This window comes from Ciconia boyciana, chromosome 7 (genome assembly GCF_034638445.1).
Source record: "Ciconia boyciana chromosome 7, ASM3463844v1, whole genome shotgun sequence".
NCBI classification, from domain to species: domain Eukaryota; kingdom Metazoa; phylum Chordata; class Aves; order Ciconiiformes; family Ciconiidae; genus Ciconia; species Ciconia boyciana.
The window spans coordinates 10,771,544-10,836,757 of record NC_132940.1 but is presented as its reverse complement, the minus strand read 5'-3'; the positions used below and the strand labels follow the sequence as shown (position 1 = coordinate 10,836,757).

At 48.3% G+C, this 65,214-nt stretch overlaps 3 protein-coding genes across 3 annotated transcripts in view; all 3 read right to left on the bottom strand.

Moving 5' to 3' along the window:
- Positions 1-5,427: 5,427 nt before the first annotated feature.
- LOC140654332 (vitamin D3 hydroxylase-associated protein) lies at positions 5,428-17,881 on the bottom strand. The gene is made up of 15 exons (XM_072867516.1): positions 17,672-17,881; positions 16,558-16,671; positions 16,071-16,214; positions 15,594-15,727; positions 15,057-15,263; positions 14,445-14,485; positions 13,693-13,817; positions 12,771-12,896; positions 11,320-11,417; positions 10,554-10,653; positions 9,940-9,983; positions 9,256-9,295; positions 6,899-7,007; positions 5,866-6,011; positions 5,428-5,556 (listed from the first exon to the last, which is right to left on the bottom strand). The coding sequence occupies exons 1-15, from the start codon at positions 17,879-17,881 to the stop codon at positions 5,428-5,430; spliced, it is 1,767 nt and encodes a 588-aa protein (XP_072723617.1).
- A 2,696-nt stretch (positions 17,882-20,577) lies between these two features.
- Positions 20,578-30,559, bottom strand: LOC140654199 (fatty-acid amide hydrolase 1-like). The gene is made up of 15 exons (XM_072867276.1): positions 30,321-30,559; positions 28,924-29,037; positions 28,045-28,188; positions 27,583-27,716; positions 26,296-26,502; positions 25,841-25,881; positions 25,149-25,273; positions 24,805-24,930; positions 23,860-23,957; positions 23,378-23,477; positions 23,036-23,076; positions 22,159-22,198; positions 21,476-21,584; positions 20,994-21,139; positions 20,578-20,902 (listed from the first exon to the last, which is right to left on the bottom strand). Exons 1-15 carry the CDS (start codon positions 30,486-30,488, stop codon positions 20,774-20,776), a joined length of 1,722 nt encoding a protein of 573 aa, XP_072723377.1. The 5' UTR covers positions 30,489-30,559; the 3' UTR covers positions 20,578-20,773.
- Positions 30,560-62,690: 32,131 nt separating this feature from the next.
- Positions 62,691-65,214, bottom strand: part of DMBX1 (diencephalon/mesencephalon homeobox 1) — a 22,167-nt gene continuing 19,643 nt past the window's right edge. The window contains 3 exon segments of the mRNA XM_072867950.1: positions 62,691-63,091; positions 63,565-63,919; positions 65,118-65,214. The exon segment at positions 65,118-65,214 is cut by the window's right edge and continues 82 nt beyond it. Of these exon segments, the coding sequence (XP_072724051.1) occupies positions 62,691-63,091; positions 63,565-63,919; positions 65,118-65,214 (853 nt within the window).

Below are 65,214 nucleotides of genomic sequence, written 5' to 3'. Positions count from 1 at the left end.
AATGACAAAGAATAAATCCTGACAGTTGTATCTTATGTTTATGTTTTTGGAACCAAACAGTCTGATGTGCTTTTTCAGAACAATTTACAAAATGAGGTATGTTAACTACGCTGCTCTGAAAGAATTTTAATTACATTTCACAAAATGCTGAAATCACAGTGAAATGGGCTGGTGCCCTCTGGAGTTGTTCCAGTTGGCTCAGAGGGCTGAATAAATGTTTTCTGGGACCTCTCCAGTTTCTGACTCATTTCAGCCTGGAATATCTATTGGAAGCATGAGACTTTCCTCAGTTCCAGTCCAACTCCACCAACACTAACAGAACATAACAGCTGGTAAGAAACAAACTTGCCGCTACTTAATCTGCACCCTTCCAATAACCAAGAACATCAGTTGAGAGGTGAGGGTCTGTTTCTGTCAACCCTTTTTAGTGTTGCTCAGCCAGGACCCTGTTGGCTCTCCCTGAATAAACTGCAGTAGGATGGGGAGGAAACCTCCCATACCAACCCTCGCACCTCTGACAGCAGGGGCTGCTTTCTCTCCTGACCATCCCTACATCTTTCCCACTTTTGTGGGTATTGCACTATGTCCCTTGGGCCTTTCCATAGCCAAGTGGGTTGTATGTATCTGTCCTGGTTTCAGCTGAGAGAGAGTTAATTTTCTTTATAGTGGCTGGTATGGGGCTATGTTTTGGATTTGTGCTGAAAACAGTGCTGATAATACAGAGATGTTTTAGTTGTTGCTGCACTGGTCAAGGACTTTTCAGCTTCCCGTGCTCTGCCTGGTGCAGAAGAAGCTGGGAGGGGACACAGCCAGGAGAGTTGATCCAAACTGCCCAAAGGGCTATTCCATACCATATGACGTCATGCTCAGTATATAAAGTTGGGGAAGAAGAAGGAAGGGGGGACATTCGGAGTGATGGCGTTTGTCTTCCCAAGTAACCGTTACGCGTGATGGAGCCCTGCTTTCCTGGAGATGGCTGAACACCTGCCTGCCCATGGGAAGGAGTGAACGAATTCCTTGTTTTGCTTTGCTTGCGTGCGCAGCTTTTGCTTTACCTATTAAACTGCTTTTATCTCAACCCTTGAGTTTTCTTACTTTTGCTCTTCCGATTCTCTCCCCCATCCCACCAGGGGGGAGTGAGCGAGCGGCTGCGTGGGGCTTAGTTGCCGGCTGGGGCTAAACCACGACAGTATCCTACTTACAACTTCAGCAAGGTAGAGACACCATCAGCAAAGGTGCTGCAGGGAGCTGTTAGTTCTTCACCAGAAGTCCAGGAGCATTCCAACTTCTTCCATCATGCCCGGTGTCTTGCACAGGGCTGTCCCCACCACGTGACAGCAGAGACTTCAGTGCCCTGATGGTGAAGGACTGGGATGTTCCCAGCTGCTCCATGGCTGGGCATGAAGCTTACAGCAGGAAGCTGGGGTTTTCACTGGCCTCACCATGGGCAAGCAGGGCCAGGGGGGGAAGCCAGGTGATTTGAGTGCAAAGTAGGAGAACAGTAACAGGGGGGGGAAAAAAAAGAAAGAAAGAAAAAAGAAAAAAAAAGAAAAGAGCAGATTGAGACCGTGCTCGAAGAGGTGAGGATTTGTGCAGCTAACAGCTGTTTCAGAGTGAAAGATGTACCAACCCTAATTCTTGCATTTTTGTGTTTCACGGGTGAGCCTTGCTATGTCAAGGTGTTTCATTTCACCTGTTTTTTAAACATTTGCTTTTAGCTACTTCAACTACCTCCTCCCTTGAAACTTGTTTGAAATGAATGTCTGGGATCCTGGGGACGTTCGTGTCTCTAATGCCCTCTGCCACTTTCTGTTACACCAGAGAGCTCTGTTTGCTTTGGATACTGTCAGAGGCCAACGGACCTGTCCTAGCAACTCATGTTCTGCTGATATGAGTTCTTCTAGAGAGTTTTATTTGCTCCTGATGTTGTGACTATACAAAGTCTAACCTGCAAACTAAAGGAAAAACCCTGCAAAATAAAGTAAAACCTAATAAAAAAGCTGGATTGTCTGATCAGTTACTTATCTGGCCGCAGAATGAAATGTGGGTTGAGGAGAGCAGATTTAAATTCTTATTAAAATCAGGAGGAAGGAGGAAAAATGATCAAAGCAAAGACCGCAGCCAGGATATTGTGCTGGAGGTGGGAGAAACTAGTAGAAACAAAGCCCTTTTGGCGCAAGCAGCATTTCTATCTATCTAATTCTCTGAGATAGACCAAAGCCTGGACTTTGGTGGGTGCCAGGTAGCTGGACAAGCACTCTACAAACACACAGTGCAGGTCTGCAAGGGCTGCACAGCCTGAGTCAGCAGCTTATCGTGAAGGAGCCATGGAAGGGTTTGAAACACAGCGGCACTGTGCTGGTGGGTGTGGGAAGGAGCTGCCATCATCTCTCCAGCCCGGAGGAGGTCTGGAGGAGAAACTCTCCTGCAAACCTAAAGTTATGCCCTACTAAAGGCCTTTCCCTCCTTCAGTTTCAGCATCCAAGCTCACCAGACTGCTCTCAGCATCACTCTCTCCACTTTTCCCCCACATTTACGCAGCAATGCCAAATGACATCATGGACAACCTGTCTTGAGAAGGACCCTGAGTTTTACTCAGGAAGGTGCTTTGCTCTCTGCCAAGCTGAGGCACTTACCTGCTCTTTAAATTCCTGAACAGACCCCTACATCTGGTCGAAACCTGTATCTTGTTTCCCCCATGCCTTGTCCGTCTTATTCTGCACATCTCCACCTCACCACTTTGGTGCCAGGCGAGCTTTGGCTGAGCTGCAGACCAGGGCTGACAGCACCCATGCACTCTGCTTCGGTATCTGCTGGATCACAGTCAGAACTTCCCTTTGGGTGCTGGGTCCTGGGAGCTAATGCTGTGAGATCCTGAGATCTAATGACTGGCTGGAAGCAGGAGAGGGGAGAGCGGGAGAAACAGTAAAACCCTTCCAGAGCCACCCACAAAGAACAGCTGGAATGCAGAGTACAAGTATGCACGGGGAAACTCCCTTTAGAAATAGGACCCTTTCACTTAATTCAGCCTTGCAAAGACACGGAGGGATCCACGAGCAAAGGACAGTGTCGTTTCCTTGCAAAACGAGGTCTGTGCATGCTCAGATTAGCCAGGAATGTTACCTGGGCAGGTTACCTGTTTAATGGTGAGCTCCCATCTTCCCTGTGAGAGGACAGCTGAAAATCCTTTCCTCCTCACCTGAGATAGTCACGGTCATTTGGCAGACTGTGATGGATGCACTCGACCTCTTAACCAAAATAACAGTAGTTTGTACAGGCTTCAAAGGAGGTAAAGGCCTGAGCCGTGGCCAGGCCAAGAACTGCTGTTTCCGATCTGTTCTCCGAGAACCCACAAAGGAGCCGAGTGGCACAGAGAGCATTGATGCATATGAGCTTGGAAGATCATGCGATTGACACATCAATAGCGGGTGGCTTTTCCAAGACTGATTTATCAAGGAACAAAGAAAGTTGTGGATACAAGGAGTCTCATGCATACCTTTTCCATTGCATGTAATTTGACTATGAGCCAACCACTTTATCCCATAAGTATGACAGCCTAAGTGAGCCTTCTTTGAGCTCTCCCTGCTAGGCAGCATGGCTGCGTGGCGGTGATCTCCCCTGGAGCTGGGACACCTCTCAAGGTTGCTCCTCGAGGCAGAGAGACCTTTTACCAACGGCAGGTCTTTGGTAAGCGACCGATATTGTGCATAACCTTGTAGTATGGTAACTTTGATTTTGTCTCGGTAACTTTGATTGCATGCTGAATTGATACATTTTGCACATATAATTCCTTAGACATAAACTGTTGTCCAAGTCTGAGACTCAGATTGGACCTAGCCACACCTAAGCTCCATCAGGAGTTTAGAAAGCAAGGGGGTCTACTCTGAACCTCGTGACTCAACGGGAGGATCCTCCATACCCTTTTGTATCCCCGGTCTCCCTGTGAATCATTCTAACTCGGGTGTAACCCAATTTTCCTTTGTATGTTTCTTCCATGCAGTAATTAATAGAGTGAACCTTGCCATCCAACTTTATCGCACTTTTACAACATCATATTAAAATCACTTTTGCTAATACCTTTGACGGTGATTTTTAAGCGATGTAAATCACTCATTCGTGACACAGACTCCCATCAGGCAGGAGCTCTGTGGCTGGTACCGCCCGGCATCAGCCCTGCAGAGACAGGGCATCTTCTGGGAGCAGGGCTGTGCCACGGACCTTCTCCCTGCTCAGTGCTGAACAGAGGATGGTGAGTCAGGCTGAGGAGCCAGGACTCACTCTGTGACTCAGACCTGCTTGTGACCACATGAGGCTGCTGGATGACTGCAGCATCCCTGCGCAGCCCCAGGGAGACAGATAAATAACAGATAAATAAATGTCGCCCCTTGGCCCTGTGGCTCTCTCCCTCTGTTGGGGAAATACCTGCAGCCCCGGTGCCTGGAGAGAGATGCAGGCTTGGAGAAGGCACAGATCGTTGCTAACGTTGACGCCTTGTTTCAAGGCACGCTTGCTTATTCAAAGCATTTCGGTCTCCTCCATCACTCCCACCTTCCTTTCCAGCCTCTTCCTCCACCTTGAGAGTGAAGGATGGGTGGAGAAACAGCACACAATTGTCACAGTGAGGCTGGAAGCACCAAACAGTGTAAATGGTCTAAATGTAGCCACAGAAATACTTAAACTCAGTGTTCCACAGCCACAGTCTTCCCTCAAGTGCTTATAGGCAATAAAAAAATCCCCAACCTTCTTTTCCCATTGCCTAACTGGAAGACACAGAGTGAAGCGAAGGAGTGAAGCCAGACCAGTTACCATTTCTCACAGCTTATGCTTAAACAAAGAAAATTAAGCTTTCTACTACTCGCTGCAGAATTAAACTGCAGAGCCCACTGCCACCGGATGGTGTGGAGATCAAGAGAGTAAATGACTTCAGGGAGGGGCCCAACAAGCTCGTGAAGGAGAGCTTTCTTGGCAGCTATTAAAAATGATGGGTTGACTGCAAGTCTTTGCCAAAAAGTCTCTTAGCCACCAACGGCACAGCCAGAGAGGGAATCCTGCACTTACTAGGTTATACTCTGCCACAAACATCTGCTCCTGCCCACTGTTCGAAGTAAAATATTGGGGTAAACAGCTCTTTGGTCTCATATCATGCAACAGATGTCATTACACTATAGTTATTGGACTCCTTTGGTCCAGCATTAACTCTTATTCCTTTCTTTTGTTTTTTTGACTCAATTTAACTCTAACAAGGACAATTTGGACGGAGATGAGATTTTTGCCGACTTTTAAAACAGCATTTATTGCCAGTTTATTGAAACGGTAGTTCAGAGTCTGCAGGTCGCTATCTACTTTGCTTTGTGCATCAGGTAGAAGGTGGCTGGACTGAAGGGCAGGGAATGAAAAGTCATCATAGTGAAGACAGGTTCCCAGAAATTACACATTTCTCTTCGTGCCGTGGGCAAGTGTCTCCACCTCCTTCATGAAGCGAAGGCACAGCTCTTCCTGCCATGGCAGAGCCACGCATTGGACGGCCACTGGTAGCCCCACGGCTCCTTCCACAGCCTGAAAAAATTAAGCATGGTGCTGAGTCACAGCACCAGAGCACCTGGGGAGGCACAAGAGAGAACGCTGTCTTTTGACATTATAGGAAGAGAAGACAAAGGAAGACATGTAAGGGGACAGTTGTCAGGCTGATGTACACCAGCCTAGCTGCACCACATGCAGGGTAGTAATGTGGTGTATGCAAACTGCATTACTAAACACACTCCCACTCTCATCAGGAGATGTAGACAAGCCTTGGGGCAATGTGCCAGAGGTGTCACTGTGCCAGTCGTAACCTTCTGCTAAGACTTAAGCTCTTTTCCCGCTGACCTCTTTCAGCCTCTTATCCCAAGGGTCTCCGTAGTGCCCTTCATAATGCTTCAGTTCTTCTTCGTCGGCTCTTGTGACCGTGCTGACCGGCACCACCCCAGCAGGGAAGTTTAAGACATTGTATAAATTGGTATAGGAGGTCGCAGCTGGAAAAGATCACACAGAGCATGCAAAATGGCAAAATTTAGTGTGCTGGGCCAGCGATGACTTTCAGATGATAATTTGGATTGCAGGAATTGTAGACTGGAGTTGCTGGACCTGAAGAGACCATGAAAACATGCTGCATTCAAAGGGACTTTTGATGGAGAGGTTTGAGGGCCACGTGGCTGCTGAGACCAGAGACAGACCCATGCCTTCACCTGTCAGTTGCGTGGAGGTTAGACCTGCTCTGGGAGAGACAGATACGAGTATTTGATCTGATTCAGAGGCTGCATCTATGTCTCCCATACCCCAGGGAAAAATCCCAGCTATCTTTTCAAGTAATCCAGATGTCCAGTTCTGTAACACCGTCTTGGGGATTTTGGATCCCAAAGAGCCATTGCTAGAGAGATGGAGGACCCTGCCTGTTTGCTGGAAGCTATTAAAAATTTCCTTTTTCTGCAAGTCACAGGCAATGAGCCTTTCTGCTATTTGAAAAGTCTTGAGAAATGTAAGATGGCCACATTCAGAAGAGCCTGGCCTTGTACTAAGGTCTACCACCCCTCTGACAACTATCCTCACAGCCACTCTCTGCTGCAAGAGTAGCTCTTGGACTTTGTACAGGACAGATGATGCAGGGGAAACTCACCCATGAATGACTGGGACAGATGTGCCACTAATTGCTGCCCCATAATAATCCAAACACCTGCACCTCAGATGAGGTGGGGGCATGAGGAGACCCACCCAGAGGAGACCTCTCCTTTGCTTTCTTCCCCAGAGGGGAAGCACTGCACATGGTTTGGGAAATGTCCAAGAGACCAAAATATCTTGCTCCAGATCTGTCCGCAAACACCACCATGGATGCATCCAGAGACACCCCAATGGAGATGATTACCAAATAGCTTCCCAGCGTAGCCATGGTTAAAGGCTGGCCCCAGGGCAGGACAAAGAATCACATCCAGTCTTAGCTTCCTCCATTTAGCAATGAATTCAGTGCGGTAAGCCTAGAAGGAAAGACAGAGGAGATTACAAACTGCCTGTTGGACAGCAGTGGCAGATCAATGCCTACAGCATGGGAAAAGGAGGAAAAAAAACCTTCCTGGATACAACTGAAAAATCAAATAAAATCTGAGCTGTGCTTTCAAAGAGCCAAAAGATTTTGTTCTTCCACCCTTAGGTTTCCTGACAGAATACCATGTGCTGCCCAGACCTTGACATTAATGCTAGGTGGGCATTTCAGAGTTGATTTCTTTGAGTATTAACCCAATCCTTCCTCTGAACAGTTTTGTCTTTGAATTTTATTGAATGGAGATCAACAATAGTTTGAAGAATTATGTCTAGCTGACTAAAAAGTCAAATTTCCTAAAAGCTTTGGTGATTTTGGTAGAAGAATCTGGAACACATGAATTCAAAATATTTTCACAAAACCTTCTTTCATTCTGCATCAGGATAGAGGAAAGAAAAACAAGCAGCAAGAGGCAGCTAGGCAAGCCCAGGGTCTCCCCCCAACAATGCAGGAGGCACAGATTCAGGCTTGTACTGTAGATCCAAGAGAGATCTAGATTGGTAGTCTGGTTTACCACAGCTTTGCTGAACATCAGGCAATGAATGAATCCATCCTCAAAGAGCTGCTCCACTTTGTCTTAGTAAATAGACATGGATGGACCACAGTATGGCTGCTTCTGCAGCCATATTCTGGTTACAGGGACACATTTGTCCCATGGTCCAGCCCCTGTTCTGCACAACTCTCTCACTCCAAGTTTTCTGTACAAGGGTCTTGCACAACTCGCACGAAAGCCCCAGCCACAACGCTATTTTTCAGTCTGACTTCAATTTCCATCTGCAGTCTGAGATCCTTCCTGCTGAAAGTTCAACAAATGAGATGGGTTTTCAGGAAATACAGTCAGTGTAGCTAACCTGATTTTTTTTCTGAGAGAAAAGCTGGTCGCTAGCCAAAAGTTTTGAATCGGCTCTTGTTTGCAGTAGATGAAAAAAATGTGAATATGGTTTCACTGAAGAAAAACAATTCAAAATATCTCTGAGGCCAACAGACCTTTTTAAGAGTTTTCTTTTTGGTCGGGTTTTTTTGCTGGGGGAGAGGAATCTGTTTTCACCTAAAAAAAAACCCCAAACCCATTTCCTTCCAAACACTCCCATCCGCCCAGTGACCAGGCAGGTTTGTAGGAGGTTTTCCTCTGCCCTATAATCTGTCAGACCTGCTGCAAGTGAGCGTGCATGTCCATCGAGTGACTGGCACTGATGGAGGCCGCGTGGTGCAGGCTGGGGGCACGTTTCTTCTCGGGGAGGGTTGCGAGCGTGTCCCAGGGAAAACAGATCCTGCCTTGTGGGACGACACCAAAGCAGCTCAGCTTCTTCAGCCTTGCAAAACACCAGCTGAAAGGGGATACAATTGCTCTCTATAAATAGATGAAGGACGAGGAAGGCAGTGGGAAATGCCAGAGAGGAGAGGTGCTATTTAAGCTCAAGGGCAGGAATAAAATGAGGATAAACTGGAAATGAATAAACAGCACGGGAAATGTGAAGGTTTCCAACCATCAGAGCAGGGAGGACCGGAGCCGGCCAATAAAAACAAATGCAAGCATAAAACTCAACTGGTTTTAAAGAGGAACCTGATCAGTTTGTGGGCTCCACTGGACTCAGTTGTCCAGGAGAACGCTTCCTGTCCTGTGTTCCTGATCCCAAATGAGTTCATATGAAATCCACCTAAGCCAAAGAGGTCACAACCACAATTTTTGACTCCTAAGGTCTCTGCTTGATAGTTCAAGCACGGTCTTAGCTCGTGACAGTAGCACCTAATGTCTGAAATGATTTGCACCAAGAGACAGAAAGAAGAAAAAATGAAGCCTCATCTTTAGTGGCCATTCTTATGCAATTTCTGCTTAGAAAATGCAGAGCAAAGGATAATCTTTCTTCCCCATCCTCCAGTAAGTAGAGACCTCCACATGAACATCTATTGCCTTGAGCTCTTATCACTTCTTGCAAAGCTTGACTTTCAAAGAAAAGCCTAGCTGCTTTATTTCCACAGGATCCATTTCCAACCCCGAATCCATCACAGACCTCAAAGCAATTGCTTAGAAACTTTAGGGATCTCTTGCTATATTTAGTAAAGAAAAAGAAAAAGAAAAAGAAAAAGAAAAAGAAAAAGAAAAAGAAAAAGAAAAAGAAAAAGAAAAAGAAAAAGAAAAAGAAAAAGAAAAAGAAAAAGAAAAAGAAAAAGAAAAATCACATTACCGCCACTGCTCCATGCTGATCCCAGAGGTTTTTGGCAGACCTGGAAAGGTGGTAGAATTAATCCGCTTTGGGACTGTGGCAACAGAAAACAATTAACAAAATGCACAGACAGCCCATTGTTATGGAAACTGCATGACCCTTCTGGGAACAAGCTATAGTATCACCCAACTGATTCCCCTGAGTTCACACATGCTTACAGGTACATTAAAAGAGCTTACGTTAAAAGCATGCCACCATGTCTAGGTGCCCTGGCACCTAGACAAAGATCATGGCAGTCTTCTAAATTCACTTGCTCCCAGTTTGGTGTGTCTCTGTCTCTCTTGGAGGGGCAGGTACTTCACACCACACTGCACCTGCATGCAGAGACCTCTGCATTAACTTGACACATGATGCTCTGGGTACCAGAATCCACTTGATGGGGAAAGTAGCTGGTATCTCTCTGTGCTGATCTCCATGGAGACATCCTAGCCCTGCCATGATGAGGATTCTTGAGTTCTTAAAGTAATCTCTGGCTGCATAGCCCTGGATAACACTGTGCTAAGCCAGCACATATTCATCTGGCTCCGCCTGTGCTGCACAGCCCTGTGACAGGGCTTTGCACAGCGAGCTGGTGTCTACCTGCATGAACCGGTGGACACATCCATGTGCATCCCCTTTCTCTAGAGCTACTTCAGTGCATCTTACCCCACTCCACAGAGAGCGCTGAGATCCCGAGCAATTCGTGGGTACTTTTGGAGGGAAGAGAAAAACTTGGGATTAGTCAACAACAATGCAGCTGAAATAGCTGGCTACCATGTGATTGCATTTTGGGCACACTTCTTGTCCTAGCAGAAGTGGCTCTGAAGAACAGGTATGGTTTCCAGCAAAGTGGTTTTACTCCCATATTAATTTATACATTTAATCACCACAACCTGTGCCAATAAGGCTCTAGACCACACTGCTAGCTCTGGAGAGCATCTTCTGGATGTGGGGATGCTGTTTAGATCCTTGCTAGTGATATCGATTCTCTTGGAGCCCATTGCTGGATGAGCTGTATGGCTCATGGTTTCCTGAGAACGGATCATATTTTGACCTTCCCATGCAAAACTCCCACAAAAGGCTGTCAGACCCACTTGATAAGTTCAGCCTGGGTTTAGGGACTAAGTGTATTTAACTGTATTTCACTATAAAGTTCATCAAGCCCTTAACATGAAGCAGCAAAGCACTCCCAGAGGGGACCAGCCTACCTCCCTGCAGGCGGAAAATTCCCCACCTTGCAGATTTCCTGTAACACAGATGAGACACGTCCACACACTTACTATGGGTTTCAAAATGATAGCCAAGATCCTTTTCACCAGAGCAGGAAGCCTGTAAGTATTGAACTGGGATTTCAGGTTGGGATCCACGATGTCTCCTTTGCTGGAAGGGCAGAGAGTGAAGGAGAAGTCAGGACAAGCCGTCTGTGCCAGAGCTACAGCAGCAGCAGTGCTGTTTCCAAAGCAGGGTTTGTCTTAGAGGGGAGTTGCTAGAAGACGAAATCTGCCTGTTTCAATCCGAAACACTGAACAAGAGATGCTCGTGTGGGGTTTAGATGCTGAGGTGTAAATGCTCACTGCAAAAGTTATAGAGAAATAAGTACTTTACTGCCTACGTTGTCAGTGCCATAAAGGCTCTGGAGTGCTTTGCAGCGGTGGGGCCACATACAACCCTGGGCATGTTTCACCTTGAAGTGAGCGAGCAGCTGTGTGGGTATTTGGCTACTAGCCAGGGCTAACCTACTGCACCTCCAGAGGAAGTTCTGTAATGTGTGATGTTTGCCACGTGCCATGGACTAATCACACACATAAACCCACTTGCCACAGCACTGCTGACAGATGGTATCTCATCACCCTACCGCATTACCCGTGTGTGTGAACTGCTCTTGTGAACTAGCTGCTGCTCATGCTAAATTCATCCTTCCAGAAATTGCTCCTCTGCTGCTCATTATTCAGTTTGCACCCACAAGAATATAAACACTCTGGATGCAACCACTGGCTATACAATGCCAAGTCTCATGGCCCACACTGAAATGGGGGTTTTACTCACAAGCAGTCCACCAGGTGAGCAGCACCATCCGAGAAAATCCCTCTGGTGAACAGCTCATCTACCACATAGTCAATCTTGGGTGGTGCAAAGGGAACAAGCTGCAAGAAAACCACCCCCGTTCAAGAGGCAACAAAGATGAATGATTCATAGAGCCCTCTGTGAACCTCCCTGCCTCGCTAGTGAGGTGGGTGGGAAGTGGTGGGAAGCTTAGGCCCTCCTTGCTGCTGTAGGACAGCAAGACCCCATTTTCAAAGGGACCTGGGTTAGCAGCATCTGCCCGCTGTCCTTTCCCATCTCCAAGGCATTAACACATATTGTGACCTGGCACAGGCTCCACTCCTCCACATGTCAGAGATGAATTTTGAGAGGCTTCAAAACACCAAATATTTGTAATTAATTTGCATCATTGGAAGAGCTCCCATATAGAAATCCCCATTGGTGGAACCACAGAATAATTTAGGCTAGAAGAGGTCCCTAGGGGGTCAACTGCTCCAACTCCCTTCCCACTTACCTACCAAGAAATCTGTAAACTGTGTTCAACAGTTGAGGGGTCATGGAAACTGTTGTGAGTTTTATATTTATGGTGTGCTGGTTTTGGCTGGGATAGAGTTCATTATCTTCATAGTAGCTAGTATGGGGCTATGGTTTGGATTTGTGCTGAAAACAGTGTTGATCATACAGAGATGTTTTGGTTACTGCTGAGCAGTGCTTACACAGCGTCAAGGCCTTTTCTGCTCCTCACCCCACCCCACCAGCGAGGAGGCTGGGGGTGCACAAGAAGCTGGGAGGGGACACGGCCGGGACAGCTGACCCCAGCTGACCAAAGGGCTATTCCATACCATATGGCGTCATGCTTGGTATATAAAGCTGGGGAAGAAGAAGGAAGGGGGGGACATTCGAAGTGATGGTGTTTGTCTTCCCAAGTAACCGTTACGCGTGATGGAGCCCTGCTTTCCTGGAGATGGCTGAACACCTGCCTGCCCATGGGAAGGAGTGAACGAATTCCTTGTTTTGCTTTGCTTGCGTGCGCAGCTTTTGCTTTACCTATTGAACTGTCTTCATCTCAACCCACGAGTTTTCTGACTTCTTTTACTCTTCTGATTCTCTCCTCCACCCCACTGGGGGGGAGTGAGCGAGCGGCTTAGCTGCCGGCTGGAGTTGAACCACAACATATGGGAACACCAAACATGATGGAAAAAACAGTGCTTTAGGAAAGGGGTGACTTGGAGATATCTGAAGGTGATTCTCCTGTTTGCTAGGCCAGGAATATAAGCAAGATCACTTTGGTTTGGGAAACAAACTGTTGCATTTGCCTTCCTCTTTGTGATCCTTGCAGCAGGGAGGGATGGTTCCTTTTTTATGGGCAGCAAAAGCGGAGATGGGAAGTGACTCGTCCAGTTCTGTAAGGAGCAGGATAATAGCTCCAGGCAACCACAGGCATGAAAACCCACCGTATGCCCTGCATCCTGGAGGAGCTTTCTTGTCTCCTGGATGGCCCGTTTCATGCTGGGCGAGGGCTCGAAGTAGCCATCTCCTTCATAATACCCAATCCGAAGTGGCTTTGAACTGGTGTAAACCTGTGAGAAGGGGAGCCATCACTTGCATGCGAGACGTATAAGACTGGGCCATTTCTAGGGCTCAGGGAGGCAGCAACTGAGGTCTCCTGGGTTGAAGGAATGATGGGAACAATAGGGCTGGTGGAAAGCAGTGTTGTCCAGAACACAGGTCTGCAGCAGTGGTCCTTGGTATGGTCTTTCTGACAGCACCTCCTGCCATGTGAACATGTCCCAGCTTTGAGATAGCAGGTGTGATAGCACCTGTACAGACCCCATGCCTGGGATGCCTGGCTATGCACAGAGTTCAGGGGCCTGATCCTCTAGGGTAAGCGACTGGTCTGTATTGGCTGGGTGTCAGGGACAACTGAAAGGTCCTAGGATCCTAGGACCTGAGCCAGAAAGACATGATCAGATGGTAGAAGCAGAGAGCTAATGGCAAAGGGCAATGATTTCTTAGGTCAGTGACTGTTACATCAGGCTCTCTAATTAAAGGTGTGAGGGGTGAATTCCTCTGATCAGTAGAAATCAGCTCCTTTAGGGATCGGGCAGGATGGAGCCAACAAGTTTGTTTTGGATATTGCTGGGAAGGGAAGGGGTCAGTATCTGGCAGGTCTCATCAGGGCAAGCCAACAGGGGTCTGCCAACCCTGTTGTGTGGCTGCTTCTTGTGGTTGCTCATGCTGGGTGTCCTCTGTTCAGAAGGACACTTGCTTCCCTGGGTCCTTCACTATCTTGAGACATGAAACCAGGTAGGAATCTCCCAAGATCTCACTCTGTTGCTGGGGAAATGGAGACATGGGATTGCCTCTGAGCCTTACCTCCTCATCAAAGGGGATGGGGGGCACGGCGGGGTCCAGCCGGAACATCTCCTCGCAGAGCAGCGCCTTCATGCAGAGGGCCAGGCTGTCCACATCTCTCGCCATTGGCCCCAGTGACCCCGTCACTGCAAGCACAAAGGTCCTGTCACTGCAGGCAGATGGGCTGGTGCTGTGTCATAGTCACTGGTAGGGACCCAGCACGGAAGAGTCTCAGTCAGGCCAGGGAAGAGGAATGGGGAACGAGTGTAATGCACAAGAAGTGAGCAAGGAGGTCCAGCAGGGACAATCTGTAAGTCTCAGAGCAGAAGCAACCTACTGAGACTGACCTTCTGGGCCAGCCTTCTGCAGGCACAAGGCCTGATCAAGAGGAGCGAGGACTGCAGCCTTCTTGCTGACAGCAATACCGCCTGGCAGCAGCTGAAGCCAGCAGAGTCTCCTGGAAGCATCTCCAGTGAAATATCCCAGGCCTTTGGGATGCAAATCTCACATTTCTCACTCCTACGCATTGCATTGCCTGAACGGGTATTGCTTCAGTTCTGCTCAGATTCAGCTAACACCTACCACCATCCAGAACAGAACAAATAGTGCAAAAAGGTAATAGCACAAGGCAGGCCCTGGTCTAATAGATCACTGATTTTGGCTGGCCGTAAGACACATAATTGAGCAAGCACATTTGCTGGCATTTCAGCAGTAGGAGGAGATGTAAGAAGCAAAGGTTTAACAGTAGTAACATGTCAACTGGATGGACTTACCTGATTCCATTCCTATGATAGGAGAAACCACACCCAGTTTGCTAGGAACATAATGGGAGAAGCAGATTAGCAGCAGCTCTCACTGTAAGGCAGATCACCATGCTGAGTTGCTGAGTTGCAGACTTCCCATTTGCCCCCAGTCAACATCTAGGAGGGCAAAAGGTCCTGCAAAGACTTGACACTTTCTAGGCTAGGAAGACTTCCATGGTCTGTAAGCTGCTAGGGGCTAGGGACAGTTTTTATCATCTCCTTTCCCTGGTGCATCTAATTCCTCATCTGTGAACAAAGCACCTCTGATAAATAGAAAACTCGTACAAGCAAAGCAAGGGCTGGAAAGCATCTGAAAAGGAGATGACCCTGTAGTATTTGCTTTCAGCTTCCTGGCCAGGGCTATTAAAAATTGAATAAGTCGTTGCTGTGTTAACAGATGGAGGTCATCACGTGTCGTTAATAGAGCCCTTAGCCCTAGCTGACACAAGGAAACAGGCAGGTTAGGGTGCTAACTTAAACCTGGAGGAAACCACGGACCCTATTGTGAAGTTTGATGCACTATGGGGGACACTTTGGAGTCTCCGCGGTGGATGGAAGAAGAGGACAGATGTTGGGATGTACCTGATCCTGTTGCCTGTGGGTTTGAGCCCGCACAGCCCACAGAAGCTGGACGGCAGGCGGATGCTGCCAGCTACATCCGACCCAATGCCCAGGATGGAGCCTCCCCCTGCGATCAGAGCTCCCTCCCCTCCCGAGGAGCCCCCGGGGCTCTTCTGGGGGTTGAGAGGGTTCAGCGTCTGGCCGAAGATGAGGTTGCTGCAGTCATAGCTGGGGAGAAGAAGATCAACTGGTCAGTGATGTACTTCTGTCTCTGCAAACCATAAATACAGGGCACAGAGCATCCGTGCAGGGACGAGTGTGGAATTGATCCCAGCAGGTAGAATCAGCATGTAATAGATTTGTTGGGACAACTGAATTTAAGAAAAAAGAGGCATCAAATATAAGAGAAATAATTTCAGATTGAAATGAGGAGGCAATTAACTCAACGTGCATGATTAGCTTGGACAAGGGTGGGAGCTTGTGCATGTGGGCCCACCATCTCTCAGATGGCAAGAGTCACATGTCATAGCGTTTTCATGAAGGTGAACATGCAATTACTTTATCATCGTCTGTGGGATGTTGGTTTTCACAAAGGGGATTGCCCCCTGGCTCTTTAGAACCTGGACGATGACGCTGTCGTCTTCCTTCACTTGGCCCAGAAACTTCACCATCCCTCCAGAGGAGACGTGGCCCTTGGGATGGGAAGCAAAGCTCTTTAGGTACCAGGAAAGATGCTGTTTGGAGCTGTGACAATAACAGACATAAGTCCTGATTCCTCCTGTGACAAAGTTCCCACCTAACTTTTCTCACAGGCAGAACAGGCTCTGACTACACCAGGGAAAACCAGATCAGAGCAGGTTAGAAATTTCTGCAGAAAACAAAATTTTTATCAGAAGAAAGGCAGGTTTGCTGGTCCCACAATATTTGGTCCAGAACATCCTTGTCTGAGGGAACTCTTAGCCACTCCTGATGAGGATGGGACATCCTGGCCTTTTCCCAGCCCCAGGCCAAGAGGCAGGGGAATTAGGGACGTACCTTGCAGTTAATGTGGTCCTTGATGCTGATGGGAATGCCATAGAGCAGCCCCTTCTCCTTCTGCTTTTTCAGTTTCTGGAGCTGATCCTCACAACCATGAATGAAGTCTATCACGCAGTTCACCTCCCGAGTCACCTCCAAAGCCTCTCCAGAACAGAGAAGAGCAGCAAGACACATGAATGGACGGAAGGAAGGAAACAGTGTTTAAATTGAGTTTTCAAGCTGAAAATTCATCTCCTCAAACCTCCAGCATTCATTATTCAGACCTTACCTATAAACTTTACATGTTTCTTGCTGGGATGATTTTCTGCCCTAGAACTCTGTCCTACTTATTTGCCCAAAAGCCACCCTTCAGACATCACAGTATTGACAAATTGTAATCCCCAGCATTGCCAGTTCTCCCAGCAAATGAGCTGTTTTTTAATTTGAAAGCCCCCACTGCAGAAGAGCCCTGCAGCATCTCTCCCATGCTGGAGGTATCACTCACTTTGCCCATGTAGGAGTAGAGGACACTTTCTAGGGACAGGGACCCCTCCTTCAGCTTCTCCACCAGCTCCACCATCGTCAGCGAGAGGACATGTGCAGTCTGGGTGCCTGGGTTCTGCAAAGGGTAGGAAATTGGGTGCAGAGAGAATAAAATGGCAGAAAAGGCTGGTATTGAGGCTGCAAATACCCGATTCTAACATCTGCCCAGCAATGACCTTGAATGGGGAATTTTAGGATTAATTCCCTGTAGAAATGCAGACCTCCCACACAGCACTGTGTGTGCCAGAGTGGGGAATTTGCTGACGGGGAATTTGCTGAGTCTTAGTTCATAAAAGCAGAACCAAAACAAGCAGAAAACTCCTTCTTGACTGGATAGTTGCATGAACCTGTAAGAGAAGTTTGACCTGTCTCTATTTACTCCTCTGCAGGCCTTCACCCCCCTTCTAACTCGTAGACAATGTGTTGAATAGCAGTTCAACCAGCTAGAGTTTTACAAAATTTATCATTAACATGGGAAAAAAAAAAGCATGTGAGCTGTTTTCAAACTCCCCCCCAAGAAAAGAATAGCAGTAGGTATTTATTATAGGTTTAAGACAAATCCCAAATCCAAGGACCTGACCTCCTAAAATCCAAGTGCTTCTTTACTTGGGCAAGGGCAGGAGGAAATGGCTTTTGGTCACTGATGTGCAGATGTTGGAAGGATGTGAAGCCACCCCTGTACTGTGAGGATGATGGGGCAGACAGGTCCCTGTGGAGGGGCAGAGGTAAGGAGCATGGGAGAGGAAAGGCTTGGCAGTCAGGATGGATGAGGAGAAAAGGGCATCGGGAGGGCTGGGGTGGTAATCTGATTCAGAGGGTCCCAAACTCCGATCCATCTTTCATCCTCAAGATTCCCTCAACAGGTCTGTATTAAGAAACACTTCCTTTATGCTGTCTTTACAGGAGGTTTTTTTGTGACAATGGAGGGTGGTGACTCGCAAAAAAAATTGGTGATGATCCAAAACGTGTACATGCCCTAACCACTGTTCAAAGAGGGATTGATCAGCACTGCCCTGTTTCTTTGGTTACCCAAAATACAATCCCTTCCTCCCACCCACACTTTCCCCCCAAATTACCTCTTGCTTAAACCTGTGAGCTGCCTTCTCCATTCGCTCCAGGGCCAGATCCCGTGTCCTCCTCGCCTCCTCCATCTTCTGCTGGATCTGCCTACGTCCCAGCCATTTCAGTAGCACAACGGCTGCAGCTGAACTGCAGAGCAGAGCCGAGAGGGTGCGAGGGTCTCCCCACGATGGATCTAGGACCTGCCACAGTCGCTCCTGGGTCATGATGTCTCTCCCAGTCCCTCCTGTTCTGGTCCAGCTACAGACACCTGGGTCTCCCACCTTCTCCTAAGGAGGGCTGATGAACGCAGACTACGCGATTGCCTGCTGTGCGAGATGAGCTCTGAAGCAGAGTTGCATTAACAAAGTCCAGGAATGGAATTTTTAGACCGTGGACTTTGAAAGGGTCTGCCTGCTGGAGAAGCATTGTGGGTTGGGCTGCAAAGCAGTGCGCTCAGCTCACACTGGGTTTGGGGGGGGATGTCCCCCAAGGCCGTGTCTCCCCAAGCCACTGGCTGCTGCTGCACCCGGCTACACACAGGGGACAGAGCTGATTAACAAAGCTGAATGTCTGCAAAACCCAGGTCTGGGCTATCCCTACTATACCCACATCTAATAATTAATTAGCCCTTAAGCCCATTAACTAGCTCTGCTTGTCCTGGGGAACCTGGTGCAGGGGGTGAAATTGGAGAAGACGGAGCTCAGGAGAACCAAGAGTATGAAGGTGCAAGCAGGACACAGTGACTCTGGAAAGGCAATGTGGAAGGAGCTACCTGAGGACACCTTCAAGGAATATGAGCTCTGTGTCATTTTCAAGCCAAGCCCCTTTGAAAAGCATTTTGGCAACCCAGATCAGGGGGATGAGCACTTTTGGGAAATCCTCTCTGGTGGATCCAGTATCCTATCTGCTCTCCAGTTTCTAAGCCGTCTTCCAGCCAGCACAAAGCAGAGGAGCTGGACTACGCAGCCTTGCCAGCCGCGGGAGCTGCCCCTTGCCACGGGTGCTCCCCACCTATGGGACTGTGCCCAAGAGTACAGAAAGGAGGGACTGAAAAATCAAACTTCTCTCAAACCTCAAAGGTCTGCAAGCCTACAGGGAAGGAACAGGAGATGTCTCTGAAAATTCATTGCCAAGATGCAAGGCAGCGTTGCCATATCTGGAGAGATGCTGGCTGTGCTCCAAGAAGCAGGGTAGCAGAGCTTGTAAGGAGGCTGCATCCAGGGTAATCATTGCTCTCTGGTGGAGATGTCTTGTTTGGGGACCAAAAGCCAGTGATCATGCTCCTATCATGTTGCCTTGCCTGTTACAGACACGTCCTGTGGGATTATTCCTGTGGTAGCAGGGAGGGAGCTCAGGGAAGAAGCAAGACCTCATGGAGAAATTGGTTGCTGACTGGAAAGGCGAGGAGGATCCTCCCTCTTCAGCCAGGATGGACAGCAAAAAGAGCCAAACAACTCAATGTGGATGTCACCAACCTCTCCACACTGACTGTGGGGATGTGGTCTTCATTGCCCCGTCCCAGCCTTAAGCTTCAGTGCTGCCATTCACACTGACCTTCCTCTGTCCAGGCTGGGCTGGGAGCAGCCTGCAGCTGGCCCTTTTTGGCAACCTCAAGTCCCCAGAGCCACACAGCAGCTTTGGCCCTGCCCAGTGCACTGTCTCATGTCAGTGGGCATGGCTTACCAGAGGTCTTTGCTCCGGGCTTCCAGTGAGGAGTGTTTACTGGTTCAGGTCCACTGGTGTCTCCGTCCTTTGGACTCCTGCACCCTGCCCACCCCCGTACCAGGGAGCGAGCGGTTAAACTAACAGTATGATGCAGTGCTTGGCTCTCCGGGAGCATGGGTGCAGGTGCCATTGCCTCTCCTGGGACAAGGTCCTCCAGGCTTGAATTTTAAAATGCAAGCAGATAAACCCCGTCCAGCATTTTCTGTGTGGGCAGGGAGCACTTGCAACTGTTGAAAAACCCCACCCAAGCTCTTCTGGGGCTTGGTTTTACATAGCATTCAGTCCTGGGATGCCTGGAGCTCCCTCCCTCCTTTTTTTAAAGCCTGCTGATAAAGAAGCAGAGTGCTGGGGGCTGCTTTCTCCTAGGCTGGGATAAACCTCTCTGCCCAGCCTTTGAAAAGACCCCATGCTTTTGCATGAATCTGGTTTAAGCAACAATAATACATCAAAAAACCCAAACATAAATCCTGCCAGAGCTTTGTTACAATCCACTTGAGACATTGCTGCATTGGGAAAACACTTTTGCACAGTGGTATCCCTTTCTAGAGCACCCTGGAAAGCTGCCGGGAGCAGCCGGCCCTGCCAATCCTGGTGTTTGTGGCTGCCAGCGGCTGGAAAACCCCACTAGAAAACCTGGCGTGGCCTCCTCCACCAAACGGGAGGAGAAGGTGCGCAGGGCAGGCTGTCCAGCTGGCCGTCCAACCCTGGCACCCCGCTTTATAGGTGCAACACCACGAGCTGAAGCACTTCACACCTCTGCTCTGGGGAAAGCAGGAGTAGCTGCCTGAAGGAGATGGGAGTTAGCGATCACTCCAGATTTCCCCTCCACAGCGTGCAGGGTGCCAGCAGCCCTGCGCTGTGGGAAGTGGTTCAACTCCCTCCCTCCTTGCCAGAGCCTGCAGGCAGGCTCGGCTTTGACCTTGGATTGCTGTCGTGCAGCAGGGAAAACCCTGGATTTTTTCCTCAGGGAGCTGAGAGGGGGGAACGGAGGGGAAAATCCCTTTTCCTACAGCACTCCAAGTAGGAGTCTGAACATCTTGGACAACACCAGTCCCCGTGCCTCAGTTTCCCCATTTGCAAGAGAAGGATCATGTTCTTGCACTTCCCTGGCGGGTGTCGAAAGGGTTATTAAAATCCACCCCAACCCCACACACAAACACAGACTTGAAATAACAGACTTTCCAATAACAAAAAATACTGTATTAGGACAATGATTGGAAGTGCTCCACCACTGCGGAGCTCACCTCGCTCTCCCCTTGCACCCCAAAGCCAGCAGCCAGCCCAGCCATCACCGCATCCTCGTGGAGGGTACGAGTCCTGCGGGTGAGTCAGACCAAAGGATGACCTGCGCTGATGTTAGCTGGGATCCTGCTCTGGGTGAGCACGCGGACTCAGATGAGCCTGTTTTTCTTCAGGATGAGTGCCTCCACCTCCTTCATGAACCGGAGGCACAGCTCCTCATGCCACGGCAAGGCCACGCACTGCACAGCCACGGGCAGCCCCACGCTGCCGCGAAAAGCCTGTGGCACAAACAGAGGGGGAGAGGGCAGGGGGATGTCCAGGGGAAGGGATGGGGATGCTCGTGCCCCTGAGGAACCTGGTGCTACTCACCTTTGCCAGGGTCCGGTCCCACCAGTCCTGAAAGTACCCCTGGTAGCCCTTCAGCTCCTCCTCGTCCTCGTCCGTCACCATTGTGACAGGGACCACGCCGGCAGGGAAGTCCAAGACGTTGTAGAGCATGGTGTAGCTGACTGCCACTGAGGGAGAAGGGGAGCTCGCAGTGCCAGCCTGCCGCAGGGAAAGCCTTCGCCACCCTCCGCGTATGCGAGCTTCCAGCTAACGGGGCGCTTGCACTGGGAACTCGAGGGCTGCGGGATGGAAACCTGCCCCTTGGCTCCCACATGCACTGGGGGGGTTGTCCTGGGTGTACCCCATGGGCTGGAGCTGCAGCTGCCCCAAGAGCTGAGCTCTTCCCAACGCTGGCCAGCGCCTTGGGGATGTGAGAGGAGGAGGAGGAACGCTTCGCATTGATACTGGTGGAGTGCCGCAGCAGGGGCATGCTGGAGGCAAAGGTCCCCCGTCGGCAGTCCTACCTGAGAGCTTCCTAGGGTAGCCGATGCTGAGAGCCGGGCCCAGCATGGGACAAAGCATGACATCCAGATTCAGTTTTTTCCACTGGGCGATGAACTGGTGGCAAAACTCCTGAGGAGGAAATGCACTGGTGGTCAGTGGGGTGGAGGTACTGTCCCATGGCTGCTGCCTGAGGCTCTCCTTAGGTGCCCAGCTGGGCTCTCGGTGCTTCCCCAGGAGCAGCCGTCAGGCTACGTCGGGCCCAATCCTGCTAAAATCCAGCAACCCTTTGCTGCGTGGCTGACAGCCCTCCCAGCGTACGAAGCACCCTCCCCCCTGCTAAAACTGGAGGTGGGGAAAGATTGAGTGCGGGGCACATGGCAACCTGGGACATGGGCATGGGTCTTGAGGAAACCAGAATGGAAATAAAGGCAAGTCTGCTGCAGCTGATGGCCTGTGTTTTCAAGTGTAGGAGTAAAAAATTGAGGTCTGATTCAGGATCAGTGAATGTGTCTATGTGTCATCATAATCTTGAAATGTGCTGAGAACTTGCACATCCAAGTGAGATCTGTTGAGGAGTGATGTATGTTCCTACCTCACACCACCAGTGACTTGACCATCTCCTAACCTTGGTGGGTACTGAATCTGCCTCTTCCCAAAGAGAAATAAAACAAAAACTATCTAACCCCAAATTGCAATACTTTACCTCAATTTCATGATGAAGACTCCAGACTTCATCCACTGTGCTGAAAAAGGAAACAAAACCAATGAAAAGCATCAAGAGGTGCTGCAAAGAGCAGCTTTAGGGGCAGGGAAGAGCATCAAAAAGCAGATCGGCACAGGTTAGCTCTGCTCCTGGAGCTGCAGCCAAGGGAAGAGAGGACTTTGGCAAAGTCCTAGCTTTCCTCTGAAGGGCTGTGGGTCTTATTTCTGCTTCTGCCCATGATGGAGGGCTGAAGACTAAAGGCAGATGGGTGCAGTGCTGCTTTGGCCTGGCAAGTGTCCAGCCCTGTTACTGCTGCTGTGCTGAGGAGGTGGAAACCAGGCACATCATTTCTCAAAGGCCAGGCTGTGCGAGGTGGACTGATCCTTTGATGGGGGGACAGACCTGCTTCCTTGGAGGCACAGCACAAAATACACCCTCTCTGCTATGGGATCTGAGTCCTTTCTCAGCACTAACTGCCCAACACTGACATCGCAGCAAGGAAGAGCAAGCCTCCTTCCTTGTACATTTACCTTCCTTCTGTCTTACGGGGTCCCTACCTCACCGCATGATGGATGCATTAACCAGTGCTGAAGCCGACACTGTATTTCATTCCCACAAGCTTCATCCAGTTCCTAAGCAAGAGGCTATGAGCCCCCACCCTCATTTCCATCCTCAGTACCAGAAGAGTTTGCCAAACCCTGCAGGGTTATGGTGTTGACATAAACTGCTCTCAGTTTGCTCCCACCCTTGTGTTTTCTGCCTTGTATTTTCTCAGATGCATGCAGCTGGGGCAGAATCCCTAATGTAGCAAACACTGTTGCTCTCCAAAAGAGAAAGCCAAATCTTCACACATTTGCTCAGGCTCACATTTACTCACTTCGCTCTCATACTTCTTATGATATCTGAAAATCGAGGCACCTGAGAAGGAGAAAGTAAAAAAAAAGAAAATAATTTACATTAATCCTAGCCCTGTCCTCTGAGACAGCTCTGTCACAAATACAAGCTGTTGGCTCAGTGCTCAGGCAGGACTCATGGATTTTTCCCAAAGTGGGGAGAGGAGGAACAGAAATAGCATCGCTCCAGTTTGGAGATGTGTCTAAGCACAACCAGGAGGCAACGCCTAGAGACTTCTCTATGATAAAGCCCTACTGCAATGGGAGACAAGTTATTCACCACCAATTGCTTAACTCCATCTATGCTAGAAAGAAATGGACCTTACGAAGGGTTTGGCAATCCAGGAGAGGACAGTTTTTAGCCAGTTTGGTGACTTCGCCAACCAGAAGAACAGCCCCACGCTGCTTTTCTCCAGCTCCCCTTTGCTGAAAGAGAAAAGAGTGTTTAGCTGAGCAGCGTTAGGAAGCAATCACAGTAGATCAGCTTTCACAAGGCCAACCCCTCTGAACAGCAACTAAGTGACAAAAAGAGGTTTGCTCCATTCCTTTGGGCTAATCTGATTCTCACAGTATTTATAGGATATCAGCACCCAGTTTCCTTTCATCTGTCAAGGCTAGTTAACAATCCCAAACAGACCCAAGGTTCGGCTGAATCGCTCGATGGTAAGCTCCCCAGTAAATCCCAGTGCATATCAGCCGCTATCTACATCCAGTAGATCTGCTGCCTGTATCTGGACCCTAGCCAAACCCTGGGGAGGATTTCATAGAAAGGCACCGATCACACCAAACTGTTCCAGGCTATACTTACAATGTATTGAGAAAGGAGGTGGCCCCATCTGCAAACATTCCCCTGATGCAGAAGTTAAAGATCATGTAGTCCACATTCATGAGTTCAAAGGGCACCAGCTGGAAGGAGAACAGAAGAGGAGTCAGTGGCACAAGCACAAGCAAGCTGTGTGGGAGAAGCCATCGAGGGCTCACAATGGGCCAAGCTGGGCTGAGGTTTTCCTGACAAGCCCTCAGGAAAGCCTCTAGCATCTGCGGCCACCAGGTCCTCCCCATGCCATCCATCCTTCCCTGAAAAAGCAGTTTTCCCTTTGAAAAGCAATTGATGAGTCAAAAGATACAGGATGGGCTTGGCCCCCTGATGTCCACGCAGCCCCAAGGCACAAAGGTCCCTCCAAAACTGGCAGTGGGTGACAGAGGGCATGAGTCTGTGCTCCCCACTTCATTCCTGATCCTTGTGCAAGGGTAAGGGGGAGGTGTGCAGCCACAACCATGCCTCATGCACAGGAGACGACTTGCCCAGGACGCACACTGAACTGGCAGTACTCATACATCACCAGGACTGTAAGCTCCCTGGGGGAACTGCCTCAGGACCCAGGCTGCACAGCACCTAGTGCAATGTGGATCTTGGCCAGGGCGTGAGTAAATGCACCCACACTACAGACAAGTCATACAGCAGTGTGTCTACTCCCCAGCACGTGTTATGGATTGGGGTGGGCTCCCTTTTGTGTTCACCAGCACCTAAAGAGCACTGAGATCCTGCTGAGAGGAGAAATCAAGTTGCAATATAAAGAATTTCTCTTTTCCAGAAGCAGCTATCTACTTTCATCAAAGCTGTGGGAAGCTGAGTGGATTCCAGGCCCTCTTTCCCTGCCAAATTTGCTTGATGTTCATACATGGGTCCCAAAGACATGGTAGAAAGGATGAACAGATGCAGCATGACTGTTGGGTTCATGCAACATCCTACCGTGTGGCCAGCATCCTCCAACAGCTGCTTTGTCTCTCGAACGGCACGTCTCATGGCAGGGCTTGGCATGGTGAAGAAATCGGTTTCATAGTAGCCTATGCGGAGGGGCTGCGTGCTGGAATACACCTGCAGAGCAAGGGAGAGCACCAGCTGAAGGTGTCAGGAGCCAACAGTACACCCATGCTGCAAGGCAAGCCTGGAAAGCAGCACTTCTCTCGCCCATGTGCCCACCCACAGCTGTGGCAGGTTGGAACGTGTCTCAGAGACCTCCCGTGAGCCACTGGCGTTTTCAGCCTGAGCCACGGCAGCTCTTCTCAGAAACCTCTGCCCCCTTTGAGGTTTACCTCTTCGTTGAAGGGAAGGGGGGGCACTGTGCTGTCCAGGTTGAACATGTCCTCGCACAGGAGCGCCCGCATGCACAGTGCCAGGCTCTCCACGTCTTTTGCCATCGGCCCCACTGCTGCGACCACTGGAAGAGACCAGAAGAGAGCATTCATGGTTGGGGGTCTTGCAAGGGCTTGTCCTGCAAAAGCAGGACCTCTTGGCATCGTTTTGACTTAGTCTAGTGTTGGCAACAGTTCCTCTTTGAGAACTGGGCTGGGGATGCCTACAGGTGCCTTTCCACCAACAGGCCCATGGTTATGGACCCAGAGTTGTTATCCATCAATATGTGCCCTGATGTCTCCATTTAATGATTTACAAAATTAAACAAAAAGCTTTGTCGATCACGACACAAGGACAACATAAGACACCCCTTTTGACTGCTAATCCCACCTCCCACGAAGCAGTGCCAGACAACGCAGCAACCTGGGGGTTACAGGGTGTGTTGAGGTTCCTGTTTTACACAAATTGCTCCTGCTCATGCATGTTCCAGTTTCTCAGGAATCATGGTATAGGTGTGGCTCTCTGAAAAAGTTCCCGAAGGGGAACCTGCTTCCCTCTTTGAACGTGTTGGAGAAGGTCCCCCATAACCAGCTGAGGGTCCTTCTCACCCCTGCCCTACTGCCCTCCCTGGGAGACAGCCATCAATTCCTACCTGCCTTCTGCCCAAGGACACCAGAAATTATTCCTTTTTTACTGCAAAAAGAGACACATAAAATACAGCATCTGAATAGTTTTCACAGAAGGAAAAGGCTTTAAGCAGTAGCAAGTGGTAACGGAAACACTGCTCTCCCTTTGCAAATGCAGAGGTTGGCAGAAGGAAGGGCCAAGGGGAAGCCCAGGAGAGACCCAACCTAGGCCAGAATGAGTTATGTCAGTCAGGAACAACCACCCTGTTAGCATGCAGATGGAGAGGTTTCTCCGTCTCCATTCTGGGGGAACCAATGCTTCCCTCCATACAGGCCCCAGAAAATGTCTGGGCAGGAGGGAGAAATGAGCCCTTCCCAGTTCCTCCCAGGTTTCCCCTTGCCCACAGGAGCAGGAGCATCCCAGCACAGCGGTCGGCAGGGTGGGTCTCACCCAAAGATATCACTGCATTACTCGCAGTACCTGAGTCTGTTCCCAGTGGGTTTAAGTGCACAGATCCCACAGAAAGCAGCGGGGAAACGCAGGCTCCCTCCTACATCCGTCCCAAAGCCCAGGATGGACCCACCTCCTCCTACAAGTGCCCCTTCTCCACCAGAGGAGCCTCCAGGGCTTCTGGTGTAGAGCAGAGGGTTGAACGTCTGACCAAAGATTAAGTTCTTGCAGTCATAGCTAGAGAGAGAGAGACATTGCAAATGAGAGGAATGTAGATATCTGCTGGTGTGGGCCCTGGTCACTACAAAAAGACCTTCAAAAGGTAATTGTGCAATTCACTAGTTGTTATATTGACATCACTTAGTCTGAGGGAGCTTCCCAAAGCTCCCATGAAGACCACCAGCCTTTTCATGGTGGCCCAGGACCTGGATTCACTGCCAGCTAATTTCAGTGTCATCAAGCCTTCCCCAGACAGACCCTCTGGCAGCACAAATACATCACATTTCCTAGAACGGCTCCCTGTTCAGGTGATCCTGAGGGCCAGAGGACATCCAAAGCAGCCCCCCTGGAGCAGGTCCAGGCCCCCCCACCCTGGGGGGGCATTGCTGAGCCCCTGCTTGGGAACAGGCCAAATGACAACTGCAGCGATATTTGAACATCGGACTCCCCCAGGAACTGGGGGATGTTCAAAATCTGATAATCCTTGGGGCAACCTCTTTGTGTGGCTTTTTTTTTAAACATGGTCAGTCATTGCCGCATCGCCTTAAAGAAGGCATTTCATATGGCTTGGGCAACAGTCATCCACAGAGGAGCCTTGCCAGAGCTCACTTGGCAGGACACAGGGACGCTAGCAGGGTGTCTGTCCATCAGCACACCTGACCCTGTATCAATGGCGTCAAGAGCGGTCTTGCCAGATACAGCAGGAGGTTAGGGGGCAGAATAATTTAAGGTCGTTAGCTTAACCAGCTAACTAGCTTCCCCTTCCATGAGTATGTGTTTGCACTGTATAATTAACAGGACCATCTCTGAGGGGTTAATTTAAAAAAAAAAGTTATTTAAAACCACCCAGCCCAGGAAAGAAGGGCAGCGATTTCTCTCCTCTTCTCCTTCTTTACTTCATTTGGAACTAGAGCTAATTTTCATCCTTGGTGTAAATGTGCTTATTTTTTAAGTAAAACTTAAAGACACTAAGGATGGGGACCAGATGTTGTTATTTAAAAAGAAGTGGGAAATGAGAATTAGACTTGATAGAAACCCTCACTTGAGATGAGGGAGGGAGGACTGCTGCCACGCCAAGGGAATGGAGTGCCCACCTACCTGATGAGGGACTGGGGAACGTTGGTTTTGACAAATGGAATTGCGCCCTGTCTCCTGAGCACCTGCACCACCACGCTGTCCTCCGTCGCAGGTTTATTGAGGTTTTTTATAAACCCTAATGTGGAATCATGACCCTGGGAACACATGACAACGAGGTTTCCAAATGGAGGATTGCAATTCCCCTTGCCCCTGTATTTTTATCTATATATATAAGCATGTGCATGCACCTCCAACAACCCATCCATCATGCACACGTTGCATAGTGTATTGGTGGTAAATCTGACCAGCCTTCTCTGTTGGCTCATATGGGAGAAGGGCAGCAAACGCTATCACCTGCCAGGGCAGGCCATCCCACATCAGCTATGACAAAGTCAAGCCAGATGCTGAGGTCAAACCTCCCCCTGCCACCAAACTTCAAACCACAGGGATCTCAGGACAAACGCAGTATCGTGCTGGCGGTACCTGGCAGTTGATGGAGTCCTTGATGCTGACAGGCACCCCGTAGAGCAAACCCAGCTTCCCTGTCAGCTTCGCTTTCTGGAGCTGAGTCTCGCTTTCCTGCAGATACTCCGTGATGCAGTTGGTTTCTGTGGCGATTTGGAGGGCCTTGGGGAAAGCAGGCAAAGCCCGCAGGTGAGACACAGCCCCCAGCATTGCCCAACAGCCTTCTGTTTAGCAAAGGAGACCTGCCTCTTCCCCCTTTTCCACCTCCCCATCTGGGCAGCCAGTATCAGGGCAGCCCTTTCTGTTCCTTTCCAAGACATTTTCACGCCAAACTCCAAAACATTGTCTGGACACAGAGGGCCAGAGCACCAGCTGGTGCATGATGAAGAGAGGCACTCAGCTCAGCAGAATACCAAAGGCTATTCTCTTGATTGAGCTTCTGGGGTGGTATAAAATGATAACCCCAAAGTGGGAACCCAGGAGGTGATCAGGGCATTATGGCAAAAGTAGAGAATGAAAGTGGACACCGAGTCTTTGAAGTTTACCAACCCATTTGGAGATGGAGGGGAGAAAAACAGCAGCACTTTGCAACTTCCCTATAGCTATAACTGCCCCTCGGAAGGTATGGGCTCCCATAGGAAGGTATGGGCTCTCCAGATGCTGAGCTTGCTGCTGCTTTTACTCCAAACCAAGCTGAGAGCCATGGCAGCCAGATGCCCAGCTCTCCCCTCTCTCACAGGAAAGTGCAGAAGGGCCCAGCACTAACCAGCAAGCAGTGACAGCTCAGCAGCATTTGAATGAGGTTTGAACCAGTGTTTGAACCTTGTGCTGGGCTTCTCCCAAAGAGAGCCAGCCCCACCATAGGTGAGATGCTGCCCCACCGCCCTTGCTCCTCACCTTGCCCACGTAGGCATAGAAGACATGCTCCGGAGGAAGGGAGCCATCCCGGAGTTTCTTGGAGAGCTCCGGCAAAGGCAGAGAGAGGATGGAGATCACATTCACGGAAGGATGCTATGGGAAAGGTTGAACAGGCAATGACACACCTCCGTGTCAGCTGGTGGGCTCCTCCTCTCCCCTTGGTGCCCACTGTAACCCATCCAAAAAATATCTGCCATTTAGTGGCCAAATGCAATATCTGCCTCAAGACCGCAATCCTGCTCCTACCTGATACCAGTGAGCATGGCATGAAACTGGCAGGGCCAGTAGTAACCCAGGCTTTCTAAAGCCTTGTCTTCCCGGCCAGACTGGTCTCACCAAGCACCTGCTGTTTAAGAGAAAGCCTTTCGTGGAGCCTTGTTCAGACAGGTCTTGGCCAGGCCTGGAGGAACTGCTTGGTGCAATGTCCTCTGCTGATTTACAGCGGGAATTGGCAGCATGGTTATAGACAATGCTCCAGCAAGAAACAAAATCGGACCTGGTGCCAGGTCTTCTCCTGGCATCACCAAAATATCCTACAGGGAAGCGCACAAACCAGGGAGCCCCTCGGCTGACAGCGGACAGGTCATTTTTGGATCAGTAGAGATTTCCTCGCCACCTACTAAATACCATGAAAAAAGCATCAACCTCATCCCCCAAGCTGGACTCCGAACCCGAGCGAGTCCACTCCAGCCGCAGGTCGGGCAGTCTGATGGGATCGCAGGGGGCACGGCGCGGTCGAGCTGGATTTCTGGGCACCGCGCCTCGGCCCCGGTGGCACTGACCCCATCCCTGCGGGCAGCGTCCTCGGGCTGTGCGGCAGCACTTTGGCCTCTGCTGATAACACACTGCCTCTCGCCTTCTCCTACCGCCTCCTCGGCAGCCAGGCTGAGCCTCCTGCCATGGCGGAAGAGGCCGGGAAGCTTTCAGACGAGGGGCAGGGATTTTCCTCTCCTCGCCGCCGGTCGCTGGCTGCTGGATGCCTGCGCCGCCGCCCGTTATCCCCCGCTGCACCGGCTGCCCCGGGAAGCATTTCCTCCCCACCCCTGCTGCAGAAGGGATCGCCGCGTTGCTGGGGAGGGGGTGCGTGCACACGTAGACTTAGAAAGGAAAAATGTAAAACTAAATCCCCGTAGCTCCGCATTAGGAGCCGGGATGCCGTCTCGCAGCCGGGCCAGCGCTGCGAGAGCAGCCCCGCAGCTGCCCCTCGCAGGAGACGCCGCCCCGCCCGCAGCAAGGGCTGCGCACCGCTGTCCCCGGGGCACGCTCAGGGTAGGGGCCGGGGTGAGGAGCCACGGCCGGGCGGGCGGAGGCGGCTTTGCCCATCCGCAGCCTCCCCCCCGGGGGTGGAGGGGAGAAGCGCGGCTGATGGCACCCACCTGCTCCCGAAAGCGCCGTACAGCCATCTCCATCTGCACCAAGCTCCGCTCCTGCCTCTGCCGAGCCTCCTTCACCTTCCTCCAGAGCCCCCGTCGCCGCCGCCATCGCAGCAGCAGCAGCAGGCTGGCGGCCGAGCAGCAGAGCAGGGCGGGCAGGGGGACCTGCATGGCGGGGCTGCCGGCCGGGCGCCCCGCGCCTCCCGCTGCCGGCGCCTCCCCGCTGCCGGCCGGCTCCGAGGGCCGCCGCTCGCCGGTGGGGAGGAGGGAGGCAAAACCTGGGGAGGATTCCCGGGCGGGAGAGCGTTGGGCTCGCTGGAAAGGGATTCGGTCGGTTTGCTGATCTGCGAGCAGCAGCGCGGGTAGGGGGGAGGAGATCTGGGAGCAGGAAAAGCTCCTGGATGAAAACTGCCCCCTCCCTGTGCTGGGTTGTCTGTGGCTGATAAGGGTTGTTTATTTTGCCGTTCCCCAAGTGAGGCTTTGATCTCCCTGTAATTTTTCAGCCTCCCTGGGTATGGTCTTGGCTAGGAGCATCAAAGAAGCAGCGGGGGAGTCCCAAAGATACCCGGCTCCTTTGTGTTTCCTGAAGCCAAGCAGCTGCGTGGGAAAAAGAAACAATAAATGTCCCAGGCTGTGCCCGGTGGAGTCCACTTCATCAGTGGCAGAGCATGGGTGTGCCTGCGCTTTGCTAAGTGCTGCAGCTTCCGACATAGAAATCTGGCATCCCTGCTCAGGCACGGGCGTGCTTGCTGGGGCCTTGCACTCAGTTTTGAGGGAAACTCCAAGATAATTTCTTTGTCACCAGCCCCGCATGGGGTCTGTCCTTAAAAAACCTTCACCCCTTGCAAAAGTTCATGAGCAAATATTTCAAGCTATCCAGCTTAGATGCTGCCCAGAGGATTGTGGAAAACCTGTTGGGAAGGATTTGGGATGTCTTCTGTCTCCCCCTGCCTCCCAGCAGGATGAGCTATGCCTAAGCTCCCCCCACCCCAGCAGATGCTGAGCTAGAAAATGTGATGGAGAGTTGCATGCCCCCAAACCTGATTCTCCTGGTGTTATTGCTCGGGCCACTGGCTTTACTTCAACCTTCAGGCCATCAGGGCTACTTTAGCACCAGCGGAGCGGCTTGCACCGGAGCCTGGCTCCCCCGGAAGGAAATGCTGCGCTGTACGTACACTGCGTCCTGGGGCTGTTTGCTGAAGGGTGTTGAAGCCTCGGAAATATTCAGCCCTCACTGAACTTGAGGCCTATGGCTTCTTGCTCTTTATTTGAGGATGAGCAGCTCCCTGTTATCTGGGTCAGGGAAATTACATGCAAGAACAGCCTTTTTTCCCCACTGTTGTTTTTGGTTTTTTTTTCTTCTTTTTTCTCCCTCCCCCCCCCTCCCCTTTCTGACTGTGGGGCTCAGAGGATTATACAGTAATGTGAGCTTCCAAGGGCCCTGCAGTCCCATGCATGCAGACTACTTGGGGCACAGGAAACTGCGAGGGGAGCGGGGTTGGTGGGAGTGCCCTTGCAGTGAGCCAGGAGGAAGGAATCAGCTCAAGGGTGGTGAGGGCAGATGCTGTGATCCCTATCTGCTCCTTCCTTCTTTCTCACCCTGGAGGCTTCATGCTCTCCTCAGCTGCACTGATCTCGCCTCATGGCAGCACAATGCCAAAATAGGGCTGTTACCCTGCAGGCTGTAAAACCAGGTGCACCTGAAGAGAACAAGGCAGGTGGTGAACTTTGGAGAAACAGAAGTTAAAAACTAGTTCTGGTGGAAGAGAAAATTACTTCTCCAACCCTCTTCCCCCTATTTTAAACCCTGCTTAAAATCTCTCATGCAGGAACAATTTTCACCTTCTGCAGTTCAGTTTGTCAAAGAGAAGAAAACAAAATATGAGCTTTATGCCTGGAGCACCTGTGCCTCCAGGAGCTGCTGCCAGAGCTCCCCCTTCTCCCCTCTCCTGGGCAAGTGTACGGGGGTGAATAAATGGGGTTGAGGCATCAGGCAGGACAGTGGCAAGGCTTGGATCTCTGCTGGGGCTGGCTGGCTCCAGGAGGTTAACCCAGGGCATAGGAAACCCCAAAATGCAGCAGGTCTCTGCTGTGACCCAGCTGCCAGCAGAGATGGGACTGGGCAGAGGACAGGGGGGCTCCAGCATAGGCGGGTGGTGGCTGGGGACACCCTGTCCAGGAGGAGGTGCCTGGGACCCCCTAGGAGAGGTAAAATGGGTCTGGCCTTGCCCCTGTGGGCTGGGGTGGAAGGCCAACTGCTGGCTTGTGGGGTGAGTCATGCCCTGATGTCCCTTTGGGACATTGGTGTTTCCTTGCCAGATGAGCAAGTGGAGCTTTTCTGCTGTTATGTCCATAGGGCTGCCCATACGCTGCAGCAAAGGGGGCTCGAATCTTGGAGTGCTGGAAACGAGGATGGATCCTACCCCTGCACCTCCTCCACTGCCTGGCAGGGCTGGAGCCTGTGGCTAAGGGAGGGCAAAAGGATCAGCTGGATCCGTGAAGGCTTCCTTCCCCGTTGTCCATGTCCCTCTGTGTGTCCACAGAGCTGTGACTGGGTGGGAACCACCACACCCCAGAGATGCTGTAACCCTGTGGTTACCAAAGGAGGAACAGAAAGGCGTCATCTTCTTCCAACAGTGACACATCACACTTGATCAGCTGGACTGGCCTGGGCTGAAGGACCAGCTAGCCCCCATTCATCTGACACCAGAGCAGATGCCAAAAGCGTGGCAAACACACAGCAATGTTTTCCTTAACGCTGTCTCCTGATGTCTGGAGAGCTGTGGTTTCTGAAGCCAGAGGTTAAATTTCAGTGACTAATAGCTGTGTGCTTGTACAGATATTTCTGGTGTGAAGCAATCCAATTCTGGCACTCACAGCATCCTGCAGCAGGGAGATCCACAGTTTATCCACTTGCTACAGGGAAGCAACATTTCCATTTTGCCGCCCTTGGCTGATTTCATTTGCTGCCCCTTATTTCAGAAGAGGCAATAAGAAATTTTTCACTGTTCACCCAGGAATTTATACGCTTCTGTTCTTCCATTTCACCCTACTGCTTTTATACTGTTTCCTAGAAGTTAACAACCTGCTCCTGCCACCAGCTGCCAGTCACCCCCTTCCCAGGGTCTGACCCTCTGGAAGAAGATCCAAGCTTCATTTACAACAGCCAACAGTCCCTCTTGCTTCTTTTCTCCTCTCCTTGTAGGTTCCTGACTCTCGAGTGGGATTTGTCAACATGATCGGCAAGAAGGTGAAGCAGCTCCTCTCAGAGCTGGAGTTTAATCCCTGCAAGAAGGTTGTCCAGCAGCTCAGGCAAGTAGTGTCACGTGGGAGTGATTCCTTTTGCCCCTGCAAGAAAATTGCGTGTTTCAACCAAGTTGTTCACTCGGTGACACCTTTTTTGTTCACTTTGTAGTTACCTCTGCCTGTAGAAGATGCTTGTTCTCCTCGCTGATTGTGCTCCGGAGCTCTGCCAGTGGGAGGGCTGGTTGCTCCCAGATCTGGTTCAAGCTGAAGTATCTGAGTTACCATAAGCAGATTGAACACATAGTTTGTGTCAGGTTTGTGGACTCTGTTCTGAAGCAGATTAGGGCGTGCTCGTGTATTTTGTCCACCAGCAGAGTGGAGGAGGAGCTGACCTGGAACTGGACCATGACTTGCATGTGTGACTTGTACTTGCACAAACAATCTTGCTCCTTGCGTACCTGGCAGCTGTTGCGTGGTAGCTTGATGGAGAGTAAGGAAAAGCTGAAGAGATCATAGCAGTGGGGTCCCTAGGATGGGGGGGACCCTTTGGGAGATCCCTAAGATTGCTGCAGACACCTGAAGCAAATAGTTTCAGGCTCTGAAAACCTCCTTTCTATACAAATGAGGGCGCGGGGACTTATTTCTAGTAGTGCCTGTGTTACAGCAACCTAAGTTCAAACAGCTTTGCATTTCATGTGAACATTAAAAAATAAGGGGAAAAAAAAGAGAGAGAAAGAAAATTTAAGTGGGTAAAATTACTCCTGTGGTTGTTTTACACAGCTGAATGAAGATAATTGTATTGGCAATTGTGAGTGATTACAGTATTATCTGCCATCAAAAAAGTTATTTTTTTGAACGCTAAAGGAATTAATGATACATAAAACTGTGCTTAGATTGAGTGCATTCATCAGCAGAAATGCCTCGTGCTGGCACTGCTACACTGTAATTACTCCAGCCGCTCGGAGAAAGAGAGCAGGAGATAGGGGTTTATTGTGGATACTGCCAAAGCTTTACATACATTTACACACTGAGCAGCTCTGGTGCTCGGGGAGGGGGGAGCAGAGCCAGGGCAGCAAAGCTGGTGAGGGGGCGACAAGTTTCACCCCTTCTTTTTCTTTACTGTGCATTACAGAGTGAAGAATGGGGGGGTCATCTCGCTGTTTAAAACTTTACAGGGTGAAGCCAGTATGGAGAAGATGGTTAAATGCTCCTCAGAATAGCAAGGGATGAGTCCAGGCTTTAGAGGATGCTGTCTCATGGTGTGTTGAATTGATAAAACCAACCCTGGGGTCACAGGCAGTCATTGCCCAGCCTTGGGAAACCAATGGTGGTGATGGCAATGGCAGAGGTGGTGTCCTCAAGGGACATCTGCTGTGCCCCGTGCTTCGAGTGAGCCCATCGTGCTGCCACATCGGTGGGGCTGGGAGAATGGTACGTCTCAGCAGGGATGGGGTGAGGAAATCTAGAAGAAATGCTCCCTGGCTTGCCCCGCACCATGTGGCCCTTCAGCAAGGAGACACAATATTGGGGGAGGGTGAGGTGTTTATAGGCTGGGGCATCGCAGGAAAGGCTGTTGCAGGGGTTGTGAGCAATCTGTGCAGAGCAGCAGAATGCTTCCCACGATGCAAAGAATTTGGAGGGGCTTTTAAAAAAGGGCACTGGGTTGCAGCCCCTTTGTGGAGCCCACAGTCCCTTTCCAGCGACGGACCCATGCTCCGCTCAAGCCGGGAATATTAAAACCTTCCATGGTCTGCATCTTCTTGTGCACAGCTGCCTTCTGAGCTGTATCTTGAGCTAAATTAATGAAGAAAGAGGAGCACAGACCCTTTCCAGCCCATGGGGCAACATGGGGCCAGGCACGGTGGGCATCTCTCGCTGCTCTGAGAAGACATCGCTGCTGGATGCGTTTGGCCTTTCGGGTGTGAGCCACCAGAGAGCAGGATTGAGCTGCTGTCCTGGCAGAAATCTCATGCTCGGAGGCTTTTGCACCCTAAAACCCTGCACTATATAACCTGAACTTGTGAGGAGCGTTGAACGAAGCAGAAAGCTCTTTTCTGGCTCTTAGGGTGATGGGACAGCCCGAGCTTTTGTGGGGAGCAACGCTTTGATTTAAGGCGATTTTAGGTGCGCTTATAAAATGATGGGAGATTTGCTGCTGGTCCCTCTAGGCCTGGCTGGTTTTGCTAAGGAGGCCATCCCAGCAGGGCTTGATCCTGCAAACTGTCAGTGCTCAGAGACCTGCAGCTCTGCTGCTGCCAGGATTTGTTGCAGTGTCCCGGACAGTGCCTCAAATCTGGCAGGCTGCCTGCGCTTTCGAACAAACAGGGGCATCTCTACCTTCTCTGATTGCATATTGCAGAAAGGGGGAAACAATTAATATTATTTGTTAATATTTAACAGGCCAAGTTTTGAGGCTAACAAACAGGAGCAGCCCCAAGTTTAATCCTGACAGTCTTCCCCCAGAACAGTGTTCTTCCATGGTTTGGGGTGAAGATTTGAGTGAGGTCCTGAGTTGTAGCAGGGTCCTGAGCCCTTGTCCGTCTCTGAGTGTGACTGGGCTCAATCCAGACCTCCCTGGCCACCAGTACTGTGGTTTTGCTTGCCTGGAAAAAAGCATACAAACCCTGAATTTTCTTTTTTTTTTTCCTGAGAGTCCTGTTTTCTGAACAGGCCAGGAGAGGGAGACAACCAGCCAGTTACTGCACAGCCCAGATTTCCAGCTCTCCCTGTGGGATGGGAGTAAACACACTTAAATATACACATTGCTTTTCCCAGAGGGAAGGTTTGATCTATGCAGGCCCCTGGGTGACCTGCAATTTAAATTTACACAAGCAGGATGGGCGTCGGGCAGGAGGGGAAACTGAGGCACAGAGCAGGCCAACGCCTTGGTGGAGCTGGTTGGTGGCATCCTTCTTCTTGAGGACCCCCTGGGTCCTATTGCAGGTTGTGATTGCTCTGTGTCAGTCGGTGTAAACATCCCTGTGGTCTGGGGTGAGCCCAGCAGGTGGGCTATGGGGGGCCATTTTAGCACCATTGCAGATGTCACCCCTATAGGGACACACAACTCGTGCAACACCAATGCGCCTCCTGCCCCGTCCAAGCCGAGTGTCTGTGCATTGTCTTGCACAACCGGCAGCTGGTCCCTGGTTCAGACCCCCCGACGGAGAAGCACTGGGGACCCCCACCTGTGGGCAAGCTGCTGTTGGCGAGCTCACCCCAGCGCTGTGGAGGTACGAGGGGCGTGACCGTGCACAGGCAGCAGCAGGGGGGCCCTCGCTGACTCCTCTGTGTCATCTTCCCAAAGCGATCGGAAAGCTGCAAAGCATCAGGGCCCGTGCTCATAGCAAACAAGTCGATGGATCGATCGGTCCCTCCTGCCACCCACATTTTCCCTCCCCCTCTCATCTCTCCCGGGCCGGCACTACTGAAGGACTGGTGAGATCACCCCTGCGTTGAACAGAAATAAATAAATAACCAAATAAAAATGCTGACGTGGAGAAGTCAATCAGCTTTGTGTGGCCTTGTAATATCTCATTTTATCCGTGCCACGCTTTATTAAATTCTCATAAACCTGTCAATGAGGACAGATACCATTTCAGTTTACCCCATTAGTTCTACACAATGACATCGGGGAGAGGAAGACGGGGAGGTGGGGGGGAGGCAGTCGGCACGGAGAAAAGAGGAATGAATTTAAAGGAAAAAAAAAAAGAGAAACCCAGAGCCAAACTCGGCTTCATGACAATAATGTAATAACATCAGCGCCCAGGGAAAGTAATTGAATTAAGTGGCTTTTGTTAATGGTTTTAAGATTTAGAAATGTAAATAATAGTTAGGACTCTTTAATGGGACTCTGGTTTTAGGTAACTGCAGCCCTGAGAATAAGAAATGCTTTGCTGTTTAATATGATGTCAGATAGTTTTGTTACTCCTCCGGTTTCATGCCTGCAAAGCATATTTTGCAGTTTTAAAGCCGGGTGTGTTTATCATCTTTCCTTTCTAACTTCAGACGGAGCTTAATTCGGGAGTATTTGCATGAACCCTTCTTAGCCAGTCCCTATCAGTTATTTGCACTGCCAGGAATAAAGTATTATTTCTCCCGAGCTGCTTTGGAGAACTTCCTGACTGCAGGGTTACTCTGCTCCGAAGCCTCCCGTCTATTTACATGTTCATTAAAGGCAGGCGGCAGCGGGTGCTCTCTGCGGCAGGGTCGGACTCGGCTCCCGGGAGTAACGCCGCTGGGAGCAGTGACGTTACACCGGGCTTAGGCCAGTGGGGATGGAGAATCCAGCCAACAGGTAGGATGAGCCGGGCGATTTAGAAATTACTTTCATGGGAACTCGTTCTGCTTAAAATATTATTGGATTTTCATTTAGGAACCTATCAAAGTGCAAGAATAAAGTCTGAGCTGCCTAACCCACATAGGTCTAAACAAACAGTCCTGCCTTCTGCTCTGGGATCTGATGGCTCACGGATTGGAAATGGTCCTTCGTTAAGGCATGGGCTGAGTCTCAGGAAAACCCACTGTGCCAGGCAGAATAGGGGGCTTTGCATTTATTCAGGCTGAAAATCTTCCCCTTTGCAGGATGAAGGCGCTCCCTGGACTGTGCTGCGGGGATGCTGCCTTCCCCGCTCGTCCCCTTAACTCTGCCCGCTGCTGCGTGGGCAGTAGCCACACGGGGACCTGCAGCTCCATTCCTGCCGCGCAGGGAGGCAAAAGCTCTCGGATGGCTTTTGCTCCAGTCCCACAGCTCTGCAGACACTGGGTAGCTCTGACACGTCCTCGGAGGAGCTGCCTTCTGTTTGCTTCACCCGTAACCTGCAGCGCGCTCTGCTGTTGATGGCTTCTGCTCTGCTTCTGTGGCTGGACAGCCTGGCTCACGGCTGCAAGCTGTGCTTCCCATTCAGCGGGATCTCAGGACCTACACAGCCCCAAAAACCTTCCTCCATCACCCTCATCAGCCTTCCCCCATCACCTTCATAGGCTTGGCTGGAAAAAGAGCCTAAAAGCCCCAAGCCCAAGCCAAACCTGACCCCGCTCATGTGAGCAAAGGAGAGAGTTGTCAGATGGTAAATGCAAAAATAAAGGGTTCAAGTTCACATTTTCCCCAGGTTAAGTAGGTTGTCTGCAAAAAAAAAAAACCAGAAATAGTTCAGTTCCTCCTGAAGAATTTGAGAAGAGGTTTCTCACTGCTGTTCATTTGCCATATTGCTGTACTTTAAGCGAAACTGGAGTAGAACAGAAGGGTTTGTTTCTTCCCTTATGGAAAGATATTATGGAGAAATAAAATAAGAGCAAGAATAATGTTGCGATTAAAACAGCAAATCCTTCACTATTCTCCCTGCATTAGAGAAGAAAACCCAACCACCCTATTAATGATCAAATTCCTAAAATCAGCCCCTGCCTTAGCAATTTCCCTCTGACAGGTCCCTTTTTTCTAACCATGTTGCCGTGGCACCGACCATGGCAGAGAGAGGGGCAGCTGCAGGCTGGGCTCCTGCCCTGGGCTCTCCTGCGGGTGCTGTGGCCTCGTGTGGGGTGCTGGGTCCCAGCACAGCCCCTTTCCTGGGGAGGCTGTAATGCAAACGGGATCGGTGGCTTTCCCTCCTCTGCAAACAAGAGGGGGGCCAAATGCTTGGAAATTTGGGGGCTTGGTGTTTTCTGTGCTTCACTGTTTCCCAGCAGAGGTGGGCTGCAGGCTCGGCAACTGCCTCTCCTCCTGGGGTCCTGCTGGGATGCTAGCAAGACTAGCAGGATCCCAGGATCCCATGCAGGATCCCATGCTTGTCTCCTCAAGAGAGACTACAGGACTTTTGTCCCTAAGCCAGAATCCTGCTGTCCTGCATCCTCCCAGGGAACAAGTGGCCTGTGTTGGGGGAGAAGAGCCGGGGACCTGGGAGAGGGCTCATGACCCCCTCTGCCTCCAGCAATGCGAGGGGCCGCTCTGGCTCCCTGCTTGGAGGGACGGGACAGCTACGGCTGTAGTTTGTGGCTCTGCTTTGCAAGTTGGGGTGCTTAGCAATGCAGCAGGATAGAAGCTGGAAAGAGATTTACACAGCCCTATAGACAGGGAAGGACTATTTAATGCTTGGAGAGCCATTAAATAATTTACCATGATAAGACCCAGGCGATGCTATTTTCTGCAGATGAAAAGCAGGTTATTTTTCATTAGCTGCAAAAAGGCTGTTGGTGGCGGCGAAACTTGCCACCGGGTCTGTAGCTCGACACAACACGAACAGATATGAGCGATATCCTAAAAATAATTGAAATCCACTGAGGGCTGTGTTGAACTGCTTTTTTTAAGAGTATCAGGTGAAGCAACAAAGGAATGGGACGACCCTGATTCAGGAAACGGTGCTGATGGATGAGGAGGCACATATGCATCGAACGGGAGATGCAAGCACGCCCGAGCCACTCCCAGTCTGCCAAAGCTGCGTGTGGACGGGAGCCTGGCCCTGGCTACAGCATTTTGTCCAAACAAGACTGAATTGCAGGTTTTTTGGTGGGACTGTCCTGGGACTCTCTTCACCAATAAGCTCCCTGCTCAACCAGGAACCTGTTAGAAGCAGACGAGGGAAGAACAGCCCTGTGAGCCAAAGAAACCAGACTCCAGATCATTTACATGGAGCATGAGGGGCACCAGAAGGGCAGCCAGCCCAGAAAATGAGATTATAAACTATCATCCCCTGTTACACGCTGGGATGTGGCTACAGGGTGGCCCTCTGTCATCATTCGGGGAGGCAGCCGTGGTCTAGCGGTGAAGGCAGAAGGATTTTGTCTCCAGATTGGAAAATCCCCCATCCTGAAGAGTGTTTGAGAATACATTCGGTTTCTGCCTTCCCTCCTGCAGCCCTTTTCTGACCTGTGTGCAGTGCCTGACAGCTTTAGAGGCCACAGGAACATCCTTACTGGTCACTGCCGCCTCTTGCTGTCCCCATGGCATGGTCTGGAGATGTTTGTGAAGTCAGTGCGGGAGTGGCAGTCTGGTGAACTGAGACAGTGGAAGAGAAGAAGCGCTTTTTCCAGCTGGCCAGGTCCTACGAAGAGTAGCGCCCGAGGTGGACCTGCTCCTGCAGCTGAGCTGACAGCTCTGGGGCTGGTGGTACCTGCAGGGCATCACTCTGAAGTAGTTTAAACTTTGCCTCTTTTGGGGAAAGGAAAGGAGAAAAGAACCTGGAAAGGGTATACAGGAGCCCTAATGTCGATGCACCAAGCTGCTTAAACTGATTTAGGGTTCAAGCAAGGCCAGTGTTGCATCTGAGCCAAGAACATGCAAAATAACGCATCTGCTCACATAAGCATGAAACCCACTGGTAGAGGCTTGGGTGTTAAATGTTCTTCACCTCTGCAACGTGAACCAACAGGAGGGGAAAAGAAGCACTAAAAGGAGTCCTCAGAAGAGGCAGAGCCCAGTGTTTAATCTGCACTGGCAGGGAGGTGGTTAATAAGATAATCTCCGGGCCCTCTAACACAAAGAGAAAGTGAGTTTTCTGATCCATAAAGGATCAGTCTGCAGGAAGCCCCATCAGACTCCTCAGCGTGAAATTACACCACAGCGGGGGGGTACAGTCCTGCTACTGTACAACATTAAAGAGATGAATTAGGACTTGACATTCATGTGCTTAATATGCCTATTCCTGGCATTATCCCACAAGGACCAGTCACCGCCAAGGACTTACGGTCACCAGCTCTAGGAAGGTATTTAGGGTTGCTCATTTGCTTGCTTCCAGAGCCAGACTATCTCGCTTCCCCATCTAATCTCTTGGCATTAGGAGCAAGGGGGAGCACAGCCTGGCTCTTCTATCTCGCAGCAATCTGGTCCAGTGAATAAACATCGGGTGCACCCTTGTTGTTGGAATAAATCACAGCGATCCTCTGGACTGGTGAGTGTCAAACGAGGGAAAAAATACAATGCACATAGAAACATGACTTGGTCCTCAAGAGGCTGAGAAAGGGGGAAAGAGCCAACCCTGAAAGTATGTCTCTTGGATAGTTGCTGCTAACAAAAAATAAGTATTTACTGGAAAGGAAAGCCTCAGCAGATCTATACTAGAAATTATTCAAACTGGGTTAGCCTCCCCAGTGTTAAACTGGTTGGAGGTGTGCCTTGGACAAATGTGGGCATTCTGAGCTACTTTACTGAGCAGGCTTTGCCAAGAAGCCAGAGCCTTTCCAAGCCCCAGGTCTGGGCTGTGTGAAAATTCCCGCCTGTTTGAACTCCGAGCCAGGGCAGAGTGCTTTTGGTTTGCTTTTTATCCATGAAATATTTTGTTGAGAACAAAATTTTAGGGGGAAGAGGAGAATCTACTCCAAATTGTGGAAGAAATAACAAGGAAAATGTTGGCTACGATGCCAAATAGTTCTGTTTTTGAGCTGACCTTTTTCCAAGAGAAAATCAAAATTTTTTTTCAGAAAGTAGCTGTCCTGCAGGAAATTCCTGATTTCACGGGTATGCTGCACTTCTGGCAAGAGCACTTGTGATCAAACTGATTGAAAAGCCATTTAATTGGAACTGTTTTAAGAACGAACTAAAATTTGGCAAGCTTAATGGGGGGAAACATGGACAGGCCCAGGAGAAATAAATGAGAAGCAGAGTCCTCCCAGAAGCTGATTTTGCAATGGTCTGGCATGGAGAAAGGGCGAGAGCCTCCCCGGCATGAGGACATCCTTGGGGCTGTGATCACAGTGTGCGGCACGTGGGTGCTTTGCAGCCCACAAATCCTGCTCCTCCAACTCTCCTCTTCAACCATTTTCCCTGGGGAAGGGAGACCGGGAATATGGTGGGATCCTGGGACTCATCCGGACGTGGAAGTGGTGCTCAGCCTGAACGTACTGAGCGTGAACATGCAGGATCAGTCCTGAGCCTGGCCATACAAAAGCATCTCTTGTGTTGGACACAGTGGATGCCCAAATTTGTAACCCATTTCTACAGCACTTTGAATATGGACACATTCTTGCTTGCCCAGCTTGAGAAGGGATATAGCAGAGAGGTCACTAAGCAAATTAATGGAAAAAAGGTGAATTGGGACTCTAAAACAGAAAGCTGTAGTATTGATATGGGGACCGGACAACGATGCCCCTTTTCTGGTTTCTCCTGCTCTCTGTTAAGCTCATGGTAACCCATGGGGGTGGAGATGAGGATTTCTACGGGCTATTTTTTTTCCTTAGGCACAGACTTTGTGGCAATATTTTTCTACCTAAATGTAAATCAGAGCTCACATTGTTCTGGGTGAAATCAAATAACAATTTATACCCAGATATCTTTACTCTTTTCCATGTGATGGAAGTTTTGGTGCTGGGCTCATACATCCTGACATCAAGCCAGGCATGGAGGTGCTTCTTGGACATATAGAGCAGTCTCTGGTGAATGCAGTTGCCATCAGATAAACAACAAATGGGGTTAATGGTTGAGGTGGCTGAATACTCCACCTCTATGGATAGGATGTGCTCTCCCCAGTTGTTTTCTCTGCCTAGACGCACCATCTAGGTGAGTGATGTGTGGTGACCACCCCATCTCCCAAATCTTCAACAAACTAGTCCTCAAGTCCAAATAAACACTTTCAGGAAGAAACAAGATAGGAGCCTTGGATGCTGAAAACTGCCCAACATTTTGGTTGTCCCATTGTCCAGACAAGGCAGACACAAAGTATTCCCAAACCCATTCTGTTGATTTAAAATAAATCCCAAGAAAAACATCCCTAAGTAAACCAATGTGTGGAGGCTGATGGAACACTTTGCACCTGAATGATAAATCCCCATTCTCCAAGAGAGCAACAGGTTTTTTTTTAGTATGCTTGGCTTTTGTCTCCTATGAAATTAGAAGTCTCCCGCTGAGGGTTGGGTTTCATGTCTGGGTCACAGTTTCTACAGAAAGGAATTTTCATTATGGTCTTGGAAACACTTAAGCCACCCTGTGCAACTGATCTAGCTGAGCTTTTCATAACCAGCAGGACCATGGATGCCATCAGCAGTCAGGGGTGAAATCTCAAGCAACCTGAGAAGGAGGTATGAGCCTTAGGATGAGACAGGATCTCATAGCGAGATTAACATGGACTGTAAGGGTAATTAACCACAGTAACTGTTTGCTGAAGGTGAAGTAGGGGGTACCTCCGAGTTGGCAGACTTTAGACTGGAGGATGGATTCCCTGTTTCAAGGGGGAGTTAATTCACCAAAGTCCTTTGGCTTGTGATGTGCAGGGTGACAGACTAGATTATGAAGCTGGAAGAGAGGTTTGGGGACCAGTCTAGCAACAGCTGAGTGAGTCCTCAGGCCACACAAAGTGTGAGAAGTACGTAGCCATTCCCAAGATATCAAATTATGTGGGAGAGAGAGTGTATCCCAAAGAGATACGAGACCTAGGAACTTCTCACAGGGCATAAAACCCCAGATATACTCTGGTCAGCAAAATTCAAGGAATATATTTCTAAGCCTGAGGCTTGCACTGTTTTCTGAGGACATAGTGAAGGGAGTAGTTCCTGCTCTATAACAGCCCTTTATGTAGTTAAAGCAGGCATATATCTGAAACTCCCTTTGCTTTTCTCTCTCCAGGTTGCACAACATCAATAGTCTTAATTTTTCTTTATGGATGCTGTTTTCCAGTTATTCTCACTATTTTTCTCTGGACTCTCTCCAGCTAATACACATCTTTCTTGAAGTGGTGCTCAAAACCAGACATGTTTTTCCATCTCAGGTCTAACCAGAGATGAGTAGAGAGAAGATGCATCCCCATGTCCTATGGGCTCTGTCAGGGTTGTCCATAGTTGTAAAAGTACCTCATGGGTATAGTATTACTTAAATCAAGCAGTTACACCAAAAATCTGTGACAGCAGTTGTGTAGGCTGAAAATGGCATACTCTTCTGTGATTTCTCCCTCTTGTTGAATGTGATGAAAATGTGGAATGTGTCTCCTCCCCCCATGCATCTTTCTCTGCATAGGCAAGATGCCAAAACCATAAAATGTGTTAAAAGAAAGCAAAATAACTGTTGTAAGGTGGACCTCTTCATCAGTGTGCTATACTCAAAGGTTTTCTGCATTGAATAAAACAAGTTTTGATATATAATTACAAAAGAAAAGAGCTGTAAAGACTCTACCATAGCTCATACACTGATAATGATGGTCCATTGCAATCCAGCTGGGCTCTTGAGGTTTGGCGTAAATCTGACGAGCTGTGAATCTAGAGCATCGATGAACATACAAGGATATCCAGCCTCCTTTGACAAACAGGAAAACCAGAACCAAGAATGTGAAGCCTTTTCTCCAAACCACATGTAATGGGGCAGCGGAGACAACAGCAGCGAGACAGGCATCTTTGACTTGCTCAAGGTCAAGGGTGCCCTGTTTCTTAACTGAAAGTTAATCCTTTAGCATGGGCGGTGGGAGCTCTATTTTTAGGTCTCTCTATTCTTTTATAGCTGATCAGATTTTTACTTTCTGGAAGCTGCTACACAGTCTCACAGTGATCTTCTTGCAACAGCTTTTTTTTTCAGAATAAAACTGCTTTTTAAACATTTGGCAACTGAGGAGTATGCTCGAGTGGTGCTGGGGCATCTCTGGGCTCTTCAGACCCACCTCCTGCCTGGAGCAAGGCTGTTGCCAACACCAGGTCAGGCTGGCCATGGCTATGTTTACCCAAGTTTTGAAACCTTCCAAGGATGGAGATCCCCCACCCCCGGTGTCCTGCCCCGGGCTGTACCACCGTCACCGTCAGGAATTCCTAATGTTCAGTCCAAATCTCCCAAGCTGCAAGTGGTGACTTTTGTTCCTTGTCATACCATCGTCTTATACAAGAAAAGTTTGGCTCCATCATCTTTGTGCCCTTTTTGGAACAGCTGTCAGCTGCAGCTGCTAGAAAGGGCTAGGAAGAAAGTGCTGATGGAGCTAGCGTGAACGCAACTATGAACCAGAGCCAGCATGAAAGACGGTGATCCTGGGAGAGTTAGTAAGGGGATGCTTTTGCAGCACTGGCGATAACTTTGCTCTCTCAAATATCTGCACTCTCTTCAATGACCCAAATTTTCTGTGCCTTGTTGTAAGGCAGTTCCTCTTGAATCACAGTGTTTCGAGCAATAATTTGGGTTGGAAGGGGTCTTTGGAGGACACCTGTTCCATACCTCACCTTGGTCAGGCTAGACAGCATCTGACGTTGGGGTTAGTAGGAGCTCATCCAACTTCATCAACTGTACGGTAAGCAGAAAGCGGGTCCCTGGTTTCCAGAGGACTGAAGTGAGGCAGGATGGAGAGACTGGCATTGTCCTCAGAGTCCCACCTTTTCCTTAGCCCCGGAGGCATAGCACGTGGTGCTGTTTTAATTACACAGCAGAGGAGGCTCACAGTTGCGTGACAAATATGAATGCTTCTCATGGGCTCAGATGGAGGGTCCTTCCATGCAGGAGCTGGTAACCTATGTTGGGAAGCTCTTCAGGGCAGGCCATGGGACTTAGATGTCTCTGAGTGCTGAAGGCTCCTGCTTCTGATGAGAATTACTGGGAGCTCCCAAATTACGTTCACTCATTTCATTTCTACAGCAGACTTCTTGCGTGCTGCTGGGCAAGTCCCTCGGTGTCTCCCTGTTCCTGGTTCCTACCGGGAAAAAGTCCTCTCCTTCTCCCACCTCCATCTTCTCCATTTAGGTGATGCATCTCTCCAAGGAAAGGGTTATTTTTACACACGATGGCTATGTACAGTGCTTTGCACCACCGGGCTCTCATCCTCCTGAGGAAAAAAAGGCCTCAAGCAGAATAAAAAATAAATACTAAAAATAGCACACTGCTGAGCAGGTTTGTGGGGCCGCTCTGAGACAGCCAGCAAGGCAGCCCTTAGGAATGCAACCAGAAAAGGACACAGGGCAAGGGGAGAGACAGCCCTTTCCACCGGCCCCCACCTGCCCCTCTTTCCCCTACTGTGTGAACCTACTGTAGATTTCTTGAATTTCGCTTTGATGTTTATCTCCCCCCAGTAATTCTATTTGGGGGATTTGCTAAAGCGACGGTTAGAAGAATACAGCCTGGAATAGGGCGGCCGAAGGGCGAAAGAATGTTAGAAACAGGATTAAGATCATATTCTACAAGCGGTTGTCAGCCACTGAATAGGGCTAAAGTTTCTTATCGGGCCGGGGTGCCAGAATGCCTTTGGATTCTTCTCCCCTCTTTCCCTCCCCTCCACACAGGGCTTTCAGCGTGGCGAGGAAAGCATAATCATCGCCCTGAATGGGGAGGTGGGCTCTTGCAAACTTCGCCCCATGGTGCAGAGGCTGGGAGAGGGGGTCAGGGGATTGCTGCGGGTGTCGTGGGCAGGCAGCCCTGTTGCTTGGGAAAAAGAATAAAAAAAAGGCAATGTTTGTTAATGCTGAAGTGGCTGGAGGATTTTAAGGTGCAAACCTCTATATTAGGGGAGACTATTCTCTTTTGAGAGTCCCAAGCTCAGTTTCTTGATTTTTCTTTTTTTTTCCATGGGATTTCATGGCTTTCACTATGCTTCCTTGTGGTTGTTTTTGTTGTTTTTTCTTTTTCTCCTTCTTTTTTTAGGTGGGATTGGCATCCTGGTGGGAACTTAACTGGAAATATTTGGGGCTTGCTTCTGAATGTTCCAGATGATAGGAAACAAAAGTTCCAGAAAAGCAGAAGAATTTGGAAATAAGGAGGGGAAAAAAAGAAGTGCATTTTGAAAACCAAGAGAGGCAAAAGTACTTCTGAAAGAGAAGAAGTGTTGGAAACTTTTGAATCTACTATCATATACAACAAAAATACAAACACACTGAGCTCGCCTGGGCAATGGAATCAAGTAGTATTAAATTCCCCTGGGAAATAGTCGTGTGCTCATTTCAGAAAGCTAAGGGCATACAGGCTTTTGATGTTTCCAACTCTAAGATGCTTGTGTCTTTTTCACTGGTTGGGACCTTATAATAGAGAAGATTTTGAAGGGGCCAGTGTCCTCACCTTACCCAACCTGTGACACAACAGATGGACCCATGTGTATGTTCCAGGAGAAAAGAAGTGTTTCTGGTAAGATACTCAGATTCATTTAGGGAAATCTGGGTTTCGTTTGACTAATGTATTTGGACTACGCGGGCATGGAATGTTTTTCACTTGTTCTGCACAAAGCAAACAGAAACCTTGCCACCGTTTCTGGTTTGTGTTGGAAAAGGAAGTCTTGCAGGTAATGTCATTTCTGGGCTGATAAAAATAACTGGGCAAAGGAACAAATTAGCTTTCTGGATCATGACTACATGTAGCTATTCTATAATGAGGGATTGCATTTTTCTGTAGCCCTTGTCTGTTTTAAAATATCAGGAAAACTTTGTCAAGAGACCTGTTGACTAACAAGTGCTCAGCAGAAGCGATAGAAATCCAGCGAGAGGAACTATTTCCCCAGAGTTTGCAATATTTGTAGAGTGAGGGAGGTGAAAGCCAAAGGTGTTAAACCCCGGCTCCTGGAGCCCTGTGAATATGAAAGCACCTCGGCTTTTAAACGAGTTTCTCCCCTGTGGTTTACAGAAATTTGACAGCTGAATACTGAAGTCAAAGAGTCCTTTACCTACATGACAAAATCTCATTAATTATTTTAGGGACTTGAGAGTAACTTTCTTGATGCTTGTGGTTGGCAATACTGTGAAACTTGACTGAAACAGGGAGTGAATGACATTGCCACGTCCAAAAGCAATGAGGTTCAGGAAAGTTAAATAGCCCACACAAAATGATGTAAAATAAATTAGATTTTTAAAATTCCTCCGTTTTTCATAGTCCTTAACAAATAATGCTTTCAAGTCAAACTATGAGGCTACATTCTGTAGTTCTTATTGATTTCAATTGGAACTTTGCCTAAATAAAATATGCCCACTTTTTTTTTTGACTCTTTAAATCCATCATTCCTTGCTAGTACTCCTAGACTTTGTCACGTCGCTCCTTGCTATGATCAGCCCTTGTTGCGTGAGGGCAATCTACTTGCATGCCATAAGAGCTCCTGCCCCAAGGAGCTGACAAACTGCTGTATTTTCACACTTAATACTCATGCTTCCAATAATCCTCAGTCATTTAAAGTACCGGAATATAAACAGTCACTCCTCATTCAAGGTGAGCACAAGGAGACGGGGTTATGTAAGCAGAAGGGACCATCGCAAGGGCTGTTGGTGCAAAAGATGCTCTGTGGTCAACATCCACGTGTATCACTCACATATTCCTTCTCCCATTCTGCTCCTGGGTCAGTGTTTTTTATGTAACTCAAGGGTTTATACAAATGAAAATATGATTAATAGCTTATGCCAGTTAAAGGCGGTGTTATTAGCTTGCTCTCAGAGCTGGGGAACACAGAGCACCTTCAAAGCCATGTCAAGAAATTGCAGTAACTCCATCGAGGTGAGCCAGGGTATGGGAACCACCTTAATGCTCCTTCCCCAGCAAACTGCTCCCCAAGGACATGCCCGAGACCAGCGAGCCTGCTCCTTCCCTCCGTTTTGCATTTGTCTGTGGTTGTAGGTACCACACCTACAACCTTCACCTTCTGGTGAAGCTGGTACCAGCTTCTCCTGAACACCCACTGCCGAGTGTGACTGGGAGATGTTGTGAGCAGCTGTCCGAGGAATTGTCCAGGAGAGCAACACCACTTTTGGAAGCCAACTGAATGCAAAGCAGGACTAGATCTGGTTCCTTAATACTCATAAGGCCAATGTTGCAGCAATGGTTCCACCTTGTGCAAGGGCAACTTCATGTCCTGTCCCACCCTGTGACTCAAGCAGATAAAGCAATATCAAGTATTTAATCTAAAACACCTAATAATGTCTATAATCTGTTTGGCCCTTTTCATTTCCTTTCGTTCTTTAACCAAGGCTGAGACATCATAAAACAAGAGATGGTACCTTTGAAAGAGGAGAAACCTTTTCAAGAATCACTGGGAGATGGGCTGTTACCCCAAATCCATAAAAGAGAAGAAGATCGGTGAGAAATTTGTTTCTACCTCATAAATTTATGATGCAACTGTCTGCCATTAGCTCCTGGTTGGTTTGGCACTGCTACTATGGTGCAAAGCACTCTTCATTGCATCACTCAAAGTAACCTCAAGACTCCTCCAAGCAGAAACACAAATATTGAATTTCTTTCCCCATGATGCTGGTCTGTACCATGGCCATCCTGGCTGAGGCTGATGAGCTTGGCGATGGCTACCAGCAGCAGCAAACAGCTCACCGGCACTGGGTGACAGTCAGGGTGACAGCTGGGAGCCTGCGAGGGGGACAGGCAACTCTAAACACATGCTTAAACACGGCGCTATTTGCCCAATAATCAGTAACATCAAGAGGGCGACATTAAACAAAATAATAAATTATATGCTGGGCTTCAAATTGGATCCCTTTTTTATTTGATTTTGCTAGGATTTATTCCATTTGACAAACCATGCTGTTTAGAATACAATAGTGGCATAATCACAGCCCGGGGCCCTCATTCTTCAAGATAATGGGATACTTATTCATCTAAGGCAGGTACAAGTCTGTCCTTGGCTTTCATTTTACAAGATTACTTGTATTTCTGTCTCGTTTGCAATAGGTGATATCTGTCAGAAAGCAATTTTCACCCAATTTGGGGTTCTTAATATTTTGTCTTTAAACTCCTTTGTTGTTGATTTTTCCTTCCCCCCACCGCTTGACACGCATTTGGCAAGCAACCTGCGGACAAGCCGCCTTTTTTTTCCCCCTTTTAAACAAATAAATAAATAAATAACATCCCCGGCCCTGTTTACATAGCTCGACGATTTATTAGTTAAGCGTGACAGCACAGGAATTTTTCAATGTACAAGACGTCCTGGCTGGTGTGTGTTCCACTTCATCCTCAAGAAAAAGAGAGCCGCGCTCGCTTTTGTTCAGCCTGACAGTCTGAAAGTTCAGCAGATAGGAGCCCCTCGTCCGCCCAGGGACGTGCCAAAAAGCAGTATTTTAAAGGCCAACTGGAGGGGCTGAGCTGAGGTCCCAATTCAGGCTTTGAGGGCTTAACTTCAACATTTTTTTCAAGCAAAGGTGAATGAAAAGCGGGTTATTTTTTTTGGCAGGAGCACAGTGATTTTTGCAGGTATTGTTAGCAAATGAAAAGAAAAAAAAATTGGTCCACTAGCAAGGTTCTGCTTAGTGCTAAAAAGAAACATTTGTTTTTTCAGTTAAAAGTGAAATGAAATGGGGAAAAATATGTGATAATCTGTTTGGACCTAAAAAGTATTTAGATAAAATTCTAGCTGTTTGGGATTTCAGTCCTTCAGGATTCCCTGCATGAAAAGCTCTTCTCATTTCCCTGCTTTCCCGTTTCCCCTTGCTTACCCCTGCAGCCCCCTGTGCTGCTTTTGGGTACCTCAGGTTAATTTGTCCTTAAATTTGGTTCTGAAAATGCAACAGCTCCATCTCGGTTGATGCTTTTCTTTTCTTTCCCTCCTTCCCCCTCATCCTTGCTGAAAGTTGCAGGAACGTGGGCAGATGTGAAGCCCCCTCCCAGCCCTGACTCCTGTGCTGAGACCTGATGGAGGCGTGACACATTCCTGCAGGTAACATAGCCCTGCAAACATCCTGGGAGGTGGAGGGACTTAAAAATGCAGGTGGAAGCAAAGCAAACAAACAAAATTGGGGAAATTGGGCTGAAATCAAAAGCACATCTCTCGTCTCTCTTTGTTTAAGCTGGTTAGAGGAGCTCCGTGCAAAGAGGAATTACTTTGAAGCAACTCAGACACCTTTCTTTTCTCTGTGGGTGTCTCCAAAGGCAAAACTAATTCAATTCTTCTGCTCCATCAGGTCTCCCCTCCATTGTTCCCCACTAATGTAATTTTTTTTTGTCTTACTTCAGAAACATTCCTGCCTGAGTAATCGTCCCCAGCATGGAGAGTGAGGAGAGGAAATTAAGACGTTATTGAGGGTTTGAGAGATATCTCATGTTTCAGAGTGGATCAGAAGGCCTTTTTTTTCCTTTAAGGTGCCTGTTACGGGGAGGTGAGGCAAACATGTTGGATGGCTTAGCTGGGGGGAGAGGGCTGGGGTGGAGCGGGGCTGGTCTTCAGGAAGCTGTGATGCTTCTCTCCTCTCTTGACACAGCAATAAATATGTCCTTAATTCCACATGCGGGTCTGGCTACAGCAGATAATCTCTCAGGGGAAGAGTTTCATCTTTGGTGGTCTCCAGAGGGCAATCACAAGAAGTTTTTACTAGATGGTTCCCAATTTTACTTGGGGAATGGAGGAGGCTGGACTATGAGAGGTGTCAGATGAGGCTTTTTTTTTTTGGTGACGTGAAGCAAAACTGAAGCTGACACATAACTTTTGAGTGGTTTTTTTGCCTCAACAACCACAAGCTGAAGGGAGCTGAGCTGCTTCCACCAGGCGAGTGATTTATCTTGTTACAGGAAAGTTCATTTTTTAACTAAAGAACAATGAGACCGTACACATGAAAATCCATCAGCAAGGGTTTTTCCAGGGTAACACAGTGGATTTCAGTTTTTCCCACGTGTTTCCCAGAGCAGCTGTGGAGACCTGCATGGAGATTTTAAGCTGGCTTCAGAACTGCTTTGTTTTTGTCTGCTCCTTTTCATGGAGTCCTTGGAGAGATGGTCTCCTGTCCCCAACAGCCATCCTGGCCACAGCCACCAACCCCCTGAGATGGACCACTTGGCTTAACTCACAGAGCCTTTGTGGTGCTCGTGACCTATTAATTGACTCCGTAAGAAAGAAATAATGGGGAAATGAGCATAAATATTGCACTTGGGATTAAACTGTGCTTGCAGGTGCCTTTGCAGTAAGGGGTGGCATGAGGTTTGCTGTTCAAAAATGATAGCTCCAAAGTCTGTCTGGGAGTAGCAGGTGCCTCACCTGAGCTTCCTGATGGTGGTGTGACCCCATGGGCCACCCCATGGGAAACTTTCCATATGGAATAGCTCAGTCAGATCCCGTCCACATGTCCAATACCATGTAACTTTTAGCCCCCCAATGTCCTGTGGAAAGGAGTTCCCCCAGATAATGATGCACTTTGTCAAACAGCACCTCCTTAGTTTGCTTTGCAGGTGATGGAGTAACCTTGGGTTTGTCCATCCAGTGCTTTGGTTCTCCCCAGTGCAAGAAGAACAACCCCATGGTTTGGGGTTTTGCAACCTGCGGTGAGCTGTGCTGGGAGCTGGACAGTCACAGCATGTGGTGGAGTGGAAAACAGTGCTGCGCAGACGGTGTCACCGATACGGAACACTTTATGTCAGTTTATATCATTTTATGCTGGCTGTTACAAACCTACACAGATTTCTCAGTCATGTCCTAGAGTGGACCAGTCATTCCGTGATGTGTTTTTCCATTATGATTCCTATAAAAAACATAAGGAGGAAGTTTGATCTCCAAGGAGATGAAAAATCCTACCAACGTCATCTTTTATTGGACCTTTTGCTATGTTTATTGAAATAACCTCACATCCCTGTTTATCAGTTTGCCATGTGTTTTCTTGGGGATATGGTGCAATCCAACACTCTGATATTTTGCTTTACTAATGCAGAGAGAATGTGTTTGAAAGAAAGCCAAGCTGAAGGAAATCCGTACCTTGCTGGTGGACTGGATATACTTTTTGCCTCTGTGTGTGAGTAAATTAACTTTGCTTTAGGTCCCTGCATTCCCTGCTCAGCACTTGTCAGGAAGGTGATTTGCAAAACCCCGCGGCGTTGATGCTGCTGGAAGCTTGAAGGTCTGCGAACACAACTTCTGGTCTGGTGGCTTCCAGGAAGAGCAAAGTTGAGAAACAGACTTGGCTTGTCCCAGCGCTGCCCTGCTCCTGGCAGGAAAACAACTCAGGGCGCAGGTTTGTGAAAAAGAAGCAGTATTAGCCTGCAAGGGCACAATACAGACACCCTGCTCCCAGTCCTGAGACAGGGAGGTGAGACTGGGACTAATCGCAGGTCTTGACTGAACTGCCCGGATGAGTCCTTGGTGAATCAGGGCTTGGAGAAAACTGTTTCACTGATGTCTGTTGATTTCTGTGGAAGTCAGACAGCTAAACACCTTTCAGGCTCTGGGTCTAATCTGGGAAGCCTGGTGTTGGTAAGGTGCAGTCCTACCACTTCTGCGCTTGGACGCTATCCTGCCACGACAGGAACGAAAGTATTTTCCTCCAGCAACTGCAAAAGGCAAAGGATCGGCTGCAGTCTGGCAGCGGCGAGGCTGGGCTTCACCCCACCGGGGAGTCACGCTCGCCTGGGGATGCTGGACTGGTCGTACCTGGCCGTTCGAGAGACCAGAGGAAGAGAGCTGAAGAATTTCCCAGGGCTGAGAAAAAAGTCAGCCTTCATCACAAAAAGGGGCTACAAATCCTGAAGACACCAAGTAAAATGTATGCAAAAGCCTCAAGTGATGTATGGACAAAAGTTGCAGGTATTTAAGTCACTTTGGCTTTATTAATATTTGCTTTGTCAAAGGCAAGATAGGTTTCTCTGACATGTGCCTTGCAGCAGGTTAAAATAAAAGACCAGCATGGTCCCTTCTGGACTTGCAGCTCCTGAAAACACAGCCAGTCCCAGTGTGTAATAGGATCTTCACTGCTATTCTGGGGCTTGAATAACATTATGGTGACTTTGCATAGATTTTTGCCCTTAATGCAAATAGGAAAATGATTTTCTAATCAGGTAAGATAAGGCTGAAACATGATAGATAGAGTTGGGCTTGTTAATGAAATACAAAGAAGTAGCCTGTAGCTCCATAAACTATTCTTAAAAATAATGCAATATTTTAAAAAATGAGTTTCTTTGGCTAACAGTGATGTGAGAGAGCCTTGATGCAAATCTTTGTAATGAGTGCATTTCGATGAGCATTTGAAATATATATATGTATTTATTTGCATTGATCTGTTTATATGGCTTTACATATCAACTTAGTCAGGAAAAATTGAATAAAATGTCTCAGGTCTGGGAAATGAGAAGAGATTATGAAAAGCAGATTTAATATAGCACCGTTTTTTGATGTTTGTGGCACATTTCATCATATTGCTAGAGACACCCAATTACACAGCTTGCAGAGTAATCAGCAAATGGGGGATCCGAAGGAGAATATTAACTGTGGTCTTTTTTTTTCCCCTTCCTCCTCCTCCTTCTTTAGCAAATATTATGTTATGCTTTATGGAAATGGATCAAAATGCCACATGTGCAGTTAATACTGAGCTCTGGAGCTCTTCCAAATCTTATTTTTCCCCTCACATTGTATTTTTCTGGAACAAACCTCCCGATAACTTTTGGACATGGTTTTTAAGGCCAAAACATCACCTTGAACTTCCTGCAAGTTTGGGTTCCAGTTTTCGCGGGTGGCTGACTTTACCTCATTGACCTTGTGCGGGGGGGCAAAATCAGGTCTTATTGCTAATTGCAGGTGACCACGTGCGAGGACGTGATCATAGCTCATCCCTTCATTTCCCTCTTGGTGGAGGCAGGAACTGACTGAGCGATTTGGTGGCCTTGAAGGTCACAGACTCTCCTTATCCACAGGGTTTTTAATATTCAAAGCAAACCTGTAACTGCAGTGAAAAAGGAAATCTAGTGATTAATATTCCCCTTATTGTGGAAACAAATCGTAATGGTTGCAGTCTAGGACAATTGCGGCTGGCTGATATTTTGGGTGCATGTGATCAAATGGTCCTTGAAGGCACTGATGGAACTGGGTCAAAAAAATTAGAACTAAAAATATTGCAGGCAGGGGTGTTCCCAGGCTCTGCCCATATTCCCACTGTTCCTGGCTCTCTGCCTGGTTTAAGAGAAAGTCACTTTTCTTCAGAATGTCAGAAAAGTTATTAATCTTTATTACAAATGCACTTGCTTTTCCTTCCCAATAACTTTTTCGCTACTATCTTTTTCCTCTACAATATTTCTACAGTTGGGAAAAGAAACTAGGAAGTCATACTGATGGGGGATGACATTCTGAAATTGAATAATTTGATTATTTTTCAAGAGCTTCATTATCAGATGACTTCAGGAAAATCTCAATAAATTCAGATTTTTTTTTCCATCAGCTTCATCAGACATCAAATTACGCCTGTAGCCAAGATGGAAAGCCCTTGACATCACTAGCAACTTCTTGCCCAAACAGAAGTTACGCCATGTAGGTTATGTTCAGACTAACCCTGAGGGAGCAGCACTATAGAGGAACGAGCTTTGTAAAAGCATCTCTGCCATCTTCTTGAGCACAGCCCACCCTGGCTTGCTTGCCCTAAAAAGGGAACAAGTCTTCCATCAAAAGAATAGAAACATCTCCAAAATTGCAGGAAAGCCCCAACTGTTTGAGAATGGTCAAATTTATCCTGCACCACTGTCTTTAAAGACAAGCTCTCTGGTCGGGTCTTTCCCATCACCACCCCATCAGGCATGAATTTATCTCCTGGCTTGCGCTGGAAGATGGCGAGAGAGCAGACCCCTTGTGCTTGCCTTGCACGAGGTGCTGCAGCAATAGTTTCAGTGTCTTGCAGCCAAAGGGGGCTTTTCACCTGCCACCCCAGCTGGAGACAGTGACCCCAACAGCAAGAAGCTGATTATTCTGCACCTTCTTGTGCAGACCTTTCCGTGCGGTCCCAGCCTCCCGTGGCTGACAGGCAGTGGCACTCGCCACCATTGGCAGGGACGTGGCGGTGCCGTGGGGCCAGGCAGGGGAGCACGATGTGGGCACAGTTACCTGACCCACACCCCATGTCCAGGTTTCTGCACTAGAAGATGCCTCATAGCCCACCAGTGACACGACTCAGGTACGAAACAGGTCAGGCTGCTTGCATTGACACCCCTGCCAAAGTTGTTAATGAAGGATTCACAAAATAAATTTTCCTTGATATTTTTTTTTTCTTTTTTATTAGTGGAGTATGAAAACAGGCAATAATTTTACAGAAAGCAGGACTGGCACAATTGGTACATAGCATCATGCTGCAGCTTTTCAGAAATGAATATAAACTCTTTTTTTTCCTTCTTTTACCTACCAGAATAAATAAATATGATACACATTTGAGTTCCTCAATAGTGAATTCTAAAGCACAAGGTCTTACACTACAGCTCAATTTTACAGCGATCTGTACAGTATATTACTTTGATTTCCTTTTGTTCTCCTTTAAAAGCCTTTGTTCCTTTGCAAGATAGGTTTGACACACAAAAACGGTTACACTTTGGAGCTAACTGTACGCCTTGGGTCAGAAACTGGGAAAAAAAATAAATTGATTGCCTCCTGGCATGAGAAAATAAACCAAAATGTTATTTTCCATTGCACAGACACATCTAAACTTCTCCAGTATGAGATGGCCCTGCTCAATTGCTAGAGCAGTTAGAAAAGGCTTTGGCCGTTCTTAGGGCACCAGATGCACTATTTAACTTGCTATGGGTTTAATGTGTGTCTTTCTCAGACAGCTTTTGCTGAGGGCTTTTAGCTTGGAGCCCACTCTATTAAAAAAAAATAGTATATTTCTGTTAGTATGTGACAAATCTTATATTCTTTACAAATTAATTCTGGGGCCAAATTTTGTCCTTAGCTGTGGCATTGCTCCGCTGAAATCAGTGCAAATATTCCACTACGGCATCACAGCAGTTCAGAGCAGTGGCTGGGTCTTACTTTACGAGTGCTGGCATTAATGAGAGCCTTCATTAATGAGAGGCACCCATATACAGAAGAGGTGACATTAGCATCTCAGCATTTGCATCTCTTCCCCAGGCAGCCTGAGAAAGCAGGGGACAACACGGACGCTGCTATCTGTGCAGCTGGGAACGAAACAACGCGTCTGCAAAGTCTGTGGAAAACAGAGGACATTAATCATCACTGGGCTGTTTTGTAACATGGTGGGAAAGTCGAACACACACATCAGAGTGGGGGATTTTTTTTTTGTTTGATCTTGCTTTGCTGGAAATTGTTTGGGTTTTCTTTTTTGTTGTTTGTTGTTGTTGTTGTTGTTTATTGCACCAACCTTTTCTTATCCCTCTGCTATGGATTTGGACTGAGAGCAGACCTACTCAGAGAAATAGCTTTTTTTCACTCAACAGAAAACATAGGAGATGTATTGTGTTGCTCTAGAACAGATCATAAAAAATCAGCAAGGGGCACATGGAGGGGTAAGGAGGGGGGAAAAGAAAAATCAACACAGCTTGTAAAAACCAGCAGGAAAGTTCTGTAATTGACTTTTTTCAAGCTTAATTGAGTTATGTTTCATAGCTACTGTAATTAAACTAATAGAATATGTCGGATTTGAATTTGCATTTCCTTTCTACGGAGGTTTATTTAATCCTTTACGTATGAACTCTTCAGAAGTGTCCTGAACTTGCTCAAAATTGTCGTGTCAATGGAAGTACCACACGTGGCACATGGGGACAGAAATAGCTCCAGTTCCCTCGTCTGTGTCCACCCACTTTGGTGTTTCTTCAGCAAAGATGAGCATCTCTTTGGCTGGCTGCGGTGGCAACAGAAACCTAAAACTGCTTAAAATTCTTCACATGGTGAAATACTTAAATGAGAAATGAGATGTGGGGGATCTGCTTGTTGATGGTTATTTTCGTGTTTGGGAACGTTTTTGTGTTTCCTACACAGCAAATGATGATTTTTGGTAGGGGAAATACAGGCAAAACTTGTATCTCTCTTTATTCCCCTGTTCACCATCAAGGATATTTCCACTAGTTTGCCAAAAAATAAAAACGAAGAAGAAAGAGAAAAAAGAGGTTCCCTTTCTGCCTCCCAGCATCATTACTGGGTCTTTTCTCACTGCTAATAAGTACTTAGTATTTCTCCTGCAATGTTTAAATACCTCCTTTATTTTATGAATACCTATCAGACTTCTCCTGCAGAGTAGAAGAAATTTAACTGCAAACTCTTACCCTGAATATTGTGTCCTGTTTTCTCCTGGGCCCTGATCCTGTAAGGACCATAGCTAAAACCTTTAAAAATTTGGTAAGTAGGGTTTGGAGCCGTAGCTGGTTCACCAAGGAGCGGCAACGTAAGCAAAGCCATAGGAAGGGGAAGAGACCAGCAGAGGAAATCTCCAGATAGATAACCTGTTTCAAAATAGGAATTAGGGAGATTTTTTTTTCCAGTCTTGCCATCACTGTTTTTAAAGGACCGGCCATATCCTTTTCCCAGCTCCCATGCCATGCTGTGCATTTATTTGGCATTCCTTTCATGCATAAAAAATCAACTTGATCGTCTGCATTACGAACACAAAATGTTGCTTCTCTTTTTACATTTATCTCCCTGTGGTTGAGACTGCACCAGTGATGCCCTGCCCCGGCACCAGATTGGCGCAGCATCCAGGGAAGACAGATAGCTTTTTTTCCCCCCATAATAGTTCTTCTATCTGATGGGGCAGGATCTCTGGGTTACACTCCAGGCATTTTATGCCTGTAATGGAAGAAACTGTGTTATATCCAACTGCAATGTTTGTTAAAATGCATCAGATCTCTGCCTGGACAGTGAGGGGAGGGAAACCTCGTTCCATTTTGTTTCTGAGACTCTATTAACAAATTCATTTTCCTAAATAGCTGGGGCTGGTGGAAGGAGAGGGAACAAGCAGACCTCACCTTCTCCATTGCAAATCAGGGGGGGATTTGCAGGAGTTCTTCCCACCTGAAAAAAATTTCAGGTTTGTAAAGTTCAAAGAGGAATGATGCAGAATCGCTCCCTTCGATCTTCCCACTACATACACAGGCTTGAACTGGATGGGGAGTTTCTCCCTGTGGTTTTTGGGTTTTGGTTTTGTTTTTGGTTTTGTTTTTGTCAGAAAAAGCCCAAAAGCCCAGAGGCATTAAAACAATTTGCAGGAAAAAGTCAGTTTTGACAGATAATTCATTATTAAACTTTCGCAAGCCGGGAGCCTAAATTCTTGCTTTTTTGCATTTCCAAATCAATTTTGGCTTTACGTGTCAGCTTACTCCCATTGTGGATGTTTGATTTTGACCATAAGAAGATAAAACCCAAACTTGGCATAAAATACTTCAGGGGCTTACATATATTTCAGGCAATCTGTTTTTTCTTTTGTTTATTTTAAAGTTTTAGATATTTCATCCAGATTCAGAATAGCAGAAATAATCCCCATGTAAGAAATATGCTCATGCCCTGGTCCAGGACCAGCTGCACCTCGCTCAGCTGCTGGACCATGCAGAGGCAGATGAGGATGACACTGAACAGACGTCCCTAGGGAGTGATGGAGATCCGGATGTCTCCTCTCCCCCGTTTGCTTTCTGGGCTGTGCTGGCCTCATCCCGATGTCTGTGGTTTTAATGGCATGCCAGATCCTTTGTCTGGGAAGTTCCCGGTAGCTGCTCCAAGCCTGCTGTGAGGATGTCAGCGATACCAGGGGGACGAAGAGGGTCAGACACCAGGGTCAGTCGAGTCGTGTGAAGGCGGTAAATGTTAAAATGAATTTTTGCACTGAGGCACAGGGAAGAGTTTCCCCGCCATGGCTCGGTGGGGAAGGTCTCTTCTGCCTCCGGAGGATCACAGCAAATCTAGTGCTGGATCAAGCGAGCTTATCTCCTGCACTCCCTGTCCCTGCCTTGCAGAAGCAGGGCACAAATCCACGTGTTTTGACCTTCCTGTGGCGGATGCTGTGGTATCCATCGTGACCTACAGTAAGGCTGTATCTTCCCAGGCCCGAGCCGACGTTGCCCTTTCCAGCCCCATGGTACCCGGGCAGAGGGGAGATGCCCATTTTACCTGGGATGGCACAAGAGCGACTACAACCCTCTTTCCTCTGCCTGAAACACCCACTGACAGGAGTTGCAGTTTCATGGGCATCTTTTATTACTTAAAGAAGAGCTGAAGTCCAGATCTGGTCTCACTGCCAGTTACCACCCTTGTTTGCTTCATCAGCTCAGTCTAGACTGGCACCAGGGAACAATATCAGAAGGGGCGTTAATTAAATTTGCAGTTGCTCTGCTCTGGCAAAGCAACTCCATAGCCTACAAATGTGCTGAGGTTAGCAGGAGGCAGGAAAAATAAAGGTGAATATAGCTTTTTGAGGAAGGGGGAGGAGAAAAATTAAAGCTTTCTTTTGGTGTCCCTGGTTGTGGTGACAGGATACAAAAAAATGAAAGCTGGGACTTTCAAAGGATCTTTTTGGAGATGGTAGATGCACTTTGGTGGTTTTAATTTAATCAGACTCCTTTGAAAGTAGCAGCCAAAAATCTACTTCCTATGAATACATTTGGTTTTGAAAAAGTGGAGAATTCTGCCAGTCACAGGGGCTGATTTGACAAAGTCAGGAAAACTAAAGCAGGAGAGAAGAACCCCAAGACTGAAGTGTTTGGCACAACAGAAATACTTAAGGAAGATGCTCCATTTGCCTTGGAAGCTGGTGCGGTCAGTGAATTGCCCTCTCCGGAGGTCTGCTCTTGCTACAACTTTATGAGGGATAAAACATCATTTCCCACCAAACGTAGCTATTCTTATGTCTCTATTTGCAGGAGTTAGATGCTTTTTCAAGAGGCTTTAGTGGAATTGAAAACACTCCTTCCCCCATGTTTTAAGAGGTAATTTGACCTCTGGCTTCTGCCCCGGTGAGAAGCAAGGTGGGAGCGAGTGGGGCCGTAGGCTATGGGTCTGCAGTTCATGCTTAAATCAAATATGGACCAGCTGATCATCTGCAGTGAATTAGCACAGCTCTGCCCAGTGTGTTGGTGGCAGACCTGGCTGACACACTTGGAATTCAAACCTAGCACCTGCCACAGAGTCCGTCTGGATTTTTTGGTCCTAGGTAATATTAGAGGTTAGACCTGGGTATCATCCCTCCCTAATGCTCAGGATAACAGCAGTGAGTTCGAAGGATTTATTTGGTTTGGCAAAAACACCCGTGATTTGAGTTGGCAGAAACATTGCTTCTCAACAAGGAAAACCACCCCAGCTTGAATGATGGCTCATTCCAATGAAAGGAGGCTGAAACTGTTCACTGGAATTATTTTGAAGCTGGTGAATTTTGGTTACTTGCAAACCCTATATTTTTGGCAAGTTTATCTACTCCCCCTCAGCTCCAGAGAATATAAACAGAATATAAAGCCCCTGCTTATCACCTGCTTTGCCTCCAGCGTTTCAGCATTTTTCACTTGTTACATTTTCATTTGCTAACCAGTTTCTGAAGCTGCGGGGCTTGAGGGTAGAATTTGGTGATCAGAGCTTTTTTCTAGACACAGCTTGCATTAATCAAGTTTTTGTCAAAGAACCATATAATTCATGGTGTATGAACACACCAGGAGTTCATACAAAGTTTTTATTATTCTCTATTGTCAAAGTTAGACCAAAATGCTCTCCAAAAAGAAAACCCCGTAATTTGTAAATAGAGTTTACACTTCACTGAAGATCAAAGAGGAAACAATCTAGATCAAAAATAATCCTGTGAATTTTGCTTTCCTTTTTCTCCCCAGCCAGCAGCATTTGGCCAATATTTTGCCCTCTGTCTTTGAACAAGTGCTATTAAAAAGTAAACGAAAAATGCTTGCCTTATAGGAAGTGCTTAAACAGGAAATTCACCTTGCTATCTTTTCCCGGCTGCTATAAAAACAGCTTCAGCAGAGAAGGGAGAAGTGGAGCAGTGAAGTGCACAATCGTTTCTCTTCATCATAAACACCTTTAGGATGCTGACCCAAGAAGAGCAACTAGCTACGAGCTGAGGTCAGGAGGATGGCGGATTTGTAACTTTGATACTAGCTACTAAAATTGAGAAGGAAGGGGGAATAAAAGCAAAAGAGGTCACAGTTCTGTAACACTGACAGTAACACACAGGTGATGGGTGCTTTCAACATTATAAACTATATACAAGACAAAGCAGGACTTTTTCTTTTCCCAAAGAACGCAACAACAACAAAAAAAGGTGTATATAACACAGTTGGCACAGTATCGCGGGGATGAGGAAAAGGGGCTTCTCCTGAACATTACAGGCTTAACTCATGGCAGTCCAGAGGACAGTTCATCTGTCTAAACATCCATCCTCTCCCCCTTCCTCCTTAAATATTTAGCGGAGACCAGGCCAGTAGCAATGTCTGATGCAATCATGGTGCTAATAAGACGTTAATAAATGCAAAGTTTTCCCTGAAAGGGAGCACCTTACTCCAGGAAGAGATGAGGGTGGGTGAGGGTTCAAGGAGTGACACGTCTAGTGCCAACCTCTGGTGCATCTACCGCCAGGCAATGGTAGCTCATCTGGCAGTCAGTTGGGTAGGGTGTCAAGCCCAAGGGACGCTGCGTGCTGCTTTGCCCGGAGCCTTAGGTTCTCAATACTTGTTGTTTTACTGTTCAGGCTTGGAAGGGAGCTGGAGGCCTGCAGGATGGGTGAGGACCAGACCTGCTGAGCGTGGGAGAGCGACTGGTAATACGACTGACAGTGCAGGGAGCTCAGTGGTGCCATGTTGACGTTCATGCCCAAGTAGGGCATGGCAGACGGTGTCCCCATTTCGAAGGAGGAGTAATGGACCAAGTTGTTGGTGGCCGCCATGTGCTGGCGGAATTGCTCCTGCAGGCGGAAGAGGCTCAGGGGCGAGGAGGAGTAGGAGTGAGTCTGAGCCAGGCCACTGCTGGATGAAGGCGTCACAGTCGCGCTGATAGGGGACTCTGTAGCAGGAGACAGAGGGGATGGGGGTTATTTCTACAGGCTGGATGCAGGTGCTGATCTGCACCCCAGTAGGGTTCGGACTGCAGCATGGGCTTCTCTCTTGCATCAGGAGGGCAAACGAGAGGGGTTATGTTAGCTCAGGAGAGCTAAACATGTGTCTATTCCATACTTAGCATCTTACAGCATAGAAATAGGGCTGACTTCTTTGCTATGGCTTTCCTGCTGCCACTGGGTACGGTTCTCCCCAGGCTCTAACCTGAGCAGAAGATCTTTGCTCTTTCTGTGCTCCTGCTGCAATAGACATCGTGCCCTCTGTGGGTCTAGTTTAGTGCTGGGGACAAGACCACCAGTCTGGGCAGCCTACCTGCAAGCACCCACGCCATAGGGAATAAGGGACTATACCCAACTACCAGCATCCCCCTGGGAAATGCCAGGTCCTGACACCAACCCCCATCAAGATGCTGCCCCTCACCTGCTTTTGGGCTCGCTCTCTTGCAGTTCAAAGCCTTGCTGTCCACACCAGGGCTCTTGTCCACTTTAGCCTCATCCAAGGTGCTCTTAAACTCCTCCTCTCTGTCCGTCTGGTCCTCAGGCGCTGACTCGCTGGCCGACTGCTCCGACAGGGTTAGGTTGAGGTCCGTGCCTACCTCGCTCGGGAGGCTCTGGACCTTCTCGGTGTCCAGGGTGGTGGCCTGGGTCTCCAGCATGGGTGGCTCTGTCTTTCCCTCGCTGTGGCTCCCTTCACAGTCCTTCTGCTTCTGCAGCTGCTCCTTCTGCAGGCTACGCTGCTTCTTCCGGAATTTGGCTCTCCGGTTCTTGAACCAAACCTTCAAAGCCACAAACAGCAAGGGGGAAAACTGGTGAAAATCCTGCTTAGTGCCAAATTCAGCATCATTCAGCCTGGGAGCTTCAGGGGAACCCCAAGTAATGAGGTACTGCAAACCCACTATGCCCAAATGTGATTCCACTTTGTTGGATCTCAGAATTCTACCTGTTTTCAGTGCTTCCACAAATAGCAAAACAAATCTATTTTAAAAAATGTCCAGCCTTTATGATGACTCTTTAAACCACTCCACTGGTGGTGTTTTCTGGTTTTTTGTTTGGTTTGGGTTTTTTTTTTTCTTTTTTCCCTAAATTGGTCAGGCAGTTGTGTCCAACCAGAATATCTTATAGTTGAGTGTGGTGACTTTACGTTGGCTTACAGTACAGTGCTCTGTTAGTTTCTCAAACCGTCCGTTATAAGTGTACCAAAACTATGGCAGCAACACTCAAAATAAGTCATTATAGGCATAACCTGTTATCTGGGAACCGAATTTATGGAAGGATGAGAGAATCCATGTTTTTTAACCTAAATCAGTAAACACGGATTGGAAGAAATATAACTGCAAATATTGTTAGTGTTGTTTGGTTAGTTAGATGAGGAAACAAAAATTCTGAAGATCAAAATGCCTTGACATTTATATACAAGAACTATTTTTTTCTACCACTTATCCAGTTCACACTGAAGAACTTGCTATTTAGTCTTTTAAAACTCAGCAATATAACAACCTCCCCACCAGCAGGTTATGAAGCACGTTGCGCTAGTTGAAACTGAAAAAAAACCAAAACCAAGCCTTGGCCTGAGATGTTACAAATAGTGACACTGGTGGAAAAGAGCAGCTGGAATTACTTGGGTTTCTGCTGTTCTGCGAAAGCCAGAAAAGCCTTGCAAATAAATAAATAAGTAGACTTCTGTTGATGTTTGTAAAATTTCCCCCAAAGAAATGTGAAAGAGCAAATGAAAACCAGTGTACACTTCAGACAATCCTAAATTTAAAAAATGTGCATGTGGATTAAGAATTTCTTTAGCAGATGTGTGACTTTGGATGATTTTATCCCCCCCCACCACCTTTGACAACTTTACTACCCCAAAATCTTTGGTTACACTGGAAGAATCTTGAAAGGTCAAGGGAGCTGTCAACCCTCTGGGAACCCCACTATATTCTTTTAAACATCCCCACTCACAAAACCACAAAATGTCAGTACCTGGACTCTGGCTTCAGGTAGGTTTGTGCACATAGCCAGCCGCTCTCTCATCACCACATCTGGGTAGTGAGTCTTCTGGAAGGTCTTCTCCAACGCC

Excerpts from the sequence above, each read along its gene's own strand:
- LOC140654199 (XM_072867276.1), bottom strand. The coding sequence starts at position 30,488 with ATGCAGGTCCCCCTGCCCGCCCTGCTCTGCTGCTCGGCCGCCAGCCTG. Across the intron at positions 25,274-25,840 it reads TGTCCTTGGGCAGAAGGCAG|TGGTCGCAGCAGTGGGGCCG; the intron begins GTAGGAATTGAT and ends GGTCTCTTCCAG. Across the intron at positions 23,958-24,804 it reads TGGAGGATGCTGGCCACACG|CTGGTGCCCTTTGAACTCAT; the intron begins GTAGGATGTTGC and ends TTCTCCTTCCAG.
- LOC140654332 (XM_072867516.1), bottom strand. The coding sequence starts at position 17,881 with ATGACCCAGGAGCGACTGTGGCAGGTCCTAGATCCATCGTGGGGAGAC. Across the intron at positions 6,012-6,898 it reads CTACGCTGGGAAGCTATTTG|CTGCGACCTCCTATACCAAT; the intron begins GTAATCATCTCC and ends GATCTTTTCCAG. Across the intron at positions 5,557-5,865 it reads GGGATAAGAGGCTGAAAGAG|GCTGTGGAAGGAGCCGTGGG; the intron begins GTCAGCGGGAAA and ends TAATTTTTTCAG.